The following is a 72,089-nucleotide window of genomic DNA, read 5'->3' as shown; positions in this document are numbered from 1 at the left end:
TCCTTGTGACTCGGAACAACAATTTCCGACTTACCCATCGAATCATGGTAAGAGCGCCTAGCAACATCGCCCCATGATTCCCTAGGTATTACTGATAGTGTCTGCAAGAACCAGTAGATTTCGGTTAGCGTACATTACGGTCCTTCATCCATATATCCCGATCGAATCAACAACCATTGGTATATCGAGAGTCGTTCGAGATTCGATAACTATGCATAACATCTTGGAGATCTATTAGTGACATCGCATGTGTTACTAGGAACACCAAGTAACCTAAAACACATCATGTACTCTGGCCAGAGATTCGTCACACTAATATCTCCTCAGATCGCATAGGATATCCACACTCGCAAGTATGTGGTGAATCCTTGACAACAAAGCATCGACTCCTATATGTGTCGTAACTGTACCCAATCCCGACACCTGATGACCCCAATAGAGTCGGTAAACGAGTCAAAGTACAGTACTAGCATATAGAGTCTCAATGATGTTTCAAGTAATAAGGACTAATGGTGTACAACCAAAACCGCGGACTTTATCCACTCGATAAGTGATAACTACTTGGAAAGTCCGAATAGGGTAGTTCGATCATTCATCATATGAATATCCATTTGCATGCTTTGAACATCTCTATGTTTCATACCAATGAAACGTGGTACTCGGCATCGCAAATGCTAGTCTCAATCTCGAGCGATCCTTATCCTTATTTGCGGACGGCTCAATTGACTAGGAACAGTTTAGAATATACAGTGACTATAAGATGTGTTTCATGATAGCCATCCTCATGTGCTACCACATCTTACATACACTATAGTATATTCAAGGTCTTTATCAAAACAAAAATAGTATATCATAATATAAAAATATGAATAAAGATAAAGTCAATGCCATTATAAAAGTGTAAATTATATTAAACAAAAGATTATTTTACATAGAGTCATAAAAGCCCTTAGCCACAAGTTGGCTAACCGGGCACCCACTCTTTCACCACCAATAGGCGCAGCAGGGCTGGAGAAGAACAGCTCACGGTCGAGCCATGCATTGCATGGTTTGAGCCAGGGCTGGTCCAGGAAGCACCGGCTGGACATTGGGGTGGTCCTGCCGACGGGGCTCCGGCTAGTGGTGGCCGGAGCAGGGCGGCCGAAGGGCTGGAGTAGGGGTGCGTGCATGGGTTAGGGAATGAGTTAGGGCTTGTTTGTTTTCGGGTAGCTCGAGTAGGGGCGTCTGGGTTGGGTTCAGATGTTATTGGGTCATGTCATATGGGTATGGGTCCGGGTTATTTTATTTCGGGCCCGAGTAATTTAATTAGAAGCCTAAGTGTTTGAATTAAAATGTTGTTGGGCTTGAGTATTTAAATTGATTTTTTGGACTTAAGTTAATAATTTTAGTGTGCCCATTAGCTTGTCATGGGCCTTATAACCCATGAGAGCTATCGGGCCTGTTTTATGTTGGGCTAAGTACTATTGTGCCAATTTAAGTGTTAATGGACTAGTGTAGTTTAAACTTTAATGGGCTTAAGTTAGGGGGTAACTACTCGAATAAGTTCATGACAAGTAAAATAGTCCGTAAATATATATTTAACATATATATATATATATATATTATATAAGCATGGTTTTATGGAAAATAAGTTATATATATATTTACGGGTAAATTTTAAGAAAAATGATATTTTTAAGTTCATGATTCATGCATGTAATTTTATGTAAAGATTAAGGGCATGTAAAGAAAATATTTTTGGGAAATTGATATGATTGTGGCAACTCATGGGATTGGATATCGGGATACCGGGCCCGATGACCTCTTCACTTATGTTTATGAGCCTATGGATCCCCGATTTAAGGTTGGGTGAAGTGGCAGCATAGAGGCGTAGGAAATCACCGGTTTAAGGTTGGGTGAACTTCGCCGCCACGTACGTTGGTTTTATAGATTGATCAATCGCTTATGTTAATGGTCACGCATCACTGATGCGACTCAGAATGATGATGATTTTATGATTATGACATGCCATGTTTATGTTACGTACTAAGATTAAGATTAAGATTATGTTTATGTTTATGTTTATGTTTATGTTACGACTCAACATTATGCAATGTTTTTGCGAGCACGCATGCATAAGATACCTCATGATATTTTCAAGAGATAAGTGCTTGCATGCGATTTTATTATATGATATTTGTTATTACTGGATAGAAAATGCTGAGTCTTTAGGCTGACTAGATTTCAATGGTGTGCAGGTGAGTTTGATGCTAGTTTTGAGGATGTGGTCCCTACTGACGGTGAAGACGCATGAGCATCCGTGACAGCTAGCACTTGTTGATGTGACTTTTCAATTTGAAAGATAATCATCCTACTTTGAATACCACCTAATTTTATAAATTTTGGTATGTTAATAGAATAAATATGTGTTTATAATTTTTTAAAAAATAACAAAATCAAAAGTGAAAAACCGTGGAGTTCAATTAGATTTTTTTTTTATTATATCAAATTTTGGAATGATTCTTGTTTCTCTGTTTGATAAAATGGTTTCCTTCCCAACCCAAAAGCAAAAAAAGAATTGATGTTTGGCTCGATTGATTTATTTTTGAATTCGATTTTGAATCAGAAATGAGAAGGTTTAAAAAAATGTGATTATGAGCATTATAGCTCCCGTTTTTCTCATGAAAGATGAAAAATTAATTTTTAAACTTAAATACAAATATCTAATATTTGAATCATCATTGCGATTTTCTGGTGAGATTTATTTATTTTTTTAGTTGGGGGAGAGGATTTTTGTTATAATTGGGTCTCAAACCCGAGACCTCGTCCCACACTTGGGACCTTTGGTGCCAGATGAGCTACACGTCATCGGCGTAAGATTTGATTTTTGTTCATATGTAAATTGTGTCTTTTTCGGTTCTTTAGGGATCGCTTAATCTGGGTCGAGGTTGTTGATTGAGATAGAAAGGTACAAGAAACGTGTTTATCACATCTATTTTTTGTATATTATTATTATTATTATTATTATTATTATTATTATTATTATTATTATTATTCGATTTAATAAGATGAAGTTTAGGTGACATTCTAACTAGAGTGATATACTTTGAAATTGAAAAATCCCGCAAATTTTTTGAAAAATTAAACATTCCGGTAAAATTCGGACCAAAATAGCCAAAATTTAAAATTTAGAGGAACAATACAGAACTTTGACTAGTTAAAGGATTAAAAGAGAAAACCGATAAAAATAGAGGACCAAAATGATTTTTTTCTCTACGGTAATAAGAATGAAGTTAGCAACAAGAAAAACCTTGAATGTCAAACCCAAATGTGTACAATTGTTTTTTTCTATCAAGAAGGCATAGGCGAAAAACAAGGATTATTTCACCCTAACTTTATAGGCACTACCCCAATGATGTATTTAAGATTGAAAATTTATTAATATTTGTGAGATACATAGAAAAAATAGTATGACTCATATGTATTGATAGATTTAAACCCTTAAATCTACATTGAATCAATGTCTGTAGCATATTATTGCTATTTTCAAGTTTATATTTAATTTAAAATATTTTATTCAACTTGCAACTTAAAAATTAGAATTTGAATCTTGTTGTGGTTCATTTTGTTTAGGAATGCAAACGAACCGAACGTTTCGCGAGTTATTCGGAGTTCGGCTCGGTAGAAAGCTTGTTCGATAAGCTTTTCGAGCTGAGCCCGAGCTTGATTTGGAGCTCGATAATTTTCACGAGCCGAACTTGAACTTAAAAATGTTCGGCTCGTGAGATCGCGAATATGTTTGTTAATAGGCTCGAGAGCCCGAGCTCGGCTCATTTAGGACGCTCGCTAGTATGGGCTCGAGCTCGGCTCGTTTAGGAGGCTCGCGAGCTCTAGCTTGGGCTTGGCTCGTTTTGGAGGCTTACGAATATGTTCATTTAATTTATGTGGCTTTATCTGATTTGAGTTTGAGTGGACAAATAAAAAATATTAATATTAATGTAAATGACATGATTAGAACTTAATACTTTGTCGAAATAAAGATGAATTTACAATATATAGGATGTAGCGACAATTTGTATTTTTTATTTTAACTTTAAAATCATTGCATTAAAATTTTCTTAGAAACACAATAAATAAAATATTTATATGTGCAATATTACTAATGAATGACAATTCAATCAATACATTTTTAAAAAACTGAAATAACAATTTTACTTAAAATGTGTTACGAGAATTAGAACTATATTTGATAGATGAATGATATTAAAAAATTTTAGTTAAAAGAAGTTGTGAAATTATCTAAATTAAATTTGTTGAATTAAAACTTGTTAACTCAATATATGTGTATATACACAATATTTTAATAAAGTTATATAATATCATTAAATAAAATATTTCATATACGGGCAGATCGTATCACAAGTAATGCTTATATCTCATTATAAAAAATAATAGTTTGGTGGTTTTTTAAAAACATTTTAAAATAAATATACATTTTTTAGAAATCTAAAAAAATATATATTATAGTAATTAAGCCACACAATAAAGTTTTATATACTTGTAAAATAAGCATTGACAGTGTTGATTTTCTTCAAGGTTCAGTGCTCGAAACTTGGGTTTAGGAGTTTTAGTTGGAAGCTTCAGATTTTATTTGAAAGATATAAAGAATAACGAAGCTTGAATTTATAGTTTATTAATTATTTGATCGTGTGGTAAAATTTTTGAAATGATGAATACAATTGTGAAATATATATCATAGGATAGTGCACATTGAACTTGTACAAATTGAAAGCAGTCGAATGATTGTGGTTGAAATTTGCATCTAGAATTTGATCTATAATAAATTCGGAGATTTCAAGATATATTGTAGTGACCCTTACCCGGATCACCTACTAAACAGAACTTAGGCATGCAATTAACTTAATTTAAACAGAAATCAAAATTCAACTGCGGAAACCATAACATTTATACAATCCCAAGAAAAGGAATCTGTAAATATTCAAAAATATACAACCAAATCGAATAGCTGTATAAACCCAAAACAACAAAATAAAACCTAAACGAAGCTCCAGCTGATCAACCACTGTCTAGCCCCTCTTGGATCCACCCGCCTCGTCCAAAAGCAAACCTGCCCCATGGAATAGGGTGTCCAGAAACACAGGGTACGAGACGTGAGCATAAAACGCTCAACATGAGAGTATGAGTATACATGCATGCAAAGTGAACTCCCTATAAACTCGAGGTCAAGGATCAAAGAACAAAGACAGACCGGGCCCTGGTATGTAGCACGCTGTGCCGTCGCTTCAGGAGGTGGCTCCCATACCAAAATACCAGTGGATATGCCGGACCCAAATCGATGGAAGTCCAACCACTAACAGGATAGGGTGAAACCCTACTATAGAAATCTCGAACGAGATAGCTCAATATGCAAATGAATGCAGCATAAATCAATAACATATAAATCATGCAGTCACATAATACATGCATACTCAGTCAGGATATCTCGAACAGTACTTTCGTACCTCAAATACTAGGCAAGTGCTATCAGCCCTAGGTCCACGCCTATAATCCGCGCTACACTGCCAAATGATACTACTATCATTATAGCGTTCTAAAAGCCTTAACTAAGCTAAAGCATACTCCTAAATATTTTTAGGAAGCAAAAGCTATACCTTCGTCCATCGTTAGCCTTTTGCTGTCGATTGCCTCAAAACTAGGCCACAGCTTTGCTACAACGCCTGGACTGCTATGCCACTTTCGGATTCCCAACGAGACGCCTAGAATTCCCTAGATCTAAGCTGGAAGACTGAAGAAGCAAGAGAGAAGAGGTGATCGGTGTGCTCAAAACTGAATCTCGGCCTTCCTATTTATAGACGGAGTTCGGGCTGTCCGAACTGGACTTCGGAGCATCCGAACACGTTCGGATCGTCCGAACCCAATATTACGTCATTGCTTACGTCAGCATAATGACATCATCCATGACAACTTTCGGCAGCACGATCGAAGCGTCCTAACCACTCTTCGGACCGTCCGTACTCGGACTTCGGACCGTCCGAACTCACCAATGGAGCCTCCAAACCCGACAACCCTCTACCCAGTATCGAGCATTTTGAATCCATTTCCGAACTCTGCTAATCCATCTGGGACTCCCTTAATCATGGTTTATTACATCTAAACATGATCGTATTATGAATTAATTGTAAATCGTTAATTCTGGATACGGGTTACTACATTCTCCCCCACTTAAGATATTTCGTCCTCGAAATCCGATCTTCAGTACCGAATGTAAAACAACAATCCAAAACATTATTTATTCACCTAAAGGATTACAGAGTTCACAACTGATTACAACTCAAAATGAAATCAAAACAACTCAGGATGTTCTTTACGCATCCTGCTTTCGAGCTCCCAAGTAGCTTTCTCAGCGCCTCGGCGCTGCCACTGTACTAAAACCAAAGGAATGACCTTGTTTCGCAAGACCTTATCCTTATGATCCAGGATACGAATAGGTCTTTCAACATAGGTCAAATCCTTATCCACTTGAACTTCAGACCGCTGCAGAATATGAGACGGATCTGCCACATACCGTCGCAACAAAGATACGTGGAACACGTTGTGAATACTGGACAGATACGGTGGCAAAGCCAAACGATAAGCCAAATCGCCAATGATCTCCAAGATCTCAAACGGACCGATAAATCTGGGAGACAACTTGCCCTTAAGGCCAAATCTAAGAATCCTGCGAAAAGGTGACACTCTTAGAAACACTTTCTCCCCGACATCAAATTGCAAAGGCCTACGCTTAGTGTTAGCATAGCTGGCCTGACAATCCTGTGCAGTCTTAATCCGTTTCTTGATCTGATCAACAATATCTACTGCCTACTAGATAAACTCTGGTCCCTCATCCTGTCTCTCCCCCACTTCTTCCCAGAAGAGTGGAGTACGACAACGTCGCCCGTACAACGCCTCAAAAGGTGCCATCCCAATGCTAGTATGATAGCTGTTGTTGTACGCAAACTCGATCAATGGCAAATGATCCTGCCAGGCTGAACCAAAATCCATAACACACGCTCAAAGCATATCCTCCAAAGTACGGATAGTGCGCTCTGGCTGACCATCTATCTCCAGATGATAGGCAGTACTCAAACTGAGAGTAGTACCCATCGCACGCTGAACACTCCCCCAGAACCTAGAAGTGAACCTGGGGTCTCGATCGCTGACAATGCTCACAGGCACTCCATGAAGTCGAACGATCTCCTGAACATACAGACGTGCCATGTGATCCACAGAGTACTCTCGACTATAGGCGATGAAATGCGCTGACTTGGTGAGTCGGTCCACCATAACCCAGATAGCATCACAATTCCTCGAGGACATCAGCAAATGGGTCACAAAATCCATCGTGATAAACTCTCATTTCTAATCGTGAATAGGCACACTGTGAAGCAAACCTCCAGGTCGTCGGTGTTCTGCCTTGACCTGCTGACACACCAAACATCTTGAGACATACTGATACACGCTGCGTTTCATCCCCTTCCACCAAAACCGAGTACGTAGATCTTTGTACATCTTGTTACTTCCCGGATGAATACTCAACTTGGTGCGATGTGCCTGAGACAAGATCTCCTCTCGCAACTCTTCATCCTGCGGAATCACAAGTCTACCAGACAAACACAGAAAACCATCTGACTGATAGTGAAATCCAGACGAGCTACCCTCGTTAGCTAGGCGAGCTAAACGCTGGGTCTTTGAATCAGACATCTGAGCATCCCGAATCCTCGAATACAAAACTGGCTCAGATAGTATCGCAAACATCTGAATACTCTGCATACCTTTCTTATACTTGAAGGTATACCCCGAAGTACAACAGTCACTGATCGCACTAGACATCGAACAAGTATGCAGTGCGGATAGTCGCACCTTGCGACTCAAAGCATCAGCGGTGAGATTAGCAGCTTTCGGATGGTACTTAATCTCGCAATCATAGTCCTTAAGCAAGTCCATCCAACGTTTCTGCCTCATGTTCAACTCCGCCTGAGTGAACAAATACTTGAGACTCTTGTGGTCGTTGAAGATCTCAAATTTCTCACCATACAGGTAATGACGCCAGATCTTCAAAGCAAACACAATGGCTGCCAATTCCAAATCATGAACTGGATAGTTGTCCTCATGAAGCTTCAGCTGTCTAGAAGCATATGCAATCACATGCCCATTCTGAGTCAGGACACAACCTAACCCCTGAAGAGAAGCATTAGTGTATACCACATACTCTCCAGATCCTGACGGTAATGCCAACACCGGCGCAGAAGTCAACCGTCGTCGAAGCTCACAGAAATTCTCCTCACACTCGGAGGACCACTCGAAATCAACACCCTTGCGGGTAAGCTGCGTCAATGGTCGAGCTAGCTGAGAGAATTTCAGAATGAAGCGTCGATAATATCCTGCTAGACCCAGAAAACTACGGATCTCAGCAACCGTCATTGGACGTGACCAATTCAGCACAGCTTCAATCTTGCTCGGATCAACAGAAATCCCTTCCCTGGATATAATATGGCCAAGAAATACCACTCGATTCATCCAAAACTCACACTTTCTCAGTTTGGCGTACAACTGCTCGTCCCGAAGAGTCTGAAGTACCACTCGCAAGTGAGAAACATGCTCCTCCGCATTACGCGAATACACCAAGATGTCGTCAGTGAAGACCACGACAAACTTGTCTAAATAACTCCCTGAAGACACGGTTCATCAGATCCATAAATATAGCCGGCGCATTAGTCAAACCAAATGACATCACTAGAAACTCATAATGCCCATAGCGAGTACGGAATGCAGTCTTGGCTATGTCCTGATCTCGAACACTCAACTGATGATACCCAGATCTCAAATCAATCTTGGAGTAAACCGAAGTACCCTGCAGCTGATCAAACAAGTCATCAATGCGAGGCAACGGATACTTGTTCTTCACAGTAACTCGATTCAGCTGCCGATAGTCAATGCACAACCGCATAGACCCATCTTTATTCTTTACAAAAAGAACAGGAGCTCCCCAAAGAGATACACTAGGACGAATGTACCCCTTGTCCAAAAGATCCTGTTACTAATTCTTCAACTCACGCATCTCTGACGGAGCCAGACGATACGGTGCTCGAGAAATAGGCGAAGTACCAGGCATCAACCTATGCCAAACTCGACTTCCCTAGCAGGAGGAAAACCCGGAATCTCATCTGGAAATACATCTGGGAATTCATCCACAATAGGAATACTCTCTATCCCAATACTCTCAGCGGACAAATCAACTGCATAGATAAGGTAGCCTTCCCCACCAGACTCTAGAGCTCGACAGGCTCTCAAAGCTGATACCAAAGGCATCAGGGGTCGCGCTCCCTCACCATAGAAAAACCAGCTATCACTCCCATCCGGATGAAAGCATACTAATCTTTGATAGCAGTCCACTGAAGCTCGATAGGTAGTCAGCATGTCTATCCCCAGAATACAATCGAAATCTTTCATCGCAAGGACCATGAGATTCGCTACCAGAATATTTCCTTTGAACTCTAAAGGGCAACCCATCACTAGACGTTTGGCCAAAGCAGATTGACCCATCGGAATAGAAACAAAAACTACTACGTCTAGTGCAATGCATGGTAACTTATTCCTCTTAACAAAACGTGCAGAAATGAAGGAATGAGATGCACCAGTGTCAATAAGTACGATAGCAGGTATACCATAAAGTAGAAATGTACCTGCGATGACCTTCTCATTCTCCTCCACAGCCTGATCATGCCTCAAGGCAAACACCTGACCAGAAGCCCGCGGCCTCAAATGAGATCTCCCAACAGACTGTCCCTGCGACCTCTGCTGAACGGTGGCCTGAGAACCTGATCCTGAACCAGAACTGCCTCCCCCAGATAGTGGACAATCTCTCCGGATATGATCAACCTCTCCACATCAGAAACAAGCTCCAGAAGCTCTACGGCACTTGTCTGACTGATAAGTGTATTATATACACTTAATTTATATATGCTTTGAATTGTTAATTGCTTGTTTCGAGCAGATTTATGTGGGTATTTTGTTGTTTTTGTGTTTGTAGAAAATTATGGAATTTATGTGAAAAAGGAGGAAAAATGATGAAAAATGAGAATTTGTGAAGAAAAGAAGAAAAAGAAGAAAGAATAAAAGAAAGAAGAAAAGAAACGATTGGAAAAGAAGAAGGAATAGTATTGGGCTTTCTTATTGGGCTTATTGGTCAGCGCTTAATTGAGCGCTAATGAGGAGAAGAGGAAAGCTATCGCACAAGATTTGGAAATTCTGAGAATTGAGATTTCGAGATGAAGGCGCGCCCGCTCCGTCTATTGAGCGTCCGCCCCGTTGCTGATTTGGAAATTTTAATTATTTTGGGCAATTAATTTTATGGGCTTTTTGAAAAGCTTTTGCTGAGAAGTATAAAAAGGAATTTTTATCAGAGGAGAGGAAGGGATCCGCCACACACACTAGAAATCAGAGGGTTTGATCGTGTGATTTCTTGGAGATTTTCTGGAGTTAACTGAAGAACGAAGACGGAGTTTGATAGTTTGGACACGGCATCGACGAAGGATTTGTTTCTTATCTTTTATTTAATTCTGAACATGTTTGGATTTATTACTTATTGTTTTCAGAATTTTATTATGAACTAATTTTTATAGTCTAGAGGTCGGATGGAACCTGGTGTAGATGCTTTCATGAATTTTTTATTTTTATTGAAGTGAGTTTCTTCTCGATTAATTATTTTTTCTAGAATTGATTGTCTTTTCAATTATCTGATCAATAATTAATTTGTTATATTTATTTGAAATCATTGCTCGGGAGAGGGATTTTGAATAGCACCTAGTTTATTTGTGAAAAAAGGAATGGTGTGGTGGTGATTTGAAAAAAAAAATGAAAAAGGTAGTAGAAAAAAAAATGATGAAAGTTGTGAAAAAGAAGTTGTGAGAAAGATGAAGTTGAGAAACAAATTAATGAAGTGAATTGAAGAAAAAAAGTGTGAAGTTGTGAATGAAAAGGAGTTGAAATTAGAGCATGAATGTGAATTACTCCTTAATTTGAATTCTTATCCTTCGTTTGTAGCCATGAGTCAGGCCTTACATTATAAGCTGAATAAGTCTTATTGACCGAGTCTCAGTTGCCCAATATACTAGTGGAGAAGAGTTGCGAGAATTTAGCCTATGGACTGTTGATTGATGCTTTTAATGATTATGAATTTTGATCTAAACACTTACACGTTTATTCGCTGCATTTACCTATTTGTGAGTGTTTTTGATTAATATCTTATATTTGATCCTATTGCTACCTTGAAAAGACCTCATGATCTATGAATGTTTGAATTGAATTCGGATGAAGGTATTTTGAAACGTGAGTTGCAGAGATTGTAAGTTTATGCGGTTATTATTTTGTGATTGGCTAAAACTTTCAAGTGTTAGTAGGTGTGACATGATTGGATTTGATATTTTTGAAATCATTGATGAGGCCATTGTTCCATATTATTTCTTGGTTATTTTTGTTGGTTGTTGGGTAGTAGTAGTTTTTGAAGTAATTTGGTTTTGAATAGTTTTGCTCGGGACTAGCAAAAGTCTAAGTTTGGGGGTATTTGATAAGTGTATTTTATACACTTAATTTATATATGCTTTTAATTGTTAATTTCTTGTTTCGAGCAGATTTATGTGGGTATTTTGTTGTTTTTGTGTTTGTAGGAAATTATGAAATTTATGTGAAAAAGGAGGAAAAATGATGAAAAATGAGAATTTGTGAAGAAAAGAAGAAAAAGAAGAAAGAATAAAAGAAAGAAGAAAAAAAACGATTAGAAAAGAAGAAAGAATAGTATTGGGCTTTCTTATTGGGCTTATTGGTCAGCGCTTAATTGAGCGCTAATGAGGAGAAGAGGAAAGCTATCGTGCAAGATTTGGAAATTCTGAGAATTGAGATTTCGAGATGAAGGCGCGCCCGCGCCGTCTATTGAGCGTCCGCCCCGTTGCTGATTTGGAAATTTTAATTATTTCGGGCAATTAATTTTATGGGCTTTTTGAAGGGCTTTTGCTGAGAAATATAAAAAGGAATTTTTATCAGAGGAGAGGAAGGGAGCCGCCACACACACTAGAAATCAGAGGGTTTGATCGTGTGATTTCTTGGAGATTTTCTGGAGTTAACTGAAGAACGAAGACGGAGTTTGATAGTCCGGACACGGCATCGACGACGGATTTGTTTCTTATCTTTTATTTAATTCTGAACATGTTTGGATTTATTATTTATTGTTTTCAGAATTTTATTATGAACTAATTTTTATAGTCTAGAGGTCGGATGGAACCTGGTGTAGACGCTTTCATGAATTTTTTATTTTTATTGAATTGAGTTTCTTCTAGATTAATTGTTTTTTCTAGAATTGATTGTCTTTTCAATTATCTGATCAATAATTGATTTGTTATATTTATTTGACATCATTGCTCGGGAGAGGGGATTTTGAATAGGACATTAGAAAATACACTGTTAATTATTTATATAGCTCGGGAGAGTGTATGATTTTAACAGAGCTTTTAAAGAGAACATTGTTTTGTGATAGATCACTGCGATAAATTCTTAATAGGAATATTGGAATTTAATTGTAGTTGATAAACATTATTTGTTTCTCGGGAGAGGGAAATAATATACGTAAGTGTTCTTGGCTATTAATTGATTGGAATTCATGAAGATTAATTAATTAGAATTGATTGTTGTTGAAACCAGGTGAAATCTATACCTCTAGACCATTTTTCTCTGATTGATTTTTAATCTGAAAGTTGTGTGCGTGCTTTTAAATCATCTGATTATTTATTTTATTGCAAAATTCTCAAGGTTTGATTTTCTAGATAAAGTTTAGACTATTTTAATTACAAGTACTAAATATTTTCATTTTACTCCCTATGGGATCGATATCTGAATTATTCACTATATTAAAACTTGACACTCGTACACTTGCGAGGAAATTTCACAACAAGTTTTTGGCGCCGTTGCCGGGGACTAAATTTTGATTATTTTTTTTAGTCTTGTTACCAATTAGTCTAGATTTTAATTTAGAGTTTTTATTTTATTTTTTAAGTTACTAATTAATTTTTTCTTATCTTTTAATTGCAGTCTATGCGACGATCTCAAAGTGCTAATTCTCTACTGTTTGATCCGAAGATCGAGCGCACTGCACGTGCTTTAAGAAGAGCTAGAAGAGAAGAAATTGAAAGAATGGCTGAACAAGAAGCAAATCAAGCTCCCCTAGTGCCAATTAGATATCACTTCTGACCGACGATCCAGGCTCACTATTCTGGAATCGCTCGAGGAACTATCAATGCAAACAATTTTGAGCTGAAGCCTGCATTGATCAACATGGTTCAACAGAACCAATTTAATGGGAGCGCCACTGCTGATCCTTATTTACACCTACGCACTTTTTTGGAGATAACCGATACGATAAAAATTAATGGTGTGTCTGAGGATATTATACGCTTACGCTTGTTTCCGTTTTCTCTCAGGGATCAAGCCAGAAGTTGGTTGCAATCACTGCCACTTGGAAGCATCACTACTTGGGAGGGGATGTCAGAAAAATTTCTTGCAAAATATTTTCCTCCTGCCAAAACCACCCAACTGAAGATCGAGATCAGCACCTTCCGGCAGATGGACGCTGAACAGTTACACGAGGCGTGGGAAAGGTATAAAGAATTATTAAGACGTTGTCCTAACCACAATTTTGCAGATTGGGAACAGATCGAGTGGTTTTACAACGGACTGAATGCGCCTACAAGGATGAATGTCGATTCTGCTGCTGGAGGTACTATATTTGCGAAGGATCATGCTCAGGCTTATGATATGTTGGAGGAGATGACGGTCAATAGTTTTCAATGGCCATCTGAGCGTATAGGAGTAAAGAAGCCAGCTGGAGTGTATGCAGTGGATCCTCTCACGTCCATCACTGCTCAATTATATGCACTGACTACACAGGTAGCTTCTTTGAATAAAATTAATGTTGCAGATTCAACTGGAGTTGAAGGATCACCGGCCATAGAGCAAGTCAATTATATAAATCCAAATGGCTACCGAGGATATGGAGGCTATAGAGGTAACCCTGTCCCAAATACTTATCATCCTAGCTTGCGTAATCATGAAAATTTTTCGTATGCTAACAATAAAAATGTGCTGAATCCTTCGGGATTCAATACAAACAAAGATGAGGGTAAGCAGTCGTTGGAGGATGTGGTTAGTACTTTTGTGCAGGAATCAGGTAAGCGGATGGCAAGAACTGAGTCTCGCCTTGACAGCTTGGAGACGCAAATGGCCAACATGGGCGCAGTGTTACAATCCATGGAGACTAGTATTGGGCACTTGGCGAACGCACTGAAGGACAACAATCGCGGCCAGTTCCCTAGCAATACTGAGATGAATCCCAAGGAGCAGTGCAATGCCATCGAAGTGCGGAGTGCCAAAGACATTGGAGTCCAAATTCCTACTGTTGCGGATAAGAAACTTGAGGAAAAAGTTGAGGAGAAAGAGAAGGAGCTTGAATCTGAGCCAAAACCGATGTACAAGCCTTCACTTCCATACCCGCAAAGGTTCAAGAAGAAAGCATTGGACGAGCAATTTTCCAAGTTCTTGGAGATTTTTAAGAAGATTTACATCAACATTCCCTTTGCTTAAGCTTTGGAGCAAATGCCGAATTATGCGAAGTTCATCAAGGAGGTGATGTCCAAGAAGAGGAGGCTGCTAGAGAACGAGGTAGTGAATTTAACGGAAGAGTGCAGTGCGGTGCTCCAAAAGAAGATGCCACAAAAGCTTAAGGATCCAGGGAGTTTTACTATTCCTTGCACTATTGGCTCTTCTTATTTTAATAATGAACTTTGCGATTTAGGAGCTAGCATTAATCTCATGCCTTTGTCTGTTTTCAGGAGCTTAGGACTTGGTGAGGTAAAGCCCACCATGATCGCGTTGCAGTTGGCTGATCGATCTATCACATATCCGCATGGAATCATTGAAGATGTTTTGGTAAAAGTAGATAAATTTATTTTTCCAGCGGATTTTGTTGTGTTAGATATGGAGGAGGATGCAAACATGCCCCTGATATTGGGGAGACCTTTCTTGGCCACTGCCGATGCCAAGATAGAGGTGAAGAGAGGTGCAGTGTCAATGGGTGTGGACGGTGAGAGTGTAATTTTTAATATATTCATGAAGTCATCTAACACCCCTATTGAAAAATTATGCTTGATAGAGCCGGTTATGAATTTGGAGGGTCGTTCAAAAGCCGACATTGCGGTTAATTCATCGAACGAGAGAGCGCCAAAACCACCAAAGAAGGCCACGAAAAAAGCAAAATTTAAAAGGCGGTTCGTGAAATTTATTTGGCGAGTGAAAGAGAAGGGGAAGAATTAATCCCGTTAAAGTCGGGCTGACGACTTTAAACCAAGCGCTACTTGGGAGGCAACTCAAGCATTTTCTTTTATTTTAATTTATTTGTTTTTATTTTTAGTTTAGTTTAATTTTTGTTATTTAATTGTTTTAAGTATTTTATTTTTTAATTTTATTTTCAATTTTTGAGCTTAATTTTTCTTAATTTTCAAAAATTTGTAGGCTCCAGAAATCTCAAATTCGAGAAAGCGGCGCGCCCGCTCCATTTATCGAAGCGCCCGTGCCTTACCTGAACGAAATAGGAGTTGTTTTGCGACTTAAAGGCGCGCCCGCGCCTCCCCTTCGTTGCACTGATACACGAACAGAGCATGACACCTGCCTAACTTGCGCCAACAAGATCACCAAGCGCGATAGCTCTTCCACCAGCGCAATCGCGCCCTTACAGGTTTCAATAGCGCTGCATCCTAGCACTAACGCGCTCCTTTACCCCTCCACATCAGGCGATATCGCGCTCCTTAATAGCACACTCACAAGCGCTATCGCGCTCTTCAACAGCGCTCTTCATCAAGCTCTATCGCGCTCCGTACTAGCGCAACATTAGGCGCTATCGCGCGATTGAACAGCGCATGATTAGGTGCTATCGCGCAAGCATTACTTCAGAAGTTTAAAAGCCCACTCCAGAGTCTACTCCTTCCAGACTTTAGAAATCACGATCCCTCGTTCGAGTCCATCTTTAAATCTCACACACTGGCACGATCATCGTAAATCTTCCACTCAACAAAATATCATCATCTCAAGGATTTTGATCTTGATTACAAGGCAGAGATTCTCAGAATTGGTCTTGCTCCATCTACGCTTGTCGAGAAAGGGGAATTTGGAGAATTTGGAAAATGTTATTCGTGAACGGTACAAAAGCTGAAATTTTATCTATTACATTTGATTCATGATAAATGTTGTGATTTGAGGCGTTGTCTGAGCTGTGGTTTTGAGTATGTTTGATGCAGTGAAATTCTATATCATTTTATTCGTGTCTACCAAGTGTTTGTTGAATTGCTTGGGTTATATTTGAACGTTGGTTGCTGAAATTGTTTGGAGTTTAGTGCATTGTTTGAGGCATTTGATTTGATTTGAGTTGAATTATTTAGTTACAATGCCACCGAAAACCAAAGGAAAAGGAGCAATTTCTTCATCCTCTGCTGCTTCATATGATAGACACAGATTTTGGAATGCCACAGCAGAGGAGTATTGTTTTGATGTAATGGAGCGAGGTATGCACAAAGAAAGAGGAATGAGTTTGAGAGAGCATAGTGCGCCAGCGTTAATTGAAGCTAAGAGAAGAGGTTGGGAGACATTTTTTAGGAGTCCACCAGATGCTGTTATATCATTGATTCATGAGTTTTATGAAAATTTGATTATCAAAGACGTGAATCTAAAATTTCGAGTTCGAGGGAAATTGGTGCCTTTTGATAAGAGTACAATTAACAGTCTCTATGAAATGCCGGATTTGGACATTTCTGATGATGAGTATGAGGTATTTAAGAATGAGTCATATCCAGAGAATATTGTAATTCAGATTTTGTGTCATGATGGGGCGGAATGGAAGAGGAATGCAAAGGATGAAGCTGTTACATTTCCATCCATCTTTCTTAGACGAGAAGCGAATAATTGGCATGAGTTTGTGGCTGCCAGAATTTTGCCATCTGGGCATACATCTGATGTGACTAAGGTTAGAGCTGGTCTTGTGTACTGCATTGTCACTGTAAAATCTGTTGATGCTGGGAGGGTGATTCAGGAGTCTATTATTGCTGCAGTTAGGGGTTCCTCGACTATCAGTTTACCCCACTCGTCTTTGATTACTCAACTTTGCCGGTTAGCTGGTGTTGTGTGGGATGATACGGAGCAGATTCTTTCAATTCGAGGTCCTATAAGAATTACTGGTGCATTGAGATGGGACAAGAAGAAGAAAGCAGCCAGTACTTCTGAACAGGCAGCTGAACCACCGCAACCCTCGGAGCCACTACCACACTTTGAGCCAGCACCTTCCCATTTGGAAGGACCTATGTCACTACCGACGCATCCGGCCACTGAGTATTCTACTCGTGATGATTCTACGGCCGTGCTTACTCAGATGAAGAAGCAGTGGAAGATGATGCGAGCACATATGACATATATGCATGACTTCACTGCCGCTCTCGCCCAGAATTATCCGCCCACTGTTGTGCCTTATCCACCTCCTCCGCAGTGGTCTTCTGATGATACTGCTGATGCTGCACCTTTTTTCCATGGAGATGATGATGATGACGCCGAGTCCTGATGCTCGGTGTCGAAGGTATGAGTCCCTTGTTCTTTTTATTGTTTTTAATCATTAGGGACAATGATTACATTAAGTTTGGGGGGGGGTGAATCAATGTTTGATTTAGTTGTTTGGTTGAGAGTTGAGTTTTGAATTTCATAGATAAAATTTTTGTTGAGTTTAGTTGTTTTTGGTTGAGTTGAGTTGAATTTAAAAGGAGTTGAGAAATATATGGATGCATGGCTGATAAAAAAAAAATTTTGTGCTATAACTGAAATCTATGATTGTCTACCTACGTGACAAATATTTTTGAAAATATGGAACCAATTAGATGAACAATTTCCTATATACTTCGTGATTAATACTTGAATCTGATTTTTGAGACATACAGACATAGATATTATTGAGGCATTGTTTGAAATTTTTGGGCCTAATTTTCATTGAATTTATCCTTAGTTGCCCATTTGAGCTACACTTGTATATTAGTACATTGAGGTACGAGAAAATCTGAATTTTTTGTGAAAATCATAGTTAACTGCTGATGATTATTTTTTCTGCACTGATTGAGATTTGTATGATTTAATTATGGATTGAGACTTGTCTAGAACTAGTTCGAACACTCTTCGAGGCGAAATACGGGCAAAACTAAGATTAGGAATTATTTAGGCAATTTTTCTGAATTCGTTTGAGCCTTTCAAGCTACCTATTAATATGTTATCCCTAGTACCTTGTTTGAGCTTTATTTGAAAATCGAATGGCATGCGTGTAAACGTGTGATAAACCCCCATTCGTCATTATTTCAAGGTCCTACATTGACTACCTGAATAGCCTATACACTATTTCCTACCTTTAAGGGAGTAATTTGAATGCTAAATTGTTATATGCTCCTAGTTTATTTGTGAAAAAAGGAATGGTGTGGTGGTGATTGAAAAAAAAAATGAAAAAGGTAGTAGAAAAAAAAATGATGAAAGTTGTGAAAAAGAAGTTGTGAGAAAGATGAAGTTGAGAAACAAATTAATGAAGTGAATTGAAGAAAAAAAGTGTGAAGTTGTGAATGAAAAGGAGTTGAAATTAGAGCATGAATGTGAATTACTCCTTAATTTGAATTCTTATCCTTCGTTTGTAGCCATGAGTCAGGCCTTACATTATAAGCTGAATAAGTCTTATTGACCGAGTCTCAGTTGCCCAATATACTAGTGGAGAAGAGTTGCGAGAATTTAGCCTATGGACTGTTGATTGATGCTTTTAATGATTATGAATTTTGATCTAAACACTTACACGTTTATTCGCTGCATTTACCTATTTGTGAGTGTTTTTGATTAATATCTTATATTTGATCCTATTGCTACCTTGAAAAGACCTCATGATCTATGAATGTTTGAATTGAATTCGGATGAAGGTATTTTGAAACGTGAGTTGCAGAGATTGTAAGTTTATGCGGTTATTATTTTGTGATTGGCTAAAACTTTCAAGTGTTAGTAGGTGTGACATGATTGGATTTGATATTTTTGAAATCATTGATGAGGCCATTGTTCCATATTATTTCTTGGCTATTTTTGTTGGTTGTTGGGTAGTAGTAGTTTTTGAAGTAATTTGGTTTTGAATAGTTTTGCTCGGGACTAGCAAAAGTCTAAGTTTGGGGGTATTTGATAAGTGTATTTTATACACTTAATTTATATATGCTTTTAATTGTTAATTTCTTGTTTCGAGCAGATTTATGTGGGTATTTTGTTGTTTTTGTGTTTGTAGGAAATTATGAAATTTATGTGAAAAAGGAGGAAAAATGATGAAAAATGAGAATTTGTGAAGAAAAGAAGAAAAAGAAGAAAGAATAAAAGAAAGAAGAAAAAAAACGATTAGAAAAGAAGAAAGAATAGTATTGGGCTTTCTTATTGGGCTTATTGGTCAGCGCTTAATTGAGCGCTAATGAGGAGAAGAGGAAAGCTATCGTGCAAGATTTGGAAATTCTGAGAATTGAGATTTCGAGATGAAGGCGCGCCCGCGCCGTCTATTGAGCGTCCGCCCCGTTGCTGATTTGGAAATTTTAATTATTTCGGGCAATTAATTTTATGGGCTTTTTGAAGGGCTTTTGCTGAGAAATATAAAAAGGAATTTTTATCAAAGGAGAGGAAGGGTGCCGCCACACACACTAGAAATCAGAGGGTTTGATCGTGTGATTTCTTGGAGATTTTCTGGAGTTAACTGAAGAACGAAGACGGAGTTTGATAGTCCGGACACGGCATCGACGACGGATTTGTTTCTTATCTTTTATTTAATTCTGAACATGTTTGGATTTATTATTTATTGTTTTCAGAATTTTATTATGAACTAATTTTTATAGTCTAGAGGTCGGATGGAACCTGGTGTAGACGCTTTCATGAATTTTTTATTTTTATTGAATTGAGTTTCTTCTAGATTAATTGTTTTTTCTAGAATTGATTGTCTTTTCAATTATCTGATCAATAATTGATTTGTTATATTTATTTGACATCATTGCTCGGGAGAGGGGATTTTGAATAGGACATTAGAAAATACACTGTTAATTATTTATATAGCTCGGGAGAGTGTATGATTTTAACAGAGCTTTTAAAGAGAACATTGTTTTGTGATAGATCACTGCGATAAATTCTTAATAGGAATATTGGAATTTAATTGTAGTTGATAAACATTATTTGTTTCTCGGGAGAGGGAAATAATATACGTAAGTGTTCTTGGCTATTAATTGATTGGAATTCATGAAGATTAATTAATTAGAATTGATTGTTGTTGAAACCAGGTGAAATCTATACCTCTAGACCATTTTTCTCTGATTGATTTTTAATCTGAAAGTTGTGTGCGTGCTTTTAAATCATCTGATTATTTATTTTATTGCAAAATTCTCAAGGTTTGATTTTCTAGATAAAGTTTAGACTATTTTAATTACAAGTACTAAATATTTTCATTTTACTCCCTATGGGATCGATATCTGAATTATTCACTATATTAAAACTTGACACTCGTACACTTGCGAGGAAATTTCACAGCACTGACGGATGGTTCTTCCCGCAATGGTCGCACTTGTCCTTCTTCCCAAAGCGAACAACACCTCCAGAACCAGAGGAAGAAGTAGATCCAGACTTCTTGAATGATTGGGCACGGGGACCCAAAGAACTAGCAGGCCTCGACTGAGAGAAAGACCTGTTCGCCGAATGCTGTCCTCTGCCTGGTGACAACAGCTCACCAAACCCTCGTAGGACATGTCATCGTCGATCGCCACACGCTCGTGGATCTCAGGGTTAAGGTCTTGAAGGAACAGATTATACTTCATCCTAGAGTTGTCAGCAATCTCGGGGCAATAGGATAGCAGATCAAAGAACTTCTGTTGATACTCGTCAATAGACATGGCTCCATGTCGCAGACTCAGTAGCTCGCCCGCCTTCGACTGACGGAGTGCAGGAGGAAAATACAGCTTCTGAAAAGCTGTGCGGAACTCGGCTCAGGTGGCCACTCCTCTCGCCGTAACAAAGAGTGCAGAAGTGAACCTCCACCACCTACGAGCTCGCCCATCCAAAAGATAGCCAAGGGTCTCCATCTTCTGCTCCTCGGTGCAGTGGAAAGTCTGAAAAGTCATCTCCATGCGATCTAACATGTTCTTCGCATCCTCCGGAGACTCACCTCCAACCAAGGGCTTCGGTGCCATCTGTAAGAATCGGCGAACGCTAAAACGTTCCTCATCACGACGACGATGATGACGGTCCCGACGACGCTCACGATCTTCATCTCCCCAGCGTCCACCTCCACTACCATGGCTACTCTGGTCATCGTAGTTCGCCATCTACAAAAGTACCTCAAGGTTACCTTATGCAGAATCTAAATCCCAAGAATATTATGCATGCTTTGATACCATAAATGTAGTGGCACTTACCCGGATCACCTATTAAACAGAACTTGGGCATGCAATTAACTTAATTTAAACAGAAATCAGAATTCAACTGCGGAAACCATAACATTTATACAATCCCAAGAAAAGGAATCTGTAAATATCCAAAAATATACAACCAAATCGAATAGCTGTATAAACCCAAAACAACAGAATAAAAACCTAAACGAAGCTCCAGCTGATCAACCACTGCCTAGCCCCTCTTGGATCCACCCTCCTCCTCCAAACGCAAACCTGCCCCATGGAATAGGGTGTCCAGAAACACAGAGTACGAGACGTGAGCATAAAACGCTCAGCACGAGAGTATGAGTATACATGCATGCAAAGTGAAATCCCTATAAACTCGAGGTCAAGGATCAGAGAACAAAGACAGACCAGACCCTGGTATGTAGCACGATGTGCCGTCGCTTCAGGAGGTGGCTGCCATACCAAAATATCAGTGGATATGCCGGACCCAAATCGATGGAAGTCCAACCACTAACAGGATAGGGTAAAACCCTACTATAGACATCTCGAACGAGATAACTCAATATGCAAGTGAATGCAGCATAAATCAATGACATATAAATCATGCAGTCACATAATACATGCATACTCAGTCAGGATATCTCGAACAGTACTTTCGTACCTCAAATACTAGGCAAGTGTTATCAGCCCTAGGTCCACGCCTATAATCCGCGTTACACTGCCAAATGATACTACTATCATTATAGCATTCTAAAAGCCTTAACTAAGCTAAAGCATACTCCTAAATATTTTTAGGAAGCAAAAGCTATACCTTCGTCCGTCGTTAGCCCTTTGCTATCGATTGCCTCAAAACTAGGCCACAGCTTTGCTACAACGCTTGGACTGCTATGCCACTTCCGGATTTCCAACGGGACGCCTAGAATGCCCTAGATCTAAGCTGGAAGACTAAAGAAGCGAGAGAGAAGAGGTGATCGGTGTGCTCAAAACTGAATCTCGGCCTTCCTATTTATAGACGGAGTTCGGGCCGTCCGAACTGGACTTCGAAGCGTCCGAACACGTTCGGATCGTCCGAACCCAATATTACATCATTGCTTACGTCAGCATAATGACGTCATCCATGACGACTGTCGGCAGCACGATCGGAGCGTCCGAACCACTCTTCGGACCGTCCAAACTCACCAACGGAGCCTCCAAACCCGACAACCCTCTACCCAGTATCGAGCGTTTTGAATCCATTTTCGAACTCTGCTAATCCATCTGGGACTCCCTTAATCACTTTTTATTACATCTAAACATGATCATATTATTAATTACTTGTAAATCGTTAATTCTGGATATGGGTTACTACATATATCATGACTTGAGCAATTAGTGATGATGTTGTAAATTCATAAAAATCGAAAATTTTGATAAATGAAAGTGGTGGATTTTTCGAATTGGGCTATGTTGGAGGTTTAAGTTTTAGATCATAGTAAGCTTATGAATCAAGTTATAGTCAATTTTATCGAAAAATTATAATCGAAAAAAAATAAACTCGAGCTCTGTTATATGTCTGACGAGCTAAAAAACGAGCTCGTTAACAAGCCTGCTTAACGAGCTCACTTAACGAGCATGAGCTTCCTTAACGAGCCCGAAAACGAGCTCACTAACGAGCCGAACTTGATCCAGACTCGGTTAATATGATAAACGAGCCGAGCTCGAGCCGAACCCGAGCTTTTATATATACTAAACGAGCCGAGCCCGAGCCTTATGATAAAAACTCGGATTGAGCTCGAGCCCTTATGTAAGGCCCGAAAATATTAAATTATTAATTATAGGATTTGAGAATTAAATTCCATATTATGGGATAATATTTATTTGAGAAGTTATGGAAATGATAGATTTAATTTTCGAGCCGAAAATATTTAGTTTGAGAATTTACGGATTTTGAGAATTAAATTCCGAGAATTCTTAAATTAAAAGAATAAATATTCGATTTGAATATTTATGGAATTTAAGATTAAATTACATGTTTCAGGAATTGAAGAAGATTAATTTTAAAGATACAACCCGATCAGGGACTGATTTGCAAATATCGAAGTTGCAAGGGCTGAAATGCAAAAGGCCGGGATTATTTAATTAATCCGAATTTATTTAATTTTAATCCGAGTATATTTAATTTGGGAATATTTAGAGTTTCGATTTTAATTCTAATATTCTTAAATTATTTTGGATTGAAATTGAATTAAAACGAAGTCCGAGGACTGAATTGCAATTAATAACGACTTGAGGGACTAAATTGCAATTTATGTAATACATATCTGATTTTATTTGGATTAATCAGCATGAATACGTGTATTTCACATTTGTATTCAGAATTGAAGAACAGAGGTAGCCGAGATCTTATTTTCTTTTGGTTTTCGATTTTCGAAACCCCGTAACTTTTGATCTGATCGTTCGATTTCAATTCCAAAAAGTGTTCTGGAATCCTTGCGATGAGTACTTCGATATGCTGTAAGTTTTGAATTACTTCGTCAAGTTTTGAAGATTGAAATTTGATAGATATCAGAATTTGATTGTATGTTCATGTTCTTGAACGTTTCTACCTCGTATATTCGAAACCGAATCGAAGATTGATCATTGAATGAACTTGTTATGATTTCCAGCATGTATATAGAGAGTTATAGCAGCTGATTGTGTTTGATATGCTGGTGTATGAGGTTATACTGCTGATATATCACATGTTCATGAAGTTAAGGAAGTTAGTTTCGAATTCGATATTTCGTCGGTTACCGATTTTTAATCGCTACGCCATCGATTAATGATTTGAAGCCGTTTTGATAGCCTATAACTGAGATCAGATATTCATCTAGATGTTATTGATGATATAGAAATTTTATTTCTCAGTTTCAGACTAGTTTTGAAGGCTAACGACTCAAGACGCCGAATTCGAACCGAAGAAGATGAAGTGAGGTTTGAAATGAATTTGATTGAAGTTTTATTGCTGATTTTGAATAGATTGTGAAATAGAGTTGAAATGAATGAATAGAATGAAGCTTGATATGAATGTTTTGATGCTATGTTTCAGATTTGAAGCGTTCAAAACAGAGGAAATAAGAAGGTATAATGACGACATCGCAAGTTAGGGACTTTTAAACTCAAAGAACGACTATTCTTGAGTTGGCCCGCAAAAACCACATACTTGATATGTTTTGATTTATGTTTGATGTTGTCAATCCATCTCAGGTAGTGGATCTTTAAGTTTGATTCGATATGATAGTATATTGAATTGATTCTATGCCAAGGTTGCGGTTAACTTTATTTTCTAGCCCAGAATGGCTACGATAGATGGATATCCATGTCAAGATCATTTATGAATCTTGATGGCCTCGAAGTTATATGAATCAGTTCTTATGCAAAGCGTTAATTTACTCTATTTGTTGAGTCGAGTTTAAATAAGGTCGATATGATTTATTTAACGCTTTCTATATGTTGGTTATACTGAGATTGATTTCTCACCGGAGTTTATCCGGTTGTTGTCTTGTTTTGTATGTGTGCATGACAACAGATGGGGCAGGAGCTAGTCAAGGACGACAATAGTAGCTCATGAGTGAAGATTAGATGTGGACTCGGGTTGTTTCTAGCTGAATCGAGGTGGTTAAGTTCCAGCATGAATGTTGGAAAAACTTGAAGTAGTTGGTGTTGAGTTGTGAGTGAACAACATATGTAAATTGTAACTTTTGTTAGACTTTAATCTTCTAGTTGATGTATCGATTTCCTTATGAACATGTTTAGATCTGGTTATATGTTAATCTACATGTTCTAGACTTGAATTTGAGGGATTGGAATTGATTGAAAGGATCAAAGTCGCTGACAAAAGAACAGAGCAGACTTTCTGCCCAGGATGCGCCCGCGCGGCATAAAACTACCGCCCGCGCGCAGCCTGTGCTCAGCCTACTATTTTGGAAAAAAACAGGGGCGCCCGCGCGGCAGTTTTTGACCGCCCGCGCGCACCTTTTTTTGAAAAAAAAAATTCTTGATCCTTATTCGTTCCTTATTATATGATTGATGCTTATTCATTAATTGCCCCTTAAGATTTGAGATTAGCAACCCGAGGCCCCACAACAGGTGGTATCAAAGCGTAAGTTTCTTGGACTGAGATAGAAGCTGAGCGGGGTAGATTGAGTCACATGCATTTATAGTATTGCATGATTATGCATTACTCGATTTGATGAATCGATGATTTGATAAATTGCATGTGAGCGTGATCTATCTTTGAAATTCAACTGCCTGATTTACTGATTTGTAAATTTTTGAATTTCTTACTGATTTTGTTATAAGATTATTCTCGGGTGATGTAAGCACCCAGAATCGAAGAGAACAGTGTTCTTTGGGTGATGTAAGCACCCCAGACTAAACAGAATGATATAGTCAGAATGAACAGAAAAGTATTGCTCAGCTGAAAAAAGTATCTCTGATTGAACATAACAGAATATCAGCGAATGAATAGATGATATTGCAGGTAGAAGTTGGCTTGAAGAACTTGACCAGTTGTTCAAATACCTGAAAGATACAGATGAATATCGTATCAGATTGACTATCTACCAACTTCAAGACCTAGCAACCAGCTGATAGATTCTGATGAAGAAATTCTGACAGAATTGAGGAATATTTATTTGTTGGTAAGTGCTCAGAACAGATTTTTATTAACGATTCTTTGCCAAAACAGATAGAAATGATGAGAAAAAGAAGAATATACCAATCAGAAGCAGAGTAATTTGAATATTGAAGAATGCATTTCTAGATTTCAAGCCTACTATGATTCTCTGAATTGTAGATGATAATAATGAAGCTCAAGATTGAGTTGTTTAATTATGGCTTGAATTCGAAGATTATGTCTGAATAAATGTTGACGACTGAAACATTTCATGAAAGACATAGGCAGGGCTAAGAGAATTGAAGCTGAATGATGAGTTAGGAGAATGAAATTATAGACATGCAAGAGTATGTGAGATACTCACAACTTTATCTACAATTTTTATTCCAGAACAGATATGAAGTGAATGATATGAAATTAATTCTTTAACTCTAGCGGACCGAGACAGAAGTGTTTGGGTCTAAATGCAGAATATTTTAGAGATTACTACACTCATTTTAGAGGGGGATATTTGAACAAGCAGTGTAAAGACATTTCAAGCTGAGGTGCTAGAATAGGTTAGAAGCAAATCCAATTCAGAGAAAAGATTCGAATGTAGAACAAATTCCAGAAGTATACAGAGGATCAGAATGAAATTGCACCTGAGAATGAAATTTCAGGTGACAGATTTATTTTGTTTTGACCTGTTTATAATTGGTGCAATAGATACATGATAGCTGAAAGAGTATTATATGATCACCTCTGTATCAGAAAAGAGACTTTGTGTATTGGACTGAAGAATGGAACTATTGCTTTGAAGAACTGAAACTGAACATGATTTTTTTCATATTGAAATATCTGTTTATGTTGCATGATAGATGATGATGCAATAATCGAATACAGATTAGCAAAAGAATTAATGATAAGAAGCGATAAAATTAGATCAGCAAGAACATAATGTGCATATGAATATGATGATATGATATAGAATCTTGAATTAAGATTCTGTGATTTCGGTTTGATATATGATGTTTGATTACAGATATATTCCGAAATCAGTATATTCGATGCACTAGATATGTTCAATATCTAAATCAGCATTGATAGGTATGCCAATGAATAGAGATTACAGATATGTTCCAGTAAGATTTTTGACTTTAGTTTAAGTTGTGAACTGGAATTCAATAGCGAATTTATGAATTGATGAATTTATGAATTACCGACTTGATGAGATTATGAACTGAATATTGATCTTGAGGTTTAGAAGATAGATGATGATATGAAAATCAGTTACAGATGAGTCTTTTCTTTGATTATGTTGAATCGATTACATCATATTGGAGATATAATTCTTGAATTATTGAATATTGATTGGATCTCATGGCACATTGCTTTCATATAAAGCCTGTGTTGATTCACTCATTCTGAGTTGTGCGATGCAAGTGAGTTGTTTTCACTTTGCAGAGTTTGTTATCCAGAAGATTTGATTTTTGGATGACCTTGATTGATAGATTTTCTCAATCTTGATTTATTTCTTTTGATTTTGAGAATTATTGATCCTTTGATGATATTTCAGCGTATTTTAAGATTGTTGGCGCGTAACTGATAGAAGAATTTGAATATGATCCATGATTTTTGGGTTAGATGATATGAATTGTCGGTATTTGGAGATAGAAATGAGGAATGAAATAGACATCCGATGAATTGATTCCAGATTTCTATGTATTCTGGTTTGAATATTCAGACGAATATATCACCAATCAGAATGATTTTCGATTGGAAGTAAGCCAGACCTGTTCAGAAAATGAAAGAAACACAGAAAGTAAACTGAAGCGATGAGAATTCAGTAAATAATGCCAGATTGAGATATGAATTGAAGCCTCAGATCAGAATGAATGAATTTTATTATGATTGATTATCTGATTGTGCTTGATATTTTCGAAAAAAAATATTAGATTTTGAAGAAAATGCACAACAATGAATTTAAGATTCATTCAATAATTGTTTTATCAGTAGATAAAGCAAATAGAGGTAACAAAAGTAGTACGTTTTTGAAGTTAAACGTATAGAGAGTTTCTGATAAAGTTGAAAATCATTGACTAGATTAATTCAGTGACAGTTTAGAAACTCCAGAAGTGTTATGAGCTCATGATTTGAAAGAGTATTTTGTGAAACTACCAAGATGAAGCAGTTTATATGATGTAAACAGGTGATACTTATGAACAGAGTGATTGAAATTACTGTATACGATGATCAGTCTGTATGATCAAATAGTCAGAGAATATGAATCGAATTTCGAGAATGAACTTTACCTGACATGATACCGATTATCAACAGCTCTGAATACTTTGAAATCTGTGAATACCGCATATTATACTCTGATTAATAGATAGTCCGAATAGACTAATCAGAATTTTAGAATACGTTGTATAAGATGTGATACAGATATGACTAGATAGTTGTGAAGAAGATAGAGATATGATGAAATTACAGGAATGATTAAAATTTATTGTCAGGATTAAGACTTTAGATTTATTCGATAGAATGTGGCATCGATTGATTGACTGATGTTCTGAGAGTTGGTTATATGTGATTGCATTATATCATTCTTCGATTGATGGATTATCTGAGTTGATTTTCCAGATGTTGAGAATATTCTCAGAACTTTAATACCTGATTCGGTATTACTTGGCTTGATGTGTTGCCACTTGATGATTTTAATTCCTGTAACAGCTATTGAGTCGATTTTGAGATAATGCTATGATGATATGATGAAAAGAAATCCGATTTCTTTGTGTTGAAATGATACTACCGAAGTATATGATATCAGATCAGACATGATTTGTCGATATCAGATCAGATTTTATTTGAGACACACAAAGATTTTGAAGATGAATCTGTACGAAATGAAAACAGAGAAGAAGAAACAGAATTAGTAATTGAATGATAAATATAACTTTCAAAAGCTGAAACTGATTCGTTAAGCGAAAAAGTTATTCTTGAAACATTATTCAATTCAGAATTAAGAAAGAGCAGAGTTTGTTTTACAGATTCAGAATATGGAGTTGAATACTGATTTTGAAGCAATGAACTGAATGACAGTGTAGACTTGATATATGTTCTATACAAAACATCGAATGATATAGAGAAAGAAACAAGTCGACACAAATACTGAACTTCACTGAATGAGATGTCAAACAGAATTGATGATTTTAGTAAAAGATTTATTCTTTTCAGCTTGATACAATGGATCCGATTTGTTCCACGTATATAAGTGAAGGAAGTATCAGAAGATTCTTCCTATGTACTTTAATTAGATGAGATAGATATCGAAAAGATTCTGAGTTAAGTCGATTAGTCGACAAATCCTTGATTGAAAAAGAAACAACTCAGAACGAATTCTTTGCAATGACTTAAAGTACAACTGAATAGATACCAAATACAAGAGAATAGAAGCAGATTCGAAGAAAGAATCTGATAAGAGATGAAGAGATGAGATACAAAGTTCAAAGCTATATGATTGAAGTGAGAATAACTTCAAATAATCATTCAGTCTATCAGATTGAATAGTTCGATTGAATGTGATTTCGAGGACGAAATCATTTCTTAAAGGGAAGGAATTGTAAGGCCCGAAAATATTAAATTATTAATTATGGGATTTGAGAATTAAATTCCATATTATGGGCTAATATTGATTTGAGAAGTTATGGAAATGATAGATTTAATTTTCGAGCCGAAAATATTTAATTTGAGAATTTACGAATTTTGAGAATTAAATTCCGAGAATTCTTAAATTAAAAGAATAAATATTCGATTTGAATATTTATGGAATTTAAGATTAAATTCCATGTTTCGGGAATTAAAGAAGATTAATTTTAAAGATACAACCCGATCAGGGACTGATTTGCAAATATCAAAGTTGCAAGGGCTGAAATGCAAAAGGCCGAGATTATTTAATTAATCCGAATTTATTTAATTTTAATCCGAGTATATTTAATTTGGAAATATTTAGAGTTTCGATTTTAATTCTAATATTCTTAAATTATTTTGGATTGAAATTGAATTAAAACGAAGGCCGAGGACTGAATTGCAATTAATGACGACTTGAGGGACTAAATTGAAATTTATGTAATACATATCTGATTTTATTTGGATTAATCAGCATGAATACGTGTCTTTCACATTTGTATTCAGAATTGAAGAACAGAGGTAGCCGAGATCTTATTTTCTTTTGGTTTTCGATTTTCGAAACCCCGTAACTTTTGATCTGATCGTTCGATTTCAATTCCGAAAAGTGTTCTGGAATCCTTGCGACGAGTACTTCGATTTGCTGTAAGTTTTGAATTACTTCGTCAAGTTTTGAAGATTGAAATTTGATAGAGATCAGAATTTGATTGTATGTTCATGTTCTTGAACGTTTCTACCTCGTATATTCGAAACCGAATCGAAGATTGATCATTGAATGAACTTGTTATGATTTCCATCATGTATATAGAGAGTTATAGCAGCTGATTGTGTTTGATATGCTGGTGTATGAGGTTATAGTGCTGATATATCACATGTTCATGAAGTTAAGGAAGTTAGTTTTGAATTCGATATTTCGTCGGTTACCGATTTTTAATCGCTACGCCGTCGATTAATGATTTGAAGCCGTTTTGATAGCCTATAACTGAGATCAGATATTCCTCTAGATGTTATTGACGATATAGGAATTTTATTTCTCAGTTTCAGACTAGTTTTGAAGGCTAACGACTCAAGATGCCGAATTCGAACCGAAGAAGATGAAGTGAGGTTTGAAATGAATTTGATTGAAGTTTTATTGCTGATTTTGAATAGATTGTGAAATAAAGTTGAAATGAATGAATAGAATGAAGATTGATATGAATGCTTTGATGCTATGTTTTAGATTTGAAGCGTTCAAAACAGAGGAAATAAGAAGGTATAATGACGACATCTCAAGTTAGGGACTTTGAAACTCAAAGAACGACTATTCTTGAGTTGGCCCGCAAAAACCACATACTTGATATGTTTTGATTTATGTTTGATGTTGTCCATCCATCTCAGGTAGTGGATCTTTAAGTTTGAGTCGATATGATAGTATATTGAATTGATTCTATGCCAAGGTTGCGGTTAACCTTATTTTCTAGCCCAGAATGGCTACGATAGATGGATATCCATGTCAAGATCATTTATGAATCTTGATGGCCTCAAACTTATATGAATCAGTTCTTATGCGAAGCGTTAATTTACTCTATTTGTTGAGTCGAGTTTAAATAGAGTCGATATGATTTATTTAACGCTTTCTATATGTTGGTTATACTGAGATTGATTTCTCACCGGAGTTTATCCGGTTGTTGTCTTGTTTTGTATGTGTGCATGACAACAGATGGGGCAGGAGCTAGTCAAGGACGACGATAGTAGCTCATGAGTGAAGATTAGATGTGGACTCGGGTTGTTTCTAGCTGAATCGAGGTGGTTAAGTTCCAGCATGAATGTTGGAAAAACTTGAAGTAGTTGGTGTTGAGTTGTGAGTGAACAACATATGTAAATTGTAACTTTTGCTAGACTTTAATCTTCTAGTTGATGTATCGATTTCTTTATGAACATGTTTAGATCTGGTTATATGTTAATCTACATGTTCTAGACTTGAATTTGAGGGATTGGAATTGATTGAAAGGATCAAAGTTGCTGACAAAAGAACAGAGCAGACTTTCTGCCCAGGATGCGCCCGCGCGGCATAAAACTACCGCCCGCGCGCAGCCTGGTGCTCAGCCTACTGTTTTGGGAAAAAACAGGGGCGCCCGCGCGACAGTTTTTGACCGCCCGCGCGCACCCTTTTTTTTTTAAAAAAAAATAAAAAATATCCTTATTCGTTTCTTATTATATGAATGATGCTTATTCATTAATTGTCCCTTAAGATTTGATATTAGCAACCCGAGGCCCGACACCTTCTTTCTGTCAAACGAGCCGAACTCGAGGCTAATACTATTCGCTCGGCTTCGGCTCATTTACATTTGTTGAACTTAAAACATTTATTTATTGTAAAATATTGCATTGGTAATATGTGCAAATTTGATTTGCCCATCAAAATTTAAATCCCAATTTCCCGGCATACGTTCGCACAATGGAAAACGAGTCGCTTCAGCGTCGATCCAAAGGTAAAGGAAAAACAAACATTAGCTTCAATCTTCATACACATGCCAATCAACAAGCCCAAAAGAATTAGGGTTTTTTTTCATGATATCTTCATCGATTGGATAAGTCGGTAAATTTTTGTCAGAAGTTTCAACCTCCCATTTTCATTTTCTAGGGTTTTGCTATGATTATGCATTCTTAGTTCAAGAAATTTGTCACAGAATGCGAGCCTTTCCCCTTGGAAGGCATGGAATCAGTGGTGGCTACAGTGAGCGGATACCATGGCTCTGAGAGATTCAATCTTATTAAACTGATTGCTTCGACCGGTGCTAGCTACGTTGGTAATATGAGTCAATCTATCACGCATTTGGTAGGATATGAATCCATTGTGGGTATATTATGCAATTCGTGTAGTCAATGACTGATGTGTGGTTGAGTTGGATTTTTTTATTATTCTTTTTATGGCAATTGAGTGCTTGTGCATCTCAGGTGTGCTGGAAATTTGAAGGAAGAAAATACGAGCTTGCCAAGAAGTTTAAGACTGTGATAGTTAGTCATCGCTGGATTGAAGAATGTGTAAAGCAAGGACGTCGAGTTTCGGAGACTCCATATACCTTTCAGAGGTATGGTCTGTTCTGATGATTGGAGATTATGTTGGTTTTATTATGTTCTTGATTTGCGGACCCTGTTGTTTTGAATGATTGTTGCATTGCTTCTTTCACTTAATGTTTCTTCAACTAATATTCATTTAATTTGAAGTAGAATATATTTAATCTGATTCGTGTTTCTCGTGAAAAACTGTGAACTATGCACTTTTTCTGGGTGTTTATGCGAGTTGTTGTATATCTAAGTACGTGCACAAATTAGTTGAAGGGCGATAAGAATGGACCAATTGGTTAAGGAACACGTTTTGTGCTGTATTGAGGTAGCTGACACATGTATAAATAAGCTCCTTGATCAGCTAATGTATCACAGATTTTTTTGATGAATATTGTTCATGCTTTCGTTTTCTATTGAGTTTTAAATTTATTAATCTAAAATGCTAATAAGCAAGCTATTGAAGTTAAACATTATAGAAAACAAGGATGCCGATGATTATGCATCACTACAAATACAATGACTACACATTTGTAGATATATCATCACAATATAATGTCGGCATTTTGAAATTTCGACTACTTTTCTCATTATATTACTGGCTCTGAAAACTTGTTGCTCCTGCAGGATTTGGTTTATTAGAAATCTAGGAAGTATTTTTATATTATGTCCTGTAACAGTTTTTTCTTTAGCTTCCTACTTGCCTGGCATTTAATTGAATAATCATAATGAATATTAGTGAGATTGTTTTGTGCCCTGATATGAGCAACATATGGTATGAGCTGCATCTAATTGTTGTTAGGAGTTTTATTAAGGACGATTTTTTCTGTATAGCATTTTTTCAATCCTAACATGAACAACATATGGATGACTTTTTATAGTGGGCATGAAGTAGGAACATTGTGTTCCAACATCTCATTAAGGATTAACCAAGCTCGCCTTCAATCAAAAGTAAGAAAGACCTCGAAAGAACTTTTGCTTGATATTGAAGACGAAGAGGCTACCATTGATCAATGGCCTGGCTTAATCTTTTCGAATGAGGTTCGCAATCTGATGTTTATTTTTCACATTTCTTTTCTCTTTTTTTTAAAAAAAAATCAAGGTTTCATTTTTGTCTTATTTGTAAAACTGAATTAATATACCCATTACTGATATGAGCTTACAGAATACATGCTTTATTCATTGTGTATCACTTTGCTAAATTTCCTGCACGATATATTAGATTTTGAAGAACCAATTTATGTTGGTTTAGTTGACTATATTCAGAAATAGTAGATTATTACACTTTAAAGGAAACCAAATGATCACCTGAAGCGTTAAAGGTAGCTCTTCATTTCTTGTCCTATTGGTGCATGCACAAATTTGGGGTAACATGACAATCTTTTCTTCAGCAACTCACCAATTCTCTCATGGATGACTTCTATTTGCTACACGTTTGGCTGCACTTTTATGGTAGTTTTGAGTTCTGTCAATATTCTTGCTGTTTCATATTGTTTATTGTAGTGATTAATGACCAGATTCTATCACCTCTTGAGTCAAGAAGACAACACGCAAGGACTTTATCATCAAAGCTCCAGTTTGTTTGCCGGCAGTTTGTTGTCTGGACTCTTGCACACTGCACAGATTAAATTTGACCAATGTTGTAAAAGGCGGGAAGCGTCGGCGGGGTGGTCAGTGACCGCTTACCGCCTATCGCATCGGCCGCCTAGGCGGTTGAAGTTTTTAGCCATTTTTGTAGGTATTTATATATAATCATGTAACTACAAATAGTCTTAATATTTTACGTAATATATGTAATTAAATAATGTTTATGCATCAAGAAACTTCATACAAAGTGCAAATAAATATATAAATACAAACTAACAAGATAATCAAGGCGGTGGCTGATGGCGACGGCGGCTGGAGGCAGGTGGTGGCTAATGGTGGAGGGCACTTGAAACAAAAAAGTAAATACAAAAGAGAGTGAGATGTGTTTTATTATATGTAGGGTTTTTAAAATCGATTGATTTTGGCTGGTTTTTAAAATTATTTGACTCGGACAGTTGATTGGGATTTTAAATCATTGACTGCCTCAGCCGCGTCGACCGCCTGCTCGCTTGCTTTCGCCGCCTCGCCCGCCGGATAGCCTCGAACCGCTTATAGTGACCGCCTTAGACAAAGGCGGGGCGGTCGAGGGCCGCCTAACGCCATTTAGAACACTGAGTTTGACAGAAATTGCAGGAGATAATCAACACACAAGTTTTACGTGGTTCAATCTTGAATTAGATCTACATCCACGGGAGGTTTCACTATATAGGATTTTGAATACAACGAGATATGAGAAAATATAAAGTTCTCTCAAGAATTCACTCTTGACTTTTCTATATGTAAGTTTACAAAATCACTCTTGAACTCTTCTAAGAAACACTCTTCGTTTTTCTTTCAATGCTTCAGGGGAATTTCTTCTTTTTAGAAATGAATAAAAATCTTCTATCTTCCTCCACAATCTTCTTGAAAGATTATTCATTGGCTCCTTCTGATAAGCATTTGATCTTATTTCAACCATTGCAACTGTCAACCCATAGAGATGATAATTTTACGCTGTGTTTGACCCAAGCATATCAACCAACCTTGCATTAGTTTTACTATCTCAAGCCATCTTGCATTGATCAATCCTGGATTAGATGACTCATAATCCACATATCTCCATATTGTCATCAAGCCGCTCCTCACAGAACAACCTCCATTTGCCCAGCAACCATTCAAGGCTGCTCTGCACTGTTAACATTTACCAGTTCGAGGCAGTGTTGAAACTTGTAATTTGAGGCCTCGTTAGTATACATATCAGATTTCTTACAAAGTGAAGTCTCACGTCTATATGTTTAGGCCTCTCATGAATACTTGATGCTTTGAGAGGTGTATGGCGCTTTGGTTATCACAGTGGACTACCACTGTCTCCTGTCCAAAACCAAGTTCTTCCATGTAATCTTTCATCCATATGGCCTCCTTAAATGCTTTTCTAATGGCCATGTATTCTGCCTCAGCAGAGGATAATGCTACTACAGGCTGTAGGAAAGCTTTCCAGCTTACGCCAGTGCCATAGATGGTGAAGATAAATCCAGTTAAGGAATTTCGAGTGTCTTGAATTCCTGCAAAATCAAAATCCACAAAATCATAACTATATCTCCTTTGTCTGAAGTTCTTCCAAACTTTAAACCAACACTTGAGGTCCTTTGAGCTATCTAAACATCCACTTCGCAGCATCCCAGTGAACCTTCCCTGCATTTGCCATGAATCTACTCATTAGGCTCACGGCATATGCAAGATCAGGCCTTGTGCATACCATTAGATACATTAGCTACCAACAGCACTTGGGTAAGACACCTTGTTCATGTAGCTTTGTTCTTGTTTTGTTTAGGACATTGGTTGATGGATTGTTTAAAATGTTTAGAACTTGAGCCATTGGTCCTACCACTGGTTTAGAGTCTGCCATAACACATATCTGATAAGCACCTTTGAAAGATACCCCCTTCTTGACAGAAATAACTCTCGTTTGTTTCTATCTCTCTTTACCTCTATACCTAGGATCTTCTTAGCAGCTCCTAAGTCCTTCATTTTGACACCTCGTTGAGCTCAGATTAGGTTCTGGATTTTCTTCAGATGATGGCAAACTATTAGCTTGTCACCCACATATAAAAGGAGATACATGAATTTTCAAGGTGAGAGTTGCTTGTGATGTGCAACCATAATTGTTTTTTCAAAGTTGTGATTTATCATAAACTCATCAAACAGTTTGCACCGTAGCCTTGGTGCCTGACTGCCTGTTTAAGGCCATATATTGACTTCTTTAGGCACAAAAGTCCCTCATCTAAACCATCTTCAAACTTAGGTGGTTGTTGCAGAAAGATCTCCTCTTCGAGACCCCCATGTAAAAAGGTTGTCTTAGCATCTAGTTGTTTTGTTCCAATTCAAGATCCTCTTTTGCAACTATTGCTAATACAACTCTTATAGATCATTGTTTAGCAACAGGCTTCATGAAAGTTGATCCTTTCAATTTGAGAAACCTTTAGCTACTAACCTAGTTTCGTATCTAGGCTTTTTCACTCCAGGTATACTTTCTTTTAAAAATCCATTTGCAACCAATTACCTTCTTATTTCTTGGTTTGGGACCAGCTTCCAGGTCAGATTTTTAACAAGCGAGTCAATTTCATTCTTCATAGCATCCAACCATTTATCCCTTTCTTGTGAGTTTACAGCTTTTTCTGGGTTTGATGGTTCTTCATTTTCAATTAGTGAAGCTACTGTAAAAGCATAAGCTACCAAATCTGCAAGCTTAAATCTGTGTGGGGGTTTGATACTTCTTCTGTTTTTTTCACTTGCAAGTTTGTACCCTTGGAGATCAAAGGTGTCCTGTGGTTCTGATTCTTGTTGATCATCATTTAAAGAGTCGTTTGGTTTATCTTGAGCTTTGTTTGAAAGAAGCTCCACCTCAGTTTGAGCATCTTGTACTGTCACTTGGTTATCCATTGTTCCATCTTGTAGGTTTGCTTCTTTAAAAAGAAAGGAATATTCTTTAAATACAACATCTCTACTAATCATTGTCTTGTGATTATCAAGCTGCACCACAGCTTAAATCCTTTTACTCCTTCTGGATAACCCAAAAAAATGCATTTGACAGCTCTTGAATCCAACTTGCGTTGTTTGAGGTGGGCATATGCAGCACATCCAAATATCTTAAGGTTATCTCAAGGGTAACCCAAAAAAATGCATTTGACAGCTCTTAAATCCTGTTTGTCCTCTCTGCAAGACCATTTTGTCGAGGAATCCCTACAACTGTATACTGCCAACCAATTCCTTTACTCTTGCAGAATTCATCAAACTCCTTAGAACAGAATTCTAAGCCATTGCCAATCTGGAGTTTCTTGAGTTTGACTCAGTTTGATTTTCAAGCAGTAGAGGCCAAGTTTTGAACTTTTTGAGTGCTTTACCTCTATGCTTCATGATGAATATCCACACACATTTAGTGTACTCATCGATACTTATCACAAAGAACCTACCCTTACCTTTTGAACGCACTCTTGAAGGCCCCCAAACATCTGAATGAGTATAATCCAAAGGGGCTCTTGAAACATGCATTCTAGAATTGAACTTGATCTTTGTCGATTTTCCCTTCACACAACCCTCACAATAATCTAAGGTGTAACAGGAGTTTATCCGAGTAACCCTTATGTAATTCAGAGAGTCAGTCCCCTTTCACTAACGTGAGCAAGTCTTAGATGTCACGTGAGAGTATTATTCGAATCGCTCGTAGTCGCCGCTGCTGATCCAACCAATGTGCTTCCATCTAATGCATAGAGGTCGTCGTGTCTTTTTCCTTTCATGACTGTTAGAGAGCTTTTGTAGACACTTAACTCTCAGCCTTGAATGTATATCTTTTTTGATCAAGGATTCCTAGAGACATCAAATTTCTTCTTAATTCAGAGACATAACGAACTTCTTGAATGTTCTTGCTGGGGTTAATTGCATTAATAGATAGATTTTCTCCCACTTCTCTAGATTCTTTGTCTATTTGTGAATGCGTTTCTTTTTCTTTCAATGCTTTTTGTATGGTGTTAAATGACAGTGATTCACTTGCATATTTCATAGTGTCCACAAATATAGAGTGTAACTTGGGGAGGGAATTCAATATGATGATTGCTTTATCCTCATCTTCTATCTCGAGATTAATGTTCTCAAGATCAAGAATTAGTGTTGAACTCATCAAGATTCTCGGTTATTGATTTACCCATTGTTATGTTGCAATCGAACAGCTTACCCTTCAGATAAATTCTGTACTCAACACCGTTTCCCGAATTTCCTCCTTTTCTGCTGACAGAGGATCGGGGAGTTCCTCCTCCCCTTCAAACGCTTTGGTGACCTGCTACTGGACAAGGATTAACATCCTTCTATGCCACAGACTGAAATCTCCCTTTTCATCACATCACCCTAATTCGATCTTGGTGCTCCTCTTTGCAATAGAATTCTCTTGTAACCTGTGTCTGATGCCACTGACAGTGATTAATGACCAGGTTCTATCACCTCATGAGTCAAGAAGACAACACGCAAAGACTTTGTGGAAGCAATTTGTTGTCTTCACAGTTTAAATTTGACAGAAATTGCAGGAAAGAATCAAAACACAAGTTTTACGTGGTTCGATCTTGAAATAGACCTACATCCATGGGAGATTTCACTATAAAGAGTTTGAATACAATTAGATATGAGAAAATACAAAGCTCACTCGAGAATTCACTCTATGTGCAAGTTTACAAAATCACTCTTGAACTCTTCTGAGAATCACTTTTCGTTTTTCTCTCTATGCTTCGGGGATTTTCTTCTTTTTAGAAATGAATGAAATTCTTCTATCTTCCTTCACACACTCTTATTGACAGCTTCTATATTGGTTCCTTCTGATAAGCATTTGAGCTTATCACAACCGTTGCAATTGTCAACCGATAGAGATGATAATTTTACCGTGTTTGACGCAAGCATATCAACCAACCTTGCATTAGTTTCCTTCTCAAACCATCTTGCGTTGACCAATCCTGGATTAGATGACACTTAATCCACATTTATGATTCCTCTATATCTTATAAGTTATAACTGCATACTGCCTTATTAGCATTATTTTTTATGCTGATTTAATAATAATCTTTACCCATGCTGATGCAGCGCAACCATGGTTCTATCAGACCAAGTGGGAACCAGAAACCAACTGAAAAAATCACAAGAAAGGACAATCCTGGAAGCAGCACATGTCAACTTGAGGCTGTCAATTCAGAGCCCAAGGCTATAGAGGTATTGAAGCATGCATACAGTTTCTGGGTTAATTGGTTAATTACAAGGGCAGCCGAAGGCTGTACTCCTGTCTAAATTAACTTGTCCTGCTACACCCAGTGATAAGGTTATGCATTATCTTTAGGAAAAATAATAGCTTCTTCCTTTTTCATCATACCTCTAGGTCATGGAAGTCAAATTATTATAGACTGCTCAGCTAATGCCAGGCCTATTTTTCTTGTAGTGGCAATCAAGTTACTCGATGTTGTTTCACCAATGATTTTTTGCTTGTTATGATCAAAGTTCATATTTTCCTCATGAGTATGCCACCTGACTAAGGATACAAATGAGCCGAGCTGAGTTGAAAAGTATTTGACTCGAGCTCAGCTCTTTTTAATACACATAAAGGCTCGAACTCAGTTCGAGCTTTTGTCATGAGGCTCAAGCTCAGCTCGTTTAATATCAAAAAGCTCGAGTTCTACTCATTAATAGTTTGTTTATTTTACTTAACAAACCTGACTTGAGTTCGTCTCGTTAAGAGCTCGTTTTTGGGCTCGTTAAGTGAGCTCATTTTCGAGCTCGTCAAGCATACAACTGAGCTCGAGTTCTTGTTAAGAGAGCTCAGCTCATCAAACATATAACTGAGTTGGAGTTTGAGTTTTATTCCAACTCGTTAAAGATAGAATTGAGTTCAAGCATACGATAGAATGAATATGTATAAATTAATTCTAAACTCAAATAAAAAAGAGGAATTCTTTTATAGATAGTCAAAACAACTAACTTAACAACTAAAACAAACATAAATTCAGTACCTCATTAAATATACAAAAATACTACATTCAATTTCCAAATACCAAATAAATAAACCACCATAAAATCCATTACTAAAATATCTCGAAACACAACCATGAGCGAGCTTGCGAGTCACCTAAACGAGCCAAGCTCGAGCTCGTGAGCCTATTAAAAAACATGTTCTCGAGCTTACTGGCCGAATATCTTTAAGCTCAAGCTCGGCTCGATAACATTGTCGAACTTGAAATCAAGCTCGGGCTTGGCTCAATAAGCTTAACGAACGAACTTGAACGAATTTTTTACCGAGTCGAGCTCTAAATAGCTCACAAACAGTTCGGTTTGTTTACATCCCTACACCTGATCAGTTATTTAAATTTGTTCATACTATTTTAATGGTCTATTTCATAAATAGAATGAGCAACCAAGCGCTTCTGAGCCTATATATTTCTGATTACAGAAAAAACGGAACTCCGGTCCATCAAAACGACATTGCAGAGGTAGGAGACTAGTTAAAAAGCAATTCACCACGGTGGATTTGGCATCAACGTCAAAGCTCGAGCGAGAGTGTCAGGTGGTGAAAGTGCTTCACAAAGACAACTTCAGAGAAATTAAGTCTTATGGTTCAAAGGTTGAGATGCACCAAAATGCTTCTAGCAGGCACACATCTGACATAACATGCCCTGGGAGTTGGTGGATTAATAATGATTCTATAGATGTAGAAGAGATTGAGGTTGCGAATATTGCCAATGAGAATGATTATGTTCGTGATGCCCCATCTTTGCTCAAACCACCAGAAGAAAGTCGTGAAGTAGCTCTAGATGATCATGTTGACAATCATTGTGGTATGATGCAGTCAATGCCAACAGAGTTGTCGTGTGTCATATGTTGGACTGATTTCAGTCCCACCCGAGGGGTGCTGCCATGCGGTCATCGTTTTTGTTTCTCATGCATACAGAACTGGGCAGATCAACTGGTGAGCACGTGCTGTTCCATGATAATTACTATCTAGTGTGTATATGTTTGATTTGAATCCTTCTTGACACTGACTGTTATTATTCTTTGCAGGCTTCCCAAAAGAAGCCCTCCACATGTCCTCTGTGCAAGGCTGGCTTCATATGCATCACCAAAGTTGAAGACGCCCTTTTTTCCGACCAGAAAATATTTTCGCAGACGATCCTGAACGACAACTCAAAGAATGATATATACATCCTTCCCGATGAGTCAGATCATCTCCATCACAATGTATGTGTTTTGCTATTCTCCATCCACATTATCGTTATTGGTCTATCTGGGCTCATCAAAGTATTTTGTTATTCTTTGATGTTGTGTAGCCAGCAGTACATGTATGTTTTCGATGTTCCAGTAGAGAGCCTGTGGACCTTCTTGTTCGCTGTCATTACTGCCAAATTCGATGTGTTCATTCTTACTGCCTCGATCCTCCTTTGTTTCCGTGGATATGTTTCCAATGCAAGGATCTCCAAATGCTCTATCTTCATAACCGATAGCTCACCTTCGACTGTCTATAATGTTACGCATGCTCCGCTCTATTTGATCATTCGCATCCCGTTTTGCACAAGGACGAGTATGTTTTACGGATAAATCAATAACTGTAATCAAATTCCAAAGATTTAACTATTGATTTTCGTTTTATCCATTTGTTTGAAGATTATGACTACATTTTACTAGAGCACTGTGACAATGAGCGCAGTTGCATTTGAGGGCAATCATCCAACACAATCGTCTGCATTTTATCGGCGGTTTGTACATGTAGCTAAACAACAAGCATTTCTATAAAAAAAATATCAAACATTTAGTATATATATCAATAATTATTTATTCATGTAGATGAAATATTAAATAAATTAAATATTGGGAAATAGAATAAAAGATAATATTAAAAAAAAATAGAAAATCATTATCAAGAACAATATTCATATGATTATTACCACGTATTTTAAACAACAGCTTGGTTACATAATGTGAGGAGGAGGAGAAAAAGAAGGGCAGGACATATTGACGACTCAAAGATGGTCCTCCGATCCAAATTAATTCTCAACTCAATTGATAAATATAATTTGTTCCAGCCATGTTTTCAAGCAACATTCCTCAAAAAACCAAATCCTTAATCCCAGGATTCAAATCCAAGCTTCTACCAAAGCGCCTCCAATTCCAGGCGCTTTACAACGAAGCCATCGGATCAATCCCACGCATATCATCATGCTAAGCTACAGCAGGATTTTTCTTGTATTCTGTAACCTCCTAATCCTGCTATCTTCATTGGTTCAAATCAATGTCGCCAAATCCATCCACCATGAATCCCACACGAAACCATGCCTGATTGAAAATGCAGGGGCAATCACATTCAATGCAATATTCCTTTTTATCACATCCATCATCGGGATCATCGGGACGTGCTGTAAAGCCAAGTCTCTGCAGGCAATTTATCTATGGATTATGTTAATTCTGACGATTTCTTCATTTGTTTACGTGGTGTTTATTTCGGTTCTATTGCCGAGGGTACCGGCAGACAAGATATGGGAGAGGTCACAGGATGGGTATTGGTTGAACGAGTTTCAGCCCGGTTTGCAGAAGGCTTTGATAAATGGAAAAGATTGGTTCACGGTTCGGAATTGTTATGTGGAGTTTCGGGTTTGTGATGTGTGGAGAAACCAATCCGCCATCCAGGGTCGAAACTATGCTGAGGTACTGGTTCTTGTTTCAATTCGCTAGCTAGCTAAAATCTTATAAATTGTCTATCCATATATATATAAATATTATGTCTCATGCATGCATGCCCATTGATTATTATATATATGTTTTGAAATATTGTTCATATATATATACTGCTGCAGCTTGGGTGCTGTCATCCTCCAGCTCGTTGCAAACTGGTGCAGAAAAACGGAACGTCGTGGGAGACGTCCCCCAAGTCCGGGATGGATCCAAATGATAGAGAATGTATTAGTTGGACGATGAGTAATAATGCAGGCCATTGCTATGACTGCGACTCGTGCAAGGCTGGGTACCTATCAAAATACCAAGAGAGTTGGCAACAAGGCACCTTCTTCCACATATTTCGTTTACTCTTCCTAACATTGGTGTCTGCCCTTACCTTGTATGCTTACAATGATGACAATATTGCCAGACTCGAACGTTACACTTGACCATCAATCCCAGTCGATCGATCTGCAGACCTTTATTTCATTTTGATGTATTCATTCCGATATTAAATTAACATTTTCCATCTGCATGTGAATATATATGTTCTCCTAAAGAAGAATTAAGATGTATCTTAATCTAATCTTTCTTATATATATATATATATATATATATCTTTATCACTTTAATTATGAGCTTCTTTTTCTATTAATGCATGATTCAATCGTGTTATCAAAATTTTGATAAATAATGTAGATGCAAATCATTATATTGTAACATGACTTCAAGGGAATTTTTTTTTTTTTTTTTTTTTTGGTTCTGTATGTTAGTCATTTTACGATTTCGGTCATCTACATTTTTAAATATTATTTTTAACTCCGCTATTTTTTTAATTTTTTTTGGGCAATTTTAATTTTTTTTCGACGTTACTCTAATGTGACATTAATGCAATACTGATGTGGAGCTGATGCATGTGATGCAACGTAAACATTTTCGAAGAAAATTGCCAAAAATTAGAAAGTAAAGTTTGAAACATAAATGACTAAAATCAAAAAATAACAAAATTACTTGATCGAAATTGCAATTTTTCCTTAACTTTATTGAAAACCTACTACTAGTTGAATATAATTTTGGGTAACAGTTTGAAATAGTTTTAGATTGGATGTGCTAATACATAAAATAACTCGGAAATAGTTATTACCACCCATCAAAATTTAGATACACATAATAAATGTATACACGTCCAGCCGACACAAAATAACATGTATCGGGCAATGATGATATATATATATTATTGGTGGTTGTATTTATTATTACGAAACAAAGATGAAATTTTGGTTGCAATGATTAAAGGTGATGAGCTCCCCTCACATGAAATGAGGAAAAGAACACCAAAAATCGCCCCTTTTGTAGCCCTAATCATACTCTTCACAATCCCATTGTACTACCCTTCCATCATAGATTCTTCCAAGAAATTATCCGATCCAAATAGTACAGTACTCAAATCTTCCAAGGAAGGAAGAGAAGAAACGGAATGCTACTTATTTTCCGGCGAGTGGGTTCCGAATCCGGAGAGCCCGTACTACACAAACGAGACGTGTTACGCGATTCAGGAGCATCAGAATTGCATGAGATCTGGGCGGCCCGATGTAGGGTTCCTGAAATGGAGGTGGAAGCCCGATGACTGCGAGCTTCCGATATTTGACGCAGACCGGTTCCTGGAGGTGGTAAGGGGGAAATCGCTGGCTTTTGTGGGCGATTCAGTGGCAAGAAATCATATGCAATCCTTGATTTGTCTCTTGGCTTCCAAGGTAACAAATAAGTCATTAATTAAACCAAACTTTCATTTAAATATTATTATTCTTCTTGGATTCGAATAAAATAATTTCAGTTAAATGTATTAATAAATGTGATCTGCCCTTGATTATGATGATTCAATTAATATAATGGGAATTTAGATCAAATAAAGTGGACTTGCTTAAGATTGGAGGTTGAAAATTGAAATAGCTGTCTTGAGTTGGATAACATTGGTTTGACAAATATGTGGTCAATCTTTGTTTTCATTGCTTGACCCACGCCAAATAAATTAATATTTTTGTGCGTAGGAAATTGCGACGCTTTTCTTCCCTTTCATCCGCATGCGGAATATATATAGGTATAAAATAATACAATCAAAACTCTTCTTATGATATCAAATAAAATTAATTAGTAATTTCGTCAAAAAAAATAAAAATTAATTAGTAATTTTATAATATAAAAAGATATTGTTATTATGATGTAACAGAAAGACATATCTAATAATAATTATTAGAATTAGAAGCCAACGCATTGTTACGTGCTTGCGATCATCATATTTTTCAAAAAAATAATCTCTTTGCTATAAAATTTAAATTTCAATAATTAATAAAAAAACTAGTACATTAGAATATATTCATACACGGGAAATTATGTGAGATTATATGTAAATAAATTGTGCAAGAGGGTTTTAAATCTGAGTTTTGATATGCTGTACACACATCGTGTTCATCTCCCTGCCCACCATTGAGGTGACGTACAATTATTGGATGTACAATTCATCACATCCAATAGTTGAGTGACACCTCAACGATGGGCACGGAATTGAACACAGTAGTGAGTGGACAACATACAAAACTCTAGCATATATAACATGGGTAGATGGATAGATACACGGGATATTAAGTGAGATTATATCAAATTTTTTTTACATCAGTACAAGACTTTTCCTTCTTCATATATCATAGATGCAAAATGTGTGTTGTCACATATGAAAAATGAAGTTATCCACATATATATGAGAGATTCACAGGAGAAAAAAAATGATAAATGTACAGATTTTTAGTGACCTAAAATGATCTCTAGATGGTGTGTGTGTGAATTGTAATAAGATGCCCATTTATCTCTCTTACAGGCTGGATATCCGGTGGACGCATCAAGTGATCAAGCCCAAGACAAACGCTACCAATACCCCTCCTACGACTTCAACATCTCCATGTTTTGGTCGCCCTTTTTGGTGAAGACAGCTGAAACTATCCTAGAAAAGCCTCCTTTCACCGTGCACCTCGACCAGTTCCACCCCAACTGGACAACTCAAATCGTGTCTTTCGATTATGTCATCATCTCAGCCGGCCACTGGTTCACCCGCCCCTCATATCTCTACCTCAACAACCGCCTCATTGGTTGTGTTTACTGCGCAGAACCCAACATCACCCACCTCCTTCCACCATTCAGCTGCCGTTGGGCGTTCCGGACTGCGTTCCGAGCCATCAACAGCGCCGTTGGATTCAACGGCGTGGCGTTTGTGAGAACGTTCGCGCCCTCGCATTTTGAGGGTGGCGCATGGGACAATGGCGGGAAATGCGCGCGGACGAGTCCATTTAATAGGAACGAGACTGTGCTGGAGGGTTCTGGTTTGGAAATGTATTCGGCGCAGGTAGAGGAGATGAGGATTGCACAGAAAGCAGAGTGGAAAAACGGAGGGAAATTGAAGGCGCTGGATGTGACGAAGATCATGTTAATGAGGCCGGACGGGCATCCTAATAAATATTCGCATTTGGCGGGGATAGTTCAGTCATTAGCCAATGATTGTGTGCATTGGTGTTTGCCTGGTCCTATTGATTCTTGGAACGATATTTTGCAGGAATTGTTGAGGAGAGAAGCGGGAAAGAAGATTACATGATTTTTTTTAAAAAAAAATCATTATTTGGGATAGTGTAATTGTGCAAATTTATTTCATTTTATCAGGGAAATTGGGACAATTTCTAAATATATTCCTGTATCTTTTTCATTTTTTTGTATTATATCCCTTTCACCTTTCATGTTCCAAATATATCACTGATTAATTAAATAGTTTTTTGAATTTGTCCTTAAAACTAAATAATGTTCATTCTACCTTTTATTTTCCTATTTAAAATTTAAAGGCTTAATCCCATCATGCTTCCGTCAGTAAATTAGAGCAGAATATCTTTTTGACTACACTGTTGCCGGGTTATGTCCATCGAGTTTTACAGGTTGTTCCTCACAACCAAACCACGCGATCGACACCGATGGTTCCTGACACAAACTCCTTCAGCAGCAGCTAGCACAACCCTATTTCGTTTCCTATCTTATGACGTATAGTAAAAGCTTAATTTTTAAATAAAATAATATAATAGAGAAGAGCTTCGGAAGTTTATTCAGAAAATATATTATTACATAAATCAACCTCCTTTGAAGAGGAGGAGATAACTTGTTTAGCTACTCATAGTAGCCTTGTTCTTGAAATACATAAAAGTAAAAACTTAATACAATAGAAAGAGAAATATTACAATGTTTTATTTGTAAGAAAACTGAAGGAAATGATCGATGTCTTCAGCTTCCTTAAAATCCTGTATTTATAGCCGAAGTTCCACTCGTTTCACCGAAAAACTTCAGGGAATCTTACAGCTGTCTTGAATTCTTTATACCATTATTGATGACATCTTTTGCTAGTGGGATTCTCATGCCCGATGACATCTTTTACTAGTGGAGGAGTCACATGCTTGACTTTTTCTTTTGGATTTATTCTCCTCACATGCCTTCTTTATTGTTGTCGGGGCATCTTTTGCTTTTGCAGTGGGCCCCTGGGAAAACGCGGTTTTGATGGTCCCTGTCCACCTTTGCTTGTCTCGAAAAAATCTTTTCGATCCGTTCGGGGTTTGAAGGTTTTTCCGAATTCTGGCTCCTTCTGGTTTGGACATTTTGGGCAGATATTCTCTGACCATCTTCCGATATGAGCCATGTTACAAAATTTTCGGCGAGTTTCTTTACTCCTCGGCAGCTTGTTGTTCCACAAAAAGTTCCTCTTCTTTTCGAAGAGTTCTTCCGCAAAAGCCGTAGTTTTTCCTGTCATTGTGTTTAACAGGAATTATCCGTTCACAGAATTTTGATAAAATTTGAACGGAAACTTGACCTTATCCATCTCGGTGAGACAAACCCAAATACCCCATGTCCTTCTGGTTGAAATTTCATTTTCTCCAAAAGTGGACACCAATGATATTTCTTCAGATATAGGATCCTTGATAAATATTTGATTATTCATGTCAGGTCTCCTTAGCTTGATGAAATGAAAGGGCTCGTGTGATCCTTTCTCTGTTGGTTCTGGAGCTGCACTAAAGAAGTATAACTCGAGCACATCTCCTCTGGACAAATGATCATTATTTGCCCATGTTTCTTGGACTGCTTCCTGAATCCATTTTGGTAGTTGTGATATTTCCTGGAAGCCTGGTGAAGTTGTATAAACTGAGGCTAGAGCCCCAAATTCATATCATAGCTTTACATCCTTAGGATTGACATTGTTTTTTAGCCAAACCCTTGGATATATTCCTGCAACATTGATAAGTGCAGTTTGTATGCATTAGTTTGTGATATTTTTATATATATTTTTGTGTGCATTCATATTATTTTTATGTGTTTTTATGTGTTTTAGTTCCTGTGTGTGTATTTCACTTCCCCGGTTAATTTTGTAGGAAATTAGATTTTTGAAGAGCGAATAACAGAGCAGCCTTGATAGAAAAATCAAATTTAATTTTTGAGAGATTCAAATCCGATCTCCACCGTTCAGAATAAATTTCAAGATGTTTTGAAGCTGCTGTTCCAATTTCAGGTCAATCCGACGGCTAGATCTTAAAATATGAATTTTTCAAAATCATCGCACGGAGCAGTTGGAATGTTGCGCTGATGGTGAGTGTTGTAGCGCGTTAGCTCTTGATTTTGGCGTAGAAAGAGTGCTAACGCGCTTAAAACAAGGTGATTGGCGCATGAGAGAGTGCTAACGCGCAAGAGAAGATGGGAATAGCTAAAACTAGCGCTAACAAGGAGGAATGAAGCGCGATAGCGCGTAGAGTTGTGCTGAAGAGAAGAGATCAAGCGCGATAGCGCTGAGGAGAAAGCTATCGCGCATGTTCAGAAAATAAATAACGCGCGCGAGCGATCTCGCGCGCGCGCAGAAGAAAATTCCAGAGATTTGTGAGAAGAACGCGCGCGGGCGAGCTTCTACTGCGCGCGCGAGAGAGGAAGTCTGAGTCACTGTTTTATATAACTGCGCGCGCGCGAGGACTCCAATGCGCACGCGCGCGTGTCGACGGGCCAGAAAATTCCAAAAATTATATTTCAACTAGGAAATTAATTTTTAAGGCTTTCCAAACACTATAAATAGGAGTTTTTATTATTTTTACAAGGGTTCCAGAATTTTAGAGGAGATTTCGAGAGGCGGCTACGGCACAGGCTTGGGAGATTTTTCTCTTCTCTTTTATTTTATTTTATTTGTCAATTCATGATTAAAACTTGGTTTTGAATTATGAATTGTGAGTAGTTTTTCTTTTTTCGATCAAGGCCACGTGATTGGGCCAGACAATTTATGTAGAAAACTCGTTTGTTTATTTGAGATTTTTAGACTTGCTTTGATTTTATTAATTATCGAATTTATATTTGTCTTACAAATTTCTTGGCCAGTTATTTGTTTGCTTGTTAATCGATTCCAAGTCGACAGAAGAGGTCTCGATTTTGATCACTTCGATAATCAACATAGTGTAAAACTGACTAGAAATAGAATTCGATTTCATTATGCGGTTTAGGTTTTTACTGAATTTTCACAGCAATTTATGCATTCAAATTTGATTAGAATTACAAAAGATTAGTTCATCAATATTTGAATATGTTTGATTGTTCTAGAAATAGTCCTTCGAACAAATTAGAAAAATTTCCGTAAATTAAGATTAAGTCTGATATCTTAGATCGATTGCTTGTTGCATGAATTGTCTGGTACCTACGTGTGTCCTTGATCAAACTTTTTCCAAATTTTAAGTAATCCAAAGTTTTCTGCTGCGTTTTTATTTAATTTAATTTTATTTGCAATTTTATTCATTAGTTTAAAATCTGAAATCATCCTTTTTCATTAGTCTAGATTAAGTAGAAATAAATAGATTTTGGTAATCATTTTTATACAGTCCCTGTGGGTTCGACACTTGGACCTTTGTCCACTATATTATTACTTGACCTGGTACTCTTGCCAGTTGAATTTATTCACACCGATTAAACAGGGGAGTGTTATTTTTGTTTTCATTGTGTTTTTGTTTGTCTTGCATTCTGTTTATTGTTCTGAAGTATTGAGGGCAATGCTTTGGATAAGTATGGGGGGGTAGACTAGTTTATCGCATTTGTGTGTTTGTTTTGCATCCGTTGTGTTTCGTATTTGTTTGCATATAGTGTGTTTTTGTTATTGTTTGCATTGCATGGGTCGGATGAGTCATAATAGCCAATGATGATGAAGTTTATTTGAAAAAATTGATTTTTGAAATTTTTTTTTCCTTTTTTTTTTCCACATAATTCCACTTTTCACATTCAAATTCCGGAGGATATATCATTCAAACATGCAATTTACTCCTGTCAAGGTGGGAATTAGTGTTTAAGCTCGTAATTGGTAGTGAAAGCGGGTCATGAAAAAAAATGACGAATGGGGGTTTATCACACGTTTTCACGCATGCCATTCGATTTCATTAAAGCTCAAATAAGGTACTAGGGATAGAATGTATTAATGGGTAGCTTGAAAGGCTCAAACGATTCAAAGAAAAATTGCCTAAATCATCCCTAATCACAGTTTTGCCCGTATTGCGCCTCGAAGAGTGTTCGAACTAGTTCTAGACAAGTTTCAATTCACCATCAACTTATACAAATTCAATCAGTGCATAGACTCAAAAATCATCAACAAGGAATGATGATCTTCACAAATACCAGGAAATGTACCTCAAGTACTCATATAAGTGTAGGCTCAAAAAGGGGCACTAGAGATAATTAATTGAAAGAAAAATTAGGCCCAAAAAAATTCCAACAACGCCTCAATCATCTATATGTTTGCATTTTTCAAACTCAGATTCTAGCACAAGTGACAGAGTCTATCAAAGATCATTTGTCTAATTGGTTTCACCAGTTCAAATTGGTCAGACATGTATCCAAAAGTTGCATCATTGGCCAAGCTATCCAATTCTTTCTTGACTACAAAATGAAATGCTATGTTTACGAATTAGATGAAACTAACGACAGAATGAATGCAAACAGAATGCCACAAAACACGAAACTAAATAACTAAACACCCCGAAACTTAAATAAAGCATTGTCCACAATGCTTCAGAGATACACAAACACAAAAATAACTAAGAGACAACGAACATATGCAATGCAAAACAGAAAGCACAATGCAAAAGGGACTCCCCTGGTCTACTGTTGTGCAAAAGCATCAGGATTCTCCTCGTATTCTGGAGGAGGCTGTGGAACATAAGTGTCCTGTGGGGCTGGCGGAGCATACTGGGAAGGGACGGAATACTGGAACGGGAATGGAGGTGGATATTGCGGTGCCGCACGAAAACCCGATGTATCAAGTCCCAATTGTGTCGCCATGCTGCGCATAATGTCTTCCACATTATGTAAATGAGTGGAAGAAGCCTGAAAATAACCCATGGCATAGTGATCAAAAGCCGAGCTCTCAATAGCCATGTCCTGCGCGGTACGACAAGGAGGAGTGAGCTGAGGCGGTTTTTGACTGCTAGAAGAACTCCCGACATGCGGCTGACTGCCATAGAATTCCAAATTTCGCTTTGCTTGCTTTGAAGTAGCAAGCTTCTCATCGACGGTTTTGAATGCCGGGAGCCACTCCTCATCGGGACTAATCGGAACGCCCGCCTGGCGACATAAGGCTGTGATGGTGTGGGGGAAGTAGAGGCCCACCATCGGATTCCGCATCGAATACTGAATGGAATCGTGGACAATAGTGCCCACATCAACCGGCCACCTCTTCGTAATAGCATAAAAAAGAATAGCCCTATCGACTTGCACGTCAACGGTGTGTAGCACGGGTAAAAGGCGTCGGGCAATTAATGCATACCACAACGCCGGCTCAATTTTTAGAAAACGCTCCGGGAAATGAGTGACCCGGAGGGGGCGTGCCAACGAACACTCGCATGACACATCTCTCTCAACATCAAAGGATAATCTGGGTTCGCCTTAAAACTTCTAAATTGACTATCATCCACTACGTGGGTATCAAACAACCTATTCAATGATTCGGCATCAAACGATACAAGTCTCCCCCTAACAACAGCTTTCGAATCCTCGCGGGCAGGGGCATTCGCATAAAATTCCCGAACCACCGGAATAATGGCTGGTTCGGGTTCTTTGCAAAACAGGGTCCATTTCCTCTTGATAATCCCCAAGGCAACAAATTCATTACAATCCATAGTTATACCCCGCTCAGCAATAGGATTTCGATTTAGTCGAGCATGTTCGTACCTTTCTTGGGCTTCCAAAGAGACGAACTTGTTGGATAATTGAGCGGAGGATGAGGAGCTAGGGACGATAGGGCCGGATGAACGGAATCTTTTGGCAGGCATGGTGGTGGTCGGCCGGAGCAGAGGCGGCGGGCGGCGGTGATGTAAAGAGGAGTGCACAAATGAATGATTCCCTTAGAAATTTCCTGGCCTAAACTTGAGCGCGATAATAAACTCCACAAATCTGCAATGTAAGATCAATAATGTCAAGAATCAATGGAGAAATTTGAGAGGAAAGATTTGGGGATTTAGGGTTTATTGGAGAGAAGAAGAAGAATAGAAGGAGAAGAAAGTGGGAGAGAAAAGAAGAGGCCCCGATTTGTTTTCATCTGCGCCTCTCGCGCGCGCGCGAGTCTTCAATATTAGTCTCTGTCCGCTTGACTTGCGCGCGCGCGAGAAAGAGGCACGCGCGCGCGCGCGCTATTCCTTTAGAGTTCTCTGGAGCGCGAGACAGGGGCTCGCGCGTGGGCAGTACAAAATTGCAGAATCTCTATGCCTCGCAAGAATAATAACACAACTTAAAAATACCAAAACAAAAATAAATAAATAAATAGAATGATTTTTCGTATCCTAGCCAGTTATAGCTAAGTCAGCGGGTAATTATTGGGGCTAATGCAATACCGGGTGCAAAATCCGGAGGTGTGTAATTCATTATCTCAAGGGAGGTGGGTATGTCTAGAGATCGTTGGAATGAATGGACACTTGAAAAGTGAAACTTGCACTGATTTGTCATAGGTCGCTAAGCAGATTTGAGACGAATTCGGTCTAAGTTGCATGAAACTGGAATGACATTTCACACACACACGTTTACGTTAAACCGAAGGTGTATTATGAAAAGTTGAGAGCATGTCTGTGTTTTTTATTTTGTGATTGAACTTCTTGGAGGCTTTGCACATTTATGAATCATCCTTACTTATGTTTTTGTTTGCATTTTGTTTTTGCATGTCTTGCTCGAGGGCGAGCAAGAGTAAAGTATGGGGGTGTTGATAAGTGCAGTTTGTATGCATTAGTTTGTGATATTTTTATATATATTTTTGTGTGCATTCATATTATTTTTATGTGTTTTAGTTCCTGTGTGTGTATTTCACTTCCCCGGTTAATTTTGTAGGAAATTAGATTTTTGAAGAGCGAATAACAGAGCAGCTTTGATAGAAAAATCAAATTTAATTTTGATAGATTCAAATCCGATCTCCACCGTTCAGAATAAAGTTCAAGATGTTTTGAAGCTGCTGTTCAAATTTCAGGTCAATCCGACGGCTAGATCTTAAAATATGAATTTTTCAAAATCATCGCTCGGAGCAGTTGGAATGTTGCGCTGATGGTGAGTGTTGTAGCGCGTTAGCTCTTGATTTTGGCGTAGAAAGAGTGCTAACGCGCTTAAAACAAGGTGATTGGCGCATGAGGGAGTGCTAACGCGCAAGAGAAGATGAGAATAGCTAAAACTAGCGCTAACAAGGAGGAATGAAGCGCGATAGCGCGTAGAGTTGTGCTGAAGAGAAGAGATCAAGCGCGATAGCGCTGAGGAGAAAGCTATCGCGCATGTTCAGAAAATAAATAACGCGCGCGGGCGAGCTTCTACTGCGCGCGCGCGAGAGAGGAAGTCTGAGTCACTGTTTTATATAACTGCGCGCGCGCGAGGACTCCAAGGCGCACGCGCGCGTGTCGACGGGCCAGAAAATTCCAAAAATTATATTTCAACTAGGAAATTAATTTTTAAGGCTTTCCAAACACTATAAATAGGAGTTTTTATTATTTTACAAGGGTTCCAGAATTTTAGAGGAGATTTCGAGAGGCGGCTACGGCACAGGCTTGGGAGATTTTTTTCTTCTCTTTTATTTTATTTTATTTGTCAATTCATGATTAAAACTTGGTTTTGAATTATGAATTGTGAGTAGTTTTTCTTTTTTCGATCAAGGCCACGTGATTGGGCCAGACAATTTATGTAGAAAACTCGTTTGTTTATTTGAGATTTTTAGACTTGATTTGATTTTATTAATTATCGAATTTATATTTGTCTTACAAATTTCTTAGCCAGTTATTTGTTTGCTTGTTAATCGATTCCAAGTCGACAGAAGAGGTCTCGATTTTGATCACTTCGATAATCAACATAGTGTAAAACTGACTAGAAATAGAATTCGATTTCATTATGCGGTTTAGGTTTTTACTGAATTTTCACAGCAATTTATGCATTCAAATTTGATTAGAATTACAAAAGATTAGTTAATCAATATTTGAATAGGTTTGATTGTTCTAGAAATAGTCCTTCGAACAAATTAGAAAAATTTCCGTAAATTAAGATTAAGTCTGATATCTTAGATCGATTGCTTGTTGCATGAATTGTCTGGTACCTACGTGTGTCCTTGATCGAACTTTTCCCAAATTTTAAGTAATACAAAGTTTTCTGCTGCGTTTTTATTTAATTTAATTTTATTTGCAATTTTATTCATTAGTTTAATATCTGAAATCATCCTTTTTCATTAGTCTAGATTAAGTAGAAATAAATAGATTTTGGTAATCATTTTTATACAGTCCCTGTGGGTTCGACACTTGGACCTTTGTCCACTATATTATTACTTGACCTGGTACTCTTGCCAGTTGAATTTATTCACACCGATTAACGCGGTCAAGTTTTTGGCGCCGTTGCCGGGGACTGTTTTTGATATCAAAATTTTTATTTCACTTGAGATTAGACATTACTTACTTTCTTAAAATTCTGACCTTAATTTCTTGGTGATCTTCAGGTACCTTCTGTTGTGTATGCATAAAACTCGATCAAAGACATTACTACCACTTGATTTGGAGATCGAGCGCACACTTAGCAGGATCCGAAAAGCTAAGAAATCTTTCAATCTTGAACTAGAGTCAGAATCTGAATCTGAAGTAGAGATGGCAGACAACCGTACTGTATGGGATATTATCCGTCCGCCAACTGAAGGTTATGGATCTAGCATAGTTCGCCCCGCTGTTGAGGCGAACAATTTCGAGCTGAAGCCCTCTACTATTCAGCTTATTCAATTGCAAGCTAGATTCGGGGGTTCATCTGTAGAAGACCCTTACGCTCATCTGGAGCGTTTTCTGTCGATTTGCGACACGTTCAAGGTGAATGGGGTATCATCTGATGGAGTGCGACTGCGGTTATTCCCATTCTCTCTACAAGGAGAAGCTGCTGAATGGCTAGATGATCTGCCTGCTGGCTCTATTACTACATGGGATCAACTTGTTCAGATCTTTCTGAATAAATATTTTCCGCCCACAAAGATGGCAAAACTGTTCTCTGATATCATATCATTCAGGCAGAAGGAAGCTGAATCGTTAAATGCTGCTTGGACTCGATTCAAAAAGATGTTGAGGATATGTCCTCAACATAATCTCACTCAAAGCCAGCAGACTCAGACTTTTTACAATGGGGCTGATCAATCTGTTTGCTCCATGTTAGATGCTGCTGCCAACGGAAGCCTATTCAGAAAGACACCGGCAGAGGCATGGGAAATTATAGGAAATATGGCTGAGAGCAACATTGGATGGCCAGATGCTAAAAAAGAGAGGAAAGCTGGAGTTCTTGAAGTCGATGAACTAACATCACTTAATGCCAAGATCGATGCACTTACCCATCAGATGGCAGTTATGCAGAACATCTTCAGCCAATCAAGTGCAAGTCCAACAGCCTGACGAACAACAAGTATTTGAAGTTGATGCAGCGAACTTTATGGGAAATCAAGGGAGACAGCAGTACAATCCATACAGCAACACTTACAATCCTGGCTGGAAAAACCATCCAAACTTCACTTGGAAAGCTGCAGATCCTACAGCTAACACATCGAAGCCAGTAGAGAAGAAGCCCTCTTTTGAAGAAATTATGATGAAATATGTAGCTGGTACTGAGACCCGTCTACAGAATCAAGAGGCAATGTTACAGAAATTAGAGACACGGATGAGTCAGATAGCTACACAGCTATCAACTAGGCCAGCAGGATCGTTGCCTAGCAATACTGAGAGGAATCCAAAGGATGTCAATGCTATTCTGGCGGTAACTAGATCGCAAGCAGATACTGATGCAAAGAATACTGAGGATGAAGAAGCAAGTGACCTAGTCAAGGAAAAAGAGCTGGATGAAGCACCAAAGCAGGCAGACTCCACGCCTATAGGCAAGAAAGGTAAGTCATCTCACTCATCTATTATTGAGAAGATTGACTTGAGTAAACTTTCCTTCCCCCAGAGAGCAAAGCAAATGCAATTGGATAATCAATTTGCAAAATTTCTAGAGATTTTCAAGAAACTGCATATTAACATACCTTTTGCAGATGCTTTAGCTCAGATGTCGAGATATGCAAAGTTTCTGAAAGACTTGCTGAAAAATAAAAAGAAGCTGAATGATCTTACGCAAGTCACAATGAAGAAAGAGTGCTCGGCGGTGTTGCAAAAGAAGCTTCCAACAAAATCTCAGGATCCAGGGAGTTTTTCTATACCCTGTCATATTGGAAGTTTGTCTTTTGAGAATGTGTTGTGTGATCTTGGGTCGAGCATTAATTTAATGCCTTATTCTATTGCTCGAAAATTAGGAGTTGAAAATATAGAACCTGCTGCTATCTCTCTTAAATTTGCTGATGGTTCTATTAAATATCCGAGAGGGATCGTAGAGAATGTCCTAGTCAAGATAGAACACTTTATATATCCTGTAGATTTTGTTATTCTTGACATGGATGAGGACTGTGAGGTTCCACTGATTTTAGGGCGTCCTTTTCTTGCTGCTAGTAGAGCCTTAGTTGATGTTGAGAAGGGAGAGTTGGTTCTGAGATTGAACGATGAACAAGTAGTTTTTACTATGTCTAAGTCGGCTACTGAGAGCCCAATTTTGAAATCTTGTTCTGCTATTCGTTTGGTTGATGAGATGCATGATGTTGGTGCATGTCTGCAGGTGCAGTTGTCTGCAGGAATTAATCCCTTGCACAAGTTCTTTAATGATGTAGCATGCAAGTGCAGGACTGATTCGAGTTTTTCATAGACAGTGGATAAACCACCTTGAATTTCGCCACTCAAAGAGGAGTATAGTCGGGCTATAGACTATAAATTTAGCGCTGACTGGGTGGCAACCCAGTGTTTTTGTTTTTTTTATTATGTTTTTGGTTTTTATTTTTGTTTTTATTTGATTATTGTTTCTTTCCCATGCCAGTTGGTCGTGCCCGCCGATAATCTAGACTGCTGATACCGTCCCAGAGGATACTGTCAAGAAGGAAGAGAATGCATCGAAAACCAAGGGAGTGTTATTTTTGTTTTCATTGTGTTTTTGTTTGTCTTGCATTCTGTTTATTGTTCTGAAGCATTGAGAGCAATGCTTTGGATAAGTATGGGGGGGTAGACTAGTTTGTCGCATTTGTGTGTTTGTTTTGCATCCGTTGTGTTTCGTATTTGTTTGCATATAGTGTGTTTTTGTTATTGTTTGCATTGCATGGGTCGGATGAGTCATAATAGCCAATGATGATGAAGTTTATTTGAAAAAATTGATTTTTGAAATTTTTTTTTTTTTTTTTGCTCTTGACTTGACATGAGAAACTGTAGGTTGAACCGTGAATATTTTTAAGTACTAATGTTAGACCAGTGAATTGTAGCGAAAGATTTGATGAAGTTTCTATCTGTTTGACCATTGCACGGCAATAGGTGGTTTGTGGATCTTGATTGTGTTCTATGAATTTTGATGAGGCTCTAGTTTATACTTATGATCTTGGGCGCACCTAGAAAAAATTTATATACAATTCCATCCGGGCCTTGAAAGGATTAAAATCCTATAAAAAAAAATTAAATTTAAGGCTAAGTATGCGGATTCAATGGGATTGATGCTCCATCCGGGCTATAGACGAGGGGATTAGAAAGAAAAAATAGAATGATTTTTCGTATCCTAGCCAGTTATAGCTAAGTCAGCGGGTAATTATTGGGGCTAATGCAATACCGGGTGCAAAATCCGGAGGTGTGTAATTCATTATCTCAAGGGAGGTGGGTATGTCTAGAGATCGTTGGAATGAATGGACACTTGAAAAGTGAAACTTGCACTGATTTGTCATATGTCGCTAAGCAGATTTGAGACGAATTCGGTCTAAGTTGCATGAAACTGGAATGACATTTCACACACACACGTTCACGTTAAACCGAAGGTGTATTATGAAAAGTTGAGAGCATGTCTGTGTTTTTTATTTTGTGATTGAACTTCTCGGAGGCTTTGCACATTTATGAATCATCCTTACTTATGTTTTTGTTTGCATTTTGTTTTTGCATGTCTTGCTCGAGGGCGAGCAAGAGTTAAGTATGGGGGTGTTGATAAGTGCAGTATGTATGCATTAGTTTGTGATATTTTTATATATATTTTTGTGTGCATTCATATTATTTTTATGTGTTTTTATGTGTTTTAGTTCCTGTGTGTGTATTTCACTTCCCCGGTTAATTTTGTAGGAAATTAGATTTTTAAAGAGCGAATAACAGAGCCGCCTTGATAGAAAAATCAAATTTCATTTTTGAGAGATTCAAATCAGATCTCCACCGTTCAAAATAAATTTCAAGATGTTTTGAAGCTGCTGTTCAAATTTCAGGTCAATTCGACGGCTAGATCTTAAAATATGAATTTTTCAAAATCATCGCTCGGAGCAGTTGGAATGTTGCGCTGATGGTGAGTGTTGTAGCGCGTTAGCTCTTGATTTTGGCGTAGAAAGAGTGCTAACGCGCTTAAAACAAGGTGATTGGCGCATGAGGGAGTGCTAACGCGCAAGAGAAGATGAGAATAGCTAAAACTAGCGCTAACAAGGAGGAATGAAGCGCGATAGCGCGTAGAGTTGTGCTGAAGAGAAGAGATCAAGCGCGATAGCGCTGAGGAGAAAGCTATCGCGCATGTTCAGAAAATAAATAACGCGCGCGCGCAGAAGAAAATTCCAGAGATTTGTGAGAAGAACGCGCGCGGGCGAGCTTCAACTGCGCGCGCGCGAGAGAGGAAGTCTGAGTCACTGTTTTATATAACTGCGCGCGCGCGAGGACTCCAAGGTGCACGCGCGCGTGTCGACGGGCCAGAAAATTCCAAAAATTATATTTCAACTAGAAAATTAATTTTTAAGGCTTTCCAAACACTATAAATAGGAGTTTTTATTATTTTACAAGTGTTCCAGAATTTTAGAGGAGATTTCGAGAGGCGGCTACGGCACAGGCTTGGGAGATTTTTCTCTTCTCTTCTCTTTTATTTTATTTTATTTGTCAATTCATGATTAAAACTTGGTTTTGAATTATGAATTGTGAGTAGTTTTTCTTTTTTCGATCAAGGCCACGTGATTGGGCCAGACAATTTATGTAGAAAACTCGTTTGTTTATTTGAGATTTTTAGACTTGATTTGATTTTATTAATTATCGAATTTATATTTGTCTTACAAATTTCTTGGCCAGTTATTTGTTTGCTTGTTAATCGATTCCAAGTCGACAGAAGAGGTCTCGATTTTGATCACTTCGATAATCAACATAGTGTAAAACTGACTAGAAATAGAATTCGATTTCATTATGCGGTTTAGGTTTTTACTGAATTTTCACATAAATTTATGCATTCAAATTTGATTAGAATTACGAAAGATTAGTTCATCAATATTTGAATAGGTTTGATTGTTCTAGAAATAGTTCTTCGAACAAATTAGGAAAATTCCCATAAATTTAGATTAAGTCTGATATCTTAGATCGATTGCTTGTTGCATGAATTGTCTGGTACCTACGTGTGTCCTTGATCGAACTTTTCCCAAATTTTAAGTAATCCAAAGTTTTCTGCTGCGTTTTTATTTAATTTAATTTTATTTGCAATTTTATTCATTAGTTTAAAATCTGAAATCATCCTTTTTCATTAGTCTAGATTAAGTAGAAATAAATAGATTTTGGTAATCATTTTTATACAGTCCCTGTGGGTTCGACACTTGGACCTTTGTCCACTATATTATTACTTGACCTGGTACGCTTGCCAGTTGAATTTATTCATACCGATTAACGCGGTCAAACATCAACCCTACAAGTGATCGGGTTGATTTCACTTCTTGTACTTAATTTCTCTCATCTTTTTTGATAAACCTGAAATGGAGAAATTACAGCTGGGTTAGTGTAACGCCCAGAAATTCGTCACGTAAATTCACATGCATAACTAAGGGATTTTATAATTTTATAATAATGTGAAAATGTGTTAAATTGTTTTTATGAGTGATTATTTAAATTAATTGATTTATTTGCATGTTTTAAATATTATTTCGGCATTTAAATCTGTATGATGTGATTTATGAATTTATTTAAGAAAGTTTATTTTATGATCGCGTAGGCGGGACCGTGGACGGACGAGATGTTGTTTTCACCCAAAATGTTTTATGAGATTTTTAAGAGCCTTAAAATATTATTTTAAGATATAATTTGAAGAAAATTATGGTATTTATATATATATTTATTTATGTGCTAGTTTTTATCCAAAATAAGTTATTTTAATTACTTTTATTAACCTTTAAAAATCTCCTATTTTATTATTTCGAGATTATTAAGTTTTTAGCAAATTATCATGTATTTATTTTAAAGTTTAAATTATAATATTTATCTATCCTAATTATTTATTAACTAATTAACCTAGTTTATCCTAAGATCTTCTACCTTAATCCTCCTACCCATTACCCTACGTAAATTCACCCCTAAGCCGCCTCCAAAAGAAACCTTCAGCCTCCACTCTCACTCACCACACACTTTCACGTAAGTTTGAAGAAAAGTTTGGAGATTCGATGTCTCGATCGTCCCGGTGCGTCGATACGTGTTATTATCAATTTTTGGATCAAGCAATCATCGAGGCACGTTTGATTCCCTTCTTGAACATCATTTAAATCATATACACTGTTTTTCTAACCATGAATGATCTGTTAATGTATGATTTTTTTCAGATTTGCAAGATATTTTTCATAATTCATGCATAACTCACGTTTTTCACGTATGATGGCTCGGTTTGGCATGTTTCTTATCCTTGGATTGATCGAGTCTGCTGCCACTTCGGTCTTGGGTCTAGTAGGGTCCCTTAGGGTCTTTTTGGCATGATGGTTCAGTCCTAAGAGTGGTTGGTCGTGGCTAGAACCCTGCTGGTGCATGGGTGACGGGCTGCACAGATTTTGGAGGATGAAGGGATCGGGTTCAGCATACGGTGGGTTTTTGCTGAGCCAAGCTTGGTCCTAAGGTTGCGTTGGGACCTTGGGTTGGTCCATGGGTCGGAGCTCCGGCCATTGGCGGCCGGAGCTGGGCAGAAAGGGGTAGAGTTGTGGTCTGTGCAGATCGCACAACCTGCATGGTTTAAGGGATGTTCGGGTTCAGCCCTAGTGTGGTTTTGGCTGGGCCAGGGTTGGTCTGTTAGAACCGGCAGGACCCTGGGGTGGTCCTGCCGGCGGCGCTCCGGCCGGGGGTGGCCGGAGCAGGGCAGTAACAAGGAGGTAAGGGGCTGTTGTCGTGAGGGTTAGGTGAGGGAGATGGGGTACTGTTTGGTTTCCTTTTCCTTAGGTTTAAGTGGGCCGGGCTCGGGTTTTGGGTCCGGGTTGGGTCTAAATTGATGGGTCAAATTATTTTTTTAGTTCGGGTTTAGATTATTAATTATTTTGGGCTTGTGTATTTTATTTTAATTAATTAAGAGTTTAAGTTAATAAATTAATGGGTTGGGCTTGATTAATTAATTAATTGGACTAAATTAATGGGCTTTAATAATTATAGAGGTGAGCCCACTAATTTGTCATGGACCGTGTGATCCATGAGAATTATTGGGCCAAGTTGAGTCGGGTTTAATAATTTTATCGGCATAGTTTATAATTAATGGTTAAATAATATTTTTATTAATTAAATTTTAAGTTAATTAGTTAATGGGCTTAAATTATGTTTTAAGCAAGCTCATTAGTTTCTCATGGGCCTGAGGGCCCATGAAGCTTAATGGGCCAGGTCAGGTTGGGCTTTTGAGTTTTTGAGTCAGTCTAAGAATTTATGGGTTTAAGTTAAGTGGTCAGCAGCTCGAACAAGTCATTGGAAAAATAAACGTCCGTAAATATATATTTAATTCATGCATGCATTTTTGTTAGATATATAAGTATGATTTTAAAGAAAATAAATTAAATATATATTTACGGACAAATTTTCATGAAATAAATAAATAAACAGAATTTTTATGTTCATGCATCATGTAAAAATTTTTATGATAACTTTAAATGCATGTTAAGAAAAATATATTTTTATTGAAGTTGAAGTGAAGGTGGAAAGTGATGTGGTTGGAGGCCGGGATACCTGGGCCCGGTGACCTTTCCTAATGATGTATAAGTATGATGAGCTTATGGATCCAGCTGAGAGGGCTGGTGAAGTGGCAGCACAGAGGTGGAAACCCCACCGCCGCGTACGTTGGTTTATAGATTGATCAATCGTTTAGTATGATGCCACCGACATGGATACGACCTGTTGAGAACTAAGAAATCATGATAAGTTATTTTATGAGATTTATTAAGTATGATGATACATGTTTAGCATTATGATAAATCAGTATAATTATTTTATTTCATGTCTATATGCATATAATTTTAAGATCATGCACGTATATTTATTCACGTATTTTATATGATGTGTGCTTGTGTGTGTTTTCATTTTGTTATGTAAGGATAGAACGTGCTGAGCCTCTAGGCTCACTAGATTTAAATGGTGCAGGTGAGCAGAATGTTAATGAAGTTAATGTGTTTTCGAATGGCGGCGAGGGCGTATGAGTATCCAGGCGGCTAGAACCCGTGACCATTGCTCTAAGATGAATTTTATGTTGAGACTAGAACATTTATTTCCGCATATGTTTTATTATTATAGATTTTTCAGTATATGCATGAATTTTAGATTTAAGTATTTATTTTCTAAGTTTTCCTGAATTTTTGTGAAAAAAATATTATTTAGGAATTTTATTATGACATTCTTATAAATTATTATTTAGTAATTAATTTTAAGTATTTGATTGCATGCGTGTACTTTTATTGTATCCTTTGTGTATTTGTATTTTAAATTAAGTAAAGTTATTTTTATGTATGATATATATATGTATGGGCATATATATATTTATATTCATTATTTTATTATCAGAGAGTTTTGTAAAAAAAAAAAAAAAAAAAATTCAGTAGGAGTTTTAGGATGTTTCAGTTAGTATCAATCTTAGATTTGCCTTTGTCAGTGTGGGGCCTAAGATTGATCTCTTTCTCTTTTACCCCAGAGGCAGAGGGTTGACTTGATGAGTTATTAGCGCTTGTTTCTTGAGTATTAGAATCCTCAACATATTATTTTACAACCGGTGGCTGTATTTCTTGTTTTTGAGAAACCAGTGGTTTTTCTATGGCACACATAATTGGCCCTTGAATAGCAGCCCATAGTTGAGTTTGAGCTTGCATACATCCTGTGATTCGATTGGATACTTTGATCCGATCAGCTTGTTGTAACCTGCCCTCCATATCGGCACTTATGACAAGCTGGTTGAACTCGGTTTGAAGCAACCCAAGGTGTTCCCTGAGATGCTTCTGCATTTTCATGATGGAATCTACGTCACTGCCTTTCATCTCTTGTTAAGAACTCAGCAAGAATATTTTCATGAGATTTAATAATAATAATATCAAAAATATAATTTTGACATAAAGCTTGCCATCTTAATAACCTAGCCTTCTCAGATTTAGATTCAATCTTATTCCTTAGGAAAGCTTTTACCTGAGTGTTATCAACCTTCAAAGTGAATTTTTTAGCAAGTAAAAATAATGACCATTTGAAAGCCCTTTTAACTGCATAAAATTCCTTTTCGTTGATATGCCATCTGATAGCCTCAGATTCTGAAAAAAGACCGCTACAGTATCTGCATAGTATTTCTCCATCCGAAGTGATCTTAGTAAGAATTGTTGTCCACCATTCGTCACTGGCATCTGTAAATAACAACAGATCATCTTCATCCACGGGTATAGCCATTTTAGGGAGATTCTTACATATCTCCTTTAATTGGTTCACCCCTTTAGTATGTTCATCGGTCCATATAAACCTTGCATCTTTTTTTAACAAAGGACTAAACACCTTTCTATACATTGTCAGATTGTTTATGAACATCCCTGCAAAATTAACTACTCCTAGAAAACTTTGGAGTTGTTTTACATCTTTGAGTTTATCTGAAAAATTCTTTACCTTTTCCACAATATGAGGTTGTAGAATTATTCCAGTTTCATCAATCTCAATTCCAAGGAATTCAATTTTCCTTGTTGCTATGACTGCTTTCTTTTTAGATAAAACCAGTCATTCTTGTTTACAAATTTTAGAAAAAATCTCTAAATGTTTAATATGTTCATCTATGTTTTTTGATGTTATAAAAATATCATCAATATAAACAAACATGAAGTTGAAATAATCTTTAAAAAGATTATCCATCTTTCTTTGAAATATTTGGGGTGCATTAGCCAATCCCAGATTAAGAATGACAGAATCATCTTCGAGTTCGATTCGAGTTTTTATAGTTTTTACAAAAAAAAATGAAAGCAAATTAGCCGCTGCGCATTTCATTTCAAACAGTGGCAGAGGCCAGAACATATCCATTACCAACTATGCGTTAGAAAGAAAAGATTGAAACTTTTCGAAAACATTTGATATGAAAACTTGTAAATGATTACAGATTTTCGAAAAACAAAACAGGAAGCAAAAAAAAAACTAATAGTAACCTTTCGTTTTGCGCTAAATGCAAATGTTTTATCGGATTTTGTTGAGAACTTAATTAAAAGTAGACTAAACAATGATCACTGAACCTTTAATAATCTTTGCTTTATGAATAATATGAACCTGAGAATTTGTTTCCATCCTATAGAAAAACATGATAATGCATCCGGCATTTGTGTGGTATGATCAACTTTTACTAACCATAGAAAAGTTCCACTGACGGTTTCTTCACGTGCAAAAGATCATATAGCCTTAAATATAGGTTTTGTTCAATGTCCACAGCCAATTATATAGCAAAGTTGAAGAAAATCAAACATAAATTACCGATAACAAATCTTGTTAAATGTTTAGAAACCCTATGATTTTGTTGAGAGGATGGTAGCAGCTGTAAACAACAATTCTTTACCGATACATATTAAATCCAAGCTCCTGTAAGAACATAGATTTGTTACAAATTAATAGGAGAAGAGAAACAATATGAGCTGACTCGATATCTGTACAGGTTCGACTCCAGCAGGAAGATAGTATGTTGTGATAAGTTATTAACTTAACACCGACTAGTGATATCATAAAGGTATTCCAGAAAACCAATGAAATATGATGCAAAGACAGAACTCATAGGAGCTGAAGCACAACATGTGTTCCTCTCTTTTAGTTCAATAACAGAGTCCAAAAGTAGGATTTTATTTGATTAGTTAATATCAATTGTATCATACATATATACTACGGCCTGGATTTGTAAAAATACCGCAAATTTCATAGTTCATTCCTATGTTCAAACAAATCCACCACCATTGCCAAAAAAAATTAACCTGAAAATATGTGCAAATTCAAAATCAAATCTAAATATCTAATGCATCGCATAGTCAAAAAAATTAATGTCTCCTTCCTAGAATCTGGATTTCAGCACACAGGTTTGGAACATATAAATTCTTGATCGAGTATTCTTACATAATTCCCCGAAAGCTATCAAAAAAATTAAGGCAAAACATCAAATGACAGAGAAAGTGTTCAAGTCAAAACGAGCATTTCAGTTTTCCCGCAATGACTGATACTCAAGAAGAAACTTGGAAAGGTCGGTCCAATACCAAATTCCTGATTAAAAACTGACAAATAAAAATCGTACCTGGATGCACCAACCAAAGATAATTTAGTCTTGAGAAATCCCAGTAACTGATCTCTGGTCTCGCCATTCGACTCGGCGGTAATCAAACCCAGAACCACATGAATCGACAGCGGGGAGAATACAAGATTGGAGTCCTTTGCTTCGAGTTATAGACGATTTAACAAACAACTCATATGCATTGAAAGGGCGGCATAATCTGGAATGACAAAACAAACACTTCGAGTCGCGCACAGAATTTGGAATAACTTCGTATCCAAGCTAAAATACAAATAATTGAACGAAGATATCTAATAAACGAGAAGGGCAGTCACCTGGTGTATATCCAGCCGCGAACATGGCTTCGAGTCTAGTCGGCCTCCTAACTCGAGATTCAAGGCCTATTCGAACCTACAGGTTATGGGATTGGTGGAGGAGGGTCGAGCGACTCATTCACAACGTCGTTCGGTGTCGAGTACTATGGTTCGCAGAAACGGTATCGGAACGGAACGTAAGGAACCTTGACGAAGTTCCAATGCTTGAAGGTAGATGCTTTGGCTCGGCGTTTTCCGTGATGAGAACGGCGATTTAACGGCGGAACGGGCGATAGAACGATGGAACGGATCGGGATCGAAACAAGGGGAACTTTGAAGATAAATTTCTGCCCATTTCTATGTATTAATATTTGGAAAATGGAAATCCAGCCTTTTCTGCGAGGCCCAGAAGGCAGAAGAAGATAGACATTTAGTAGATGGAAATTATTGAGACATGACTATTGACTAGTGAAAATAAAAAAATTAAAACTAAGAAGAAAAAGAGACATTAGCATGTTGTGACTTGTGAGTCTTGTGACTCACTGACTATGTCCTATCTTATTGTTTTTAAATGATGAAAACTTTTTTTTTTGTTTTGTTTCGTAAAAAGTCGGATGTTTTTATTCAATAAACAGTTCGCCCGTAAATTACCCTTACTCATCTTTTTATTTCGCTCTATATATCGGATCGATTTCTTCTCTCATTCTCATCATAATTCACGGCAAAACCAACCTCTTCCTATGCATTCTATTTCTCTCTATATATATTCGATCGATTTTTGCTCTTATTCTCAGTGTTATTCTTGTCTTCATTATTTCCTAAGAGATAAGTAATGTTTAAATTTCGATTATTATAATAATAATTTTTTGTTATAATGATATTTTTGTTTAGTTAGATTTTGATCTAATATTTTTTTATTACTCATCACAGTGTAATTTAATTAGTTCGTTGAACTCTGCTACGCATCTCTTGATCTTCTCGTGTTTTCTTCGTACATGTTAAAGGTAAGCATCATCTATGTTTAATTTTACTTTCCTGTAAATTATATTTTTGGTTAATTTTATTGAGATATAATATTGAAAATGAATTTAATTTAATTAAAAATTTTCCTTACGAATTTTGTGCTTAGATTAAAGATAATTATTGAATCTTAGATTATGTATTTTCGTACACCATTAACTTTACGTGCTAAAATAGTGTAGGAAAATCATACATATTTGCATACGTAAGGTTAATAGAAATTTTGTAAGATCACGTAAAGTTAATTTTTTTTTTGACTTAATATAACTTTTAATTAAAGGCCACGGTTGTGAATTTATGGCAACAAAATTAAATATGGTGTCTATTTAATAGAAATTATATTTAATTTAAATTTGTAAACGTTAAAATTATAATTCTAAGATTAGATATGATTAATAAATTACTATTGAAAGAATTCAACGAAATTATAATATCATCATTTGATTTCTCTATCTTTTGTATTTACATTTCAAACCAGAATATAGTGTGAATCAATAAACCTTTTTGAACAATGGCTCCAAAACTCGATATTGGTTGGGAGTTTGGTAAACCCATCGGAGATAATCGAAAAACAATACAATGCAAATTTTGTGGAAAAGTTGTAACGGGTGGAATCACAAGATTAAAACAACATATTGCACATATTGTTGTAAATGTTGAGTCGTGCACTAAAGCTCCGAAGGAGATATTATTGATGTTACGAAAACATCTTCAAGATTCTAAGACCCACAGAAATATAATCCAAAAAAAGAGAGAGATTGCAATCAATGCAATTCAACAGAGCATACATGGACTCGATAGTGGCAGTGACAGTGAAGATAATGATACGTTTGATGATACCAATGAAGATGCTTTAGAAGATATGGAAAATAGGGCATTGCGAAAAGCGATGAAAGAAAGTCGTAAAACAAGAGCATTTGAAGAAGAGATGCATAAACGATATGGTCCAGGTAAATAAAGGCTAAGACAATGCTCGTTATATATATATATATATATATATATATATATATATATATATAAGTAATATTTTTTATAGATAAAAATACCAATGCTTGTTATTAACTTATTATTTAATATCAGGAAATTTTGGTGGTAGTTCATCATCACTTGGTGCAAATCCTAAATTAAAAAAACAAATGTCTCGTAGCTTCAGCGTGAGAGAGGGAGCTCAGCTACCATCGAAAGGAATTGATTCTTACATGTTTCCATCGAAACGAAAGAGTATAAAAAGTTGGTTTGCTCCTGAAAAGGTTAAAGATGTTGGAAAGGCTATTTCCAAGTGGTTTATATACAATGCAATTTCATTTCATGCGACAGATAGTGGTCCATACTACCAAGCAATGATTAATACTATCGCAGATGTTGGACCTGGAATACAAGGTCCTTCAGGACGTCAAATAGGTGGTGTTTTCTTGGAAGAGGAGGTGGAGGATATTAATGAATATTTAAATACATTAAAATTCAAATGGCCAAAGTATGGATGTACAATAATGTGCGATGGTTGGAGCACACGCAACAAACACCCTATCATCAATTTCATGATATATTGTGACCGCAACATGATATTTCATAGTTCAGTGGATTGCACCAACAAAAGGAAGACATCTGATTTTATATTATCTCTTTTGAATAAAGTCATTGACGAGGTTGGAGAGGAAAATATTGTGCATGTGGTTACAGATAGTGAAAGTGCAAATAAGGCTGCTGGTCAGAAATTGATGATTGAAAGACCTCACATATTTTGGTCACCTTGTGCAGCACACTGCATTGATCTTATGCTTGAAGATATTGGTAAGATGACAAAGGTAAAGAAGTGCATTGACAAAGCAAAGCAGATAACAAGTTTCATATATAACAGTGACAAAGTCGTGAACTTAATGAAAATCTACACAAATGATCGTGAACTACTGAGACCTGGAATCACTCGCTTTGCTACGGAATTCATTTCCTTGGAAAGTCTCGTTCGGTATTGTCAAGATTTGAAGAGATTGTGTACTTCAGTTGAGTGGACTGAGTACAACAATACAAGCAAGAGAAGGAACGTTGCCGAAAAAATTTCAGCAATCATTTTGGACACGAGATTTTGGAAGCCAGCTCGTGACATTTGCGCAGCAATGGAACCTCTTGTAAAAGTTCTGAAGTTGGTTGACCAAGACAACAAGCCAACTCTGTCAATTATATATGAAGCAATGGATAGAGCTAAGTTGTCTATAAAAGAAAGTGTCAAGGACTGGAAATTGTATTGGGATGTGATTGATGATCGTTGGTATAATCAATTACACCAACACCTACATGCTGCAGGTAAATGAGGTTATATTTACATAAAACAAATTCATTATTTTAGTTGATAATATATTTTTAATATATTGATTGTTTCAGCGTATTTTCTGAATCCAATGCTCCAATATTCTGGAACTTGTGTTTATACCGATGAAGTAAGACGGGGATTGAAGACAGTAATCAAGAGATTAGAACCCGATTTAAATGCACAGGCTTCAATGATCAATGAGGTATGATAGTTATAAATTTTACATAACATGTTTTATATTGAGTACACTATTGTTTTATGAAACATGTTTTACAGATTAAATTGTTCACGGAACAAATTGGAGAGTTTGGGTCCCCACTTGCAAAAATGGCAGTTAAAAAAAGTCTTCCAGGTTTGAGCTTATTTATATTTTCCATAAATATTAAATATGTACAATATATATCATATGTTTTTCTATCAGCTGAATGGTGGAATGAGTATGGTGAAGAAGCTCCTCATCTGAGAAAAATTGCAATTAAAGTCCTTAGCCCAACATGTTCATCTTCTGGTTGTGAGAGAAATTGGAGTACATGGTCTTTGATACATACCAAGCTTCGCAACCGTTTGGCAATAGCAAAGTTGCATAAATTGGTATATGTCCATTACAATATGCGATTAAGAGTACGAAATTTGATGCATAAAAATGAAGATGATGATTACTACAGTCCTATAGATCTTGATCACATATTCAAAGATGATGATATTTTAAATGAATGGACAAGAGATAATGAACCTCCTGTATTGCAAGACGATGACTTAGAATGGTTAGATCAAGACCATGAAACTTCAAATTCCCAACATCACAACATCACACCTAGTGGTCAAAGTCATTCAAAGAAGACGAACAACGAGAGGAGCTCAAGATTATCAAAAGGCAAAGAAATCGTCTTAAGTGACAGGGATGAATCTGAAAATGATGACAGTGATGACAGTGATGCTAGTGGTGATGGAAACAATCAAGAAAGTGGTAAAAAAAATCAAGATGATGATCAAGGACGTCAAGATAATGAATATGATACTAGCATGTCATGGGCACGAGGGAAAGAGAATTATTATGCCACACAAGACACTGATCATGGGTATCGCCCTGGGATAGAGGCACAACGTCGCTTTTTAGCAAGTTTGACAGGGTTCTCGAGTGCCAAAGATGATGAAAATTTGAGTGGATCTTCACATTCATATATGGGTGTAGAAGAACAAGTAAAAAATCTTGGCTTGGGGGGTCACCATCAATATCAATCTGGAGATGATTCGAGAAACTACTATTGGAACTCTCAATCTTTTGGTCATAGTGCCAGCGGATATGATGAACCAGGATTTGGGTATTCTCATGGTTATAACACAAGACGGGATCATTTATCATCTCAAGCAAGGGGAATCGGAAATTATGGATTTGATGGGTCATCTAAATACACCAGTTCCGAAAATAATCAATTTGAAGAGTATTCTAGTAGTGGACAAAATACATATAATGATCATCAATCATTCGCAGCAACTGGTTTTAGACATGATGATCATAATTCGATATCTTCAAGTGGCGCTAGTAATTCTTTTGGGCATCAAGAATTTGGAGGCTATCACCGTCGTGACGACACATTATTAAATCCACGTTCATCACACAATACCAATTCGGTTTCAAATCCCCTATTCAGTCAATATCCAGGTGAACAATTGAACACTAGTTTATATCCACAAAGATATGATGGAGATCAATTTTCTCAACTTAATCCCGGTAGAGAGTACACTGATGATTTTGTTCCTCCACGCCATTCACCATGGTATTAATGTCGATGACATTACAGGTACTTTTTTATATAAATATTGTTAAAACAATTTATATGTAAATATATTAGTTTTTTTCGACTTATATTTCATTTAGCAGTGTCATTTTATTCTCATTTCATAAGTGTAATTTAGTATGTTTAACATTGATTTGACTAGGAACATTGGAAAGTAAAGAACAACAATCGATGTAAGATGGTGAATCTCGGTCTTCTTTCCGCTCATCCATCGATGAAAGATTAATAAAGAGGAGACCAAGAGTTAACTATTTCTATTGAGAAATTTTCATTAGAAAGTGTGATAAAAATAAACCAAGTTAATTCTAAATTATTTCTATTTAAATTGATGTTTAA

The 72,089-nt window shown here is 37.1% G+C and overlaps 2 protein-coding genes and 1 long non-coding RNA gene across 5 annotated transcripts; 2 read left to right on the top strand and 1 right to left on the bottom strand.

Moving 5' to 3' along the window:
• The first annotated feature begins 32,256 nt into the window (after nucleotides 1-32,256).
• LOC140891646 (uncharacterized) lies at nucleotides 32,257-42,205 on the top strand. Of its 3 annotated transcripts, none has more exons than XM_073300243.1 (8): nucleotides 32,257-32,324; nucleotides 32,477-32,671; nucleotides 32,791-32,924; nucleotides 33,780-33,939; nucleotides 39,586-39,711; nucleotides 40,940-41,455; nucleotides 41,548-41,724; nucleotides 41,814-42,205. In XM_073300243.1, exons 2-8 carry the CDS (start codon nucleotides 32,549-32,551, stop codon nucleotides 41,985-41,987), a joined length of 1,410 nt encoding a protein of 469 aa, XP_073156344.1. In that variant the 5' UTR covers nucleotides 32,257-32,324; nucleotides 32,477-32,548; the 3' UTR covers nucleotides 41,988-42,205. The 3 variants fall into 3 exon arrangements, with proteins under 3 accessions (XP_073156344.1, XP_073156342.1, XP_073156343.1); XM_073300241.1 differs by having other exon boundaries at nucleotides 32,263-32,324; nucleotides 32,523-32,671; XM_073300242.1 differs by having other exon boundaries at nucleotides 32,302-32,431; nucleotides 32,523-32,671.
• A 2,234-nt stretch (nucleotides 42,206-44,439) lies between these two features.
• LOC140891317 (protein trichome birefringence-like 19) lies at nucleotides 44,440-46,860 on the top strand. Its single transcript, XM_073299756.1, has 2 exons — nucleotides 44,440-44,948; nucleotides 46,067-46,860. The coding sequence occupies exons 1-2, from the start codon at nucleotides 44,481-44,483 to the stop codon at nucleotides 46,832-46,834; spliced, it is 1,236 nt and encodes a 411-aa protein (XP_073155857.1). The 5' UTR covers nucleotides 44,440-44,480; the 3' UTR covers nucleotides 46,835-46,860.
• Nucleotides 46,861-65,427: 18,567 nt separating this feature from the next.
• On the bottom strand, nucleotides 65,428-66,923 carry LOC140893562 (uncharacterized). Its single transcript, XR_012153202.1, has 3 exons — nucleotides 66,648-66,923; nucleotides 66,337-66,532; nucleotides 65,428-65,639 (listed from the first exon to the last, which is right to left on the bottom strand). It is a non-coding gene; the product is annotated as an uncharacterized lncRNA (long non-coding RNA).
• Between the last annotated feature and the right edge of the window lie 5,166 nt (nucleotides 66,924-72,089).

This window comes from Henckelia pumila, chromosome 3, assembly GCF_033568475.1.
Source record: "Henckelia pumila isolate YLH828 chromosome 3, ASM3356847v2, whole genome shotgun sequence".
Taxonomy (NCBI): Eukaryota; Viridiplantae; Streptophyta; class Magnoliopsida; order Lamiales; family Gesneriaceae; genus Henckelia; species Henckelia pumila.
Note: the sequence above shows the minus strand (reverse complement) of the source record. Positions and strands in the feature narration are given on the sequence as shown.

Bases quoted from the DNA above. Each gene is read 5' to 3' on its own strand.
- LOC140891646 (XM_073300241.1), top strand. From the start codon at position 32,291: ATGGAAAACGAGTCGCTTCAGCGTCGATCCAAAG. The intron at 32,325-32,522 runs GTAAAGGAAAAA...AATTTGTCACAG, and splicing joins GCTTCAGCGTCGATCCAAAG to AATGCGAGCCTTTCCCCTTG. The intron at 41,456-41,547 runs GTGAGCACGTGC...TATTCTTTGCAG, and splicing joins AGAACTGGGCAGATCAACTG to GCTTCCCAAAAGAAGCCCTC.
- LOC140891317 (XM_073299756.1), top strand. From the start codon at position 44,481: ATGATTAAAGGTGATGAGCTCCCCTCACATGAAATGAGGAAAAGAACA. The intron at 44,949-46,066 runs GTAACAAATAAG...TCTCTCTTACAG, and splicing joins TTTGTCTCTTGGCTTCCAAG to GCTGGATATCCGGTGGACGC.